The sequence below is a fragment of the Mustela lutreola genome, chromosome 8 (genome assembly GCF_030435805.1).
Source record: "Mustela lutreola isolate mMusLut2 chromosome 8, mMusLut2.pri, whole genome shotgun sequence".
Taxonomy (NCBI): domain Eukaryota; kingdom Metazoa; phylum Chordata; class Mammalia; order Carnivora; family Mustelidae; genus Mustela; species Mustela lutreola.
In genome coordinates this window covers 71171858-71243946 of record NC_081297.1, presented here as the reverse complement: position 1 = coordinate 71243946, position 72089 = coordinate 71171858, and positions in this window count along the sequence as shown.

The following is a 72089-nucleotide window of genomic DNA, read 5'->3' as shown; positions in this document are numbered from 1 at the left end:
CAGGATCTAAGAAGCCCTAAAACCCATTTCAAATGTGGTGATGTGGAGGACAAAGGGCAAGAAAACAATGTCCCAGAGGTGGAGCCAGGAAATCATTGCTGTAGAGTGATGGATGCTCTCTGACTCCGGTCCTTTGTTTATTTGTTTGTTTTCTGAGTGGAAGTTTTTATTACAGTCTTTCTGTCCCTGCGCCAACCTTATCTACTGGCTAGGGCAAAAGAGAGGGGAGGCAACTTCTCTTCCAGTATGTTAATGACTGGATAATAAAGAATAATATTTGAACTTGCTGGAGAAGACTCTATGTCAGAGATCCTGAAACTTGAGCTGGGTGAAGTGACCATATGGATGATGTGGTGTCTTCTTTGGAGAGGGAAAATGTGTATGTAGTACACTCATGAATTCGGTGGCTGGAAATATAGGTTTTGGCTCTCTGTCAAAGATTCATGCTCCACTTCCATACTTGTATTAGTCAGGGCTTTTCAGAGAAACAGAACCAATAGGAGTGTGTGTGTGTGTGTGTGTGTGTGTGTGTGTGTGTGTGTGTGTGTGTGTTTATGTTTATGAAATAAAGAGATTTATTGTGAAAAAATGCCTTGTGCAACTATGGAGACTGTCAAGACCAAATCTGTGGAGTTGGCTGGCAGGCTGGAGGCTGAGGAGAACTGATGGTGCAGGATGAAGTCCTAAGGCACTGGAGAATTCTCTTTTACTTACTTTCAGTTGTGTGAGCTAGAATTTATATTTCCCCTTACCACTAATTCTTCCTCATCCCTCATAACCGATTAGTGATGAAATCATGAAAATTTGATCTCCTTATCTGTCCTCTTCATCTCAGACACTATGACCTAATAGGATGGATCATCTCCTTCTGACTATCCTTGTCATCTTCTAACTGGTATGCTTGCCCCTATTCTAGTTTTGGTTAAATACATCCTCCACAGATTTGCTATCATGATCTATTGAAAACATGGGTCAGACCATAGCCCTCCACTGCCTGAAAACTTACAATGTTCATCAACTATTTTCATGATTAAATCCAAACTCCTTAGCATGCATGCAGTGCTCCCTTTAAAATAATTCAGCTTATAAATACAATTCAATAAATAAAAAAAAATAAAATAATTCAGCTTTTCCTATCTAGATAGAAGGTCACTAGGAGAACATGGGGGAGAAAGACTCAAAGCCTATTTCCCCAGGATGTCCTTAGAGCCTTGCCCCTTCCTTGCTCCTATGCTCTATTTTTTCTCTCTTTGGCCTTGCCCAGCTTGCTTTTATCCCAGTCCTGCTGGAGACTGCTGTTGCTATCGAGGTCTACTCCTCTTTTCTTTCCCAAGTGTACAGCTGCGTCACATTTTCTAGTGTCCTTGCATTAGGTCCGATCATGGTATTCAAGCTAGTGGTATGTGGGCAGAGTGTTATTCTTGGCTTGGCCATAAACTAGGTCCTTTCTTCTTCCAACTTCATGGATAAAGAAGAAAGTTGAAGAGATACTGCCTTGGAGAGATCCTGACTGGGGACAAGGGCCTTAGATTTTATGTAAATGATAAGCTTTTGTGCTAAGCTTCCATACCTTGTTTTTGTTTTTACAGTAGCTGTTGTTTCTCTGACTTGATTTAACAGCTAGTGCTAACTCCCTCCAACTCCCTCTCCCGCTTCTTCATTTTCCATCTGGTCAAAATAACTTTCCTACGTAGAATATGCCTTCCATTTGGTTCATGTGACATTTGGGGGAGGAACAAGGGGACAGGAAAGGGGGCTGGATTTAGAGAATGGCCGTATGTTGTAGAAGAGAAAAGAATTCAGTGAAAGCTGGAAGAGGCAGCTGGAAGTTACCAGAGACTCCCCAGTCTCTCTCACACTTGGTAAGTTTGAGTTCCATGCTATCCCTGCTATAACCACTCATTATCTTTGAACCATGTGCAAAGTTGTATCGTCCTCGTTACAGGGCTTGAAGATTTGGAAGATTTGATTTTAAGCTAATTGAGGACAGGGATTACATATCCTTGCAGCTTTGTATTTAATTAAAAGTTTTTTTTTTTTTTTTTTAAGAAGATATAACTTGACAGGCTTAATGAAATTTAGGAAAAGTATTAGGTCTGCCTCCAAGATACTGATAAAAAATACTTAATTTGAATCATTGAATAAAATCTAATAAATTTTTATCCTATTATGAGCACATTATTAAAATATACTTTCCGAGGTCAAAACCACCCATCTTGTGCAAAGGTTCCGATGTCAACAGTTCCTGTCAAGGCCAGATGCGTTGCCTCAAAGAACTTATCTACTGTCTCTTGTATTATGCACTGTGGACTGATTATGACATATTTTAAGTTCTGTAGTTATTTTTCAGGGCATCCATATAGACAAGATTCACTTTAAATCCTTTAACACATTTTCCTCATGCGGATGTTACTGTTCAGTCCCTTGTGAGAACATGTGTTGGTTATGTTAGGGTGAGACTTAAAGTAACAAATTGACTTCCTTTCAAATGCTTTAGAAAATTTTAACCCTCAGGAATAAATCCCTAATTAGGTGGTTAAGTCTCAGGGAGTAAGTGAAAATAGACAAGGGGAAATTTTCCAGTAGAGGTCTCCCCCTCTGGAGACCATCCTGCGGGAGTTGTCAGGAAACCACGATTCTCCCCTTACAGTCCTCCCTGTTCCCCACCTGCCACTGTCCGGTGGTAGTACTTAGGTAAAGGGATTCTTAGATGAGGAATGAAGGAAAGTGGGCAGTAGGCCAGTAATTCTGGGAATCAAAGTGTGGAAATCAATGTAGGGTTGCCTGTTTGTAAAAGGGAGAGCTTTAGGGGAGATAAACACAATGGTAATGCAAGCAAGGGCGAAGAATTATCTCATTCAAAATTAATGTTCTATTTTAAACCCAAAAGATATCATTAAATCAGATGACATCTCTACTTTTGCTTTGTCCCTCTGTAAACTGCATTCTCTTTGACATGTTCCAGCACATACATCTATGTTCATAATATGCTTTTATATGTATAGTTCTTCATGTATTATCTCATTTTATCTTTACAACAGCCATGGGAATTAAGTAGGATGGGGTTGGTACCGACAGTTTATAAATCAGGAAAGTAAGACTCAAAAAGCTCCCAGGTATATTTTTGAAGGTATAAGACTGGTAATTCTCACGGTTGGGTCATTTTTTATAAACTTCATATGGATTCATAATATGCTTTTCATATCCTATAAGTCTCTTCTTTTTTTTTTTTTTTTTTTTAAAGATTTTATTTATTTATTTGACAGAGATCACAAGTAGTCAGAGAGGCAGGCAGAGAGAGAAGTAGAAGCAGGCTCGCCATCCGGCAGAGAGCCCAATGCAGGGCTCGATCCCAGGACCCTGGGATCACGACCTGAGCTGAAGGGAGAGGCTTAACCCTCTGAGCCACCCAGGTGCCCCCCTATAAGTCTCTTCTTGATCTGGTCGGTTCTTCTTTCCTTCTCAGTCTTGTATTTTGTTACTTTCTCCTTTTGTCATCTCTAATACAGTCATGCCTAACATCTTGTAGTTCCTCACTTTTGCCACAGTCTGTCTCACTTCTGATCCCTCTGTTCTCTGCTTCGAAACCTTTAACATCCTGGCCACCATCTTGTCTGATTAACTCTTGGTCAATCTTCACATTTCACCATATGTGTCATCTCTTTCTGGGAAACTTTACTGACCGATCCTTTCCATAGGAGCCCCCACAGTGCCTTGCTTGCCCTCCATCTTCATATGTGTCATGTTTAATGTATTGTAATTTTATCACCCACTGGTCTGTGAACTGTGTGAGAACAGAGGACCACATCTGTTTTATTTCACGTGCGCCTTACAGTATAGTAAGTGCTCAATATTTATTCTTTGACTGACTGAAAGGATGAGTGAGTGAATGAGTGGGTGGCTCTTTCTTAACTCGAATTTACCTTTTTTTCCCAGCTAGTTTCCAACTCTCCGTTATTATTTTCTCAAATGTTCTAATAACCTAAGAATAACAGTTATTTTGAGTTACGAGTGTGTCCCACATTTGTAAATACAATGTCTCTCTAGTCACTCTGTGGTCTTCTGAGAGTAGACCTTCTGGGAAGACCACATGTCACTTTGAGTGAGGAGAAGGAATCAATCAAATATCCCATTTTGCTACTTTTCTGGTTTTATTTTTTTTTCCCCCACCATCAATTTTTCAGCCTTGGATTTCAGTCACTTCCATTTTTAGCCCATCCATCAAGATTTGCAAATATTTTCTGTGAACCATTTGTTACCTATATAGAGCTAACTCATAGGCCAAAATAATAATAAAAATGCAAATTTATAGGAGTATACAGAAAAGGTTATTTGAATTATTGGTCAGAACATAATATAATTTTAGACTCAAGACTTTTGCATCTAAAAGTTCTCAGAATTCTTTGTTAGATTTCTCAGTCCTGACAGGCAACTTTGAAAGCTTGGGCACACTCTGGTAAGGATTTTTTAATCCAAAGGAATAAAAGCTTCTCAAAGGTTATCTATTTTGAAACATGTCCAAGATTTCTGTGAATGAGCTGCATAAAATCTTGCCATATGTTCTTCCTCATATTGATACATCTGAATAAAGTAAGATCTTTATAAAATAATGTAGGTATATTCACAGATTGATGAAAGTCATTAGTTTCTGAAGAATCAGATAAATCAATATCTTGCATTGTTTGGCACTTTTCACCTAGAAAAGTGAAATGTGGTTAAAACAAAACTATTGGGTCTTATATCATGGAGGTTTTTTTTGTTTTGTTTTTTTGGCATGGAAAGGTCTGGGGAGCAGCTGGCTACCAGCTGGAGCCTCATACTGTTTTATTGAAGTGGAATTGGGGCTTTAACAAGCTTAATTATAACAAGACTTCACCTGCATCACAGAACCCGTTAACCACCTCTCCCCCATTTTTTTTTTTTTAACACATTGCTGGTTGTTTTGAAGGCTGTTTTCAATATTTCCATGCAGACCATATTTGATCTCAAAGCTTTATAGTGATACTCTTGATTTAGTTACAATGGCACAAAAGGGTAAATTAAATCTAGCTACTTTTGTGTAGGTAAGATCAGGACTTGGAGATAATGGTGTTATCTATAAACTTTATTTAAGTGATAGATCTGGTTGGATCTTCTGTTTCAATGAGTTGATGAGGGAACCATGTGTTCGTATCATTAGTTCATGTATCCTGAGGGTTCACCTTTGTTTTGCTTTATGATTCTCTTAAGCATATTATATAATGTGAGCCTCATATTTGATTGTAAGCACTTTTAAGTACTTCCTAATGTAGCTGATACAGTTCCCAACATGCAGCTGACACTTAGGAAATGCCATTGATAGCTTGATTTACTGGAAGTCTATACAAATTTGCAAAAAAAAATTAATCACATATTTAAATATTATATTATATGTTTTTAAAGCATAACTACTAAATGATTAGCCACAATTTCCTTTCAGTTTTGTTTTTAGTCCATTTATTCTGCAAAAGTTATGTTCAATGAAAAGTTTATTTAACATTCATTAATGTTTTCATAATCACTTTAATGGTATTTAAGGCAGATGAACAGCTTTCACCTCAGCACCTTAAAAAGGATTAAAGAACACGAAATCATGTCCTTCAGTTTTATGTAATAGGAGGCCATGGAATATTAGGTTTTGATAATAAAAATTGCACTATGTAGGTTTATTTAGGTTGTCCTATGGATTAGAAAGTTTGGTAGTTGCGATTCTGGTTTCTTACTTGTTTTTTAAAAATTGACCTATAATTTACATTCAGTAAAATCAACCTTTTAGTGGATATCCCATGAGTTTTGATGGATACAAATAGCCATGTAACCATCACCAAAACCAAGACACAGAAGAATTAATTCCATTCAGTCCACAGTTTCCCTCTTGCTCCTCCACCCACCTTCAGACTCTGGCCGACTACTGATCGGTTTCATGTCTTTAGAGGCTGGCCTTTTCCAGAATGTCATATAAATGCTTTCAAACCGCAGGCAGCCTTTGAATCTGCCTTCTTTCCCTCAATATAATGTACCTGAGGTTCATCCATGCTGTTCCATGTATTAATAGGTTGTTCCTTTTTACTGCTGAGTGATATGGCATTAAATGAATGTATCAAAGCTTGTTTAGTCATTCCTGGGGGAGTGTTTAGACAGAGATTTAAAATTACCTTTCAAATATTAAGAGAAAAAAGTGAAGAAAATCTTTGGTTGGTGACAATAGTACTACAATGTGAAAATGTTGGTAAAAGGTAATAATCCCCTGTCACTTTTTGTGCTAAAAGATTTCTAGATCCTAGGCAGCCTGGAAAGGCACAAAGCTACTGGATAAATTAGCTGTTAGCATGAAATAAGTGGGTTGACCTTTTTGGATTTATGTTCATAGCTTTCTTGTCATCAATAAGGTAATTATATTTCTATTTTTCAGCAACACTTGGGATTAGAGATATTTATGTCTTAGAAAAGGAATTGGGGACAGTTGGCTTAGTCCAAAAGCAATATTGCAGTAGCAATGTTTCCTAAACTGAAAATTGGATGAAAGGATCATCTCTGATATTTACTATATAGCTTATTTTCAGGGGTTTAACCAATACACGATATCAATGAGAGATAGGGAAATGCCATATTGTTTTGGACAGTCTTATTTGGAAGGGATCATGGTCCTGTAATATGTTTCTTTTAATAAATATATGTATTATTCAGTCTCTTTTTCACATATTTTAATATTTTAAATTCAATTTCTCTCAAGCTCTAAGATTCAAATTCAAATATCTCTTCTTTGTAGCTTTCTCTGACTTTCCTTTTTGCTCTTCTTTATTCTCCCTCTGGCAGGATTTTACCATCTCCTTCATCTCTGCTAACATCTCTGCTAAGTGTGCATTCCTTTTCTCTTATAGCACTTCTCAAATTGCATTGTAATTATTTGTTTACATGTCTGTCTCCCTCACCAGACTGTGAGTTCTTCAAGGACTGAGACAACGTTTTACTTAATTCATTTGGTATACCCACAGCCTCTCAGTGTCTCTCACATGATAGGCACGTAATAAATGCTGAAAGATAAAAATGGGGGGATTAATGAACAAATGTAAATTATTGTCATCTCTGATTTATTTGGCAGTCATATCATAGTGTGCAAAAAAGAAACACCCATCTTTTTACTCTTTCAATGTCAAGTCTTTTTTAGAAAACTGCAGTGTTTAACAGTCTTCTCAACTCATATTGCATAATTCCATAATACTGATAACAGCACTGTAACTAAAATGTAAGCACTGCCAAATCATTATAAATCATACTGAGTTGCAATCCTGGGATCTATGAGTATAGTTTTTGTTTAAGTCATTTTATAAAAAAAATAAGTGATGTTTGGTTGGATATACAAAATTCGATAACTAATGATTAGAATTTTTAAACTCATTTGCATTTGCAAGTAGTTTAAGTTAGAATTTATTCTTAGGGAAAAAAAAATAAAGGAGTTAAGTAGAGTCATTGAGGTGATTGAGTAAGCTTGTTGGTAAATGGTTCACTTGCTCTAAGACCTAGATTAACCCTCAAAGTTGGTGAGTTAGGTAGAATGGTACTGAAAAGCTTGTTGAGTATTAAGTTTATCTTTTGAACAAATGTTTGGTTTCATTAAAAATGAAAATGCACTCCACCTAGATTCTCTTATTTTTATGTAAATTTATGTGTACTTAAGAGAAATTTAATTATTCTATTTTACTTATTTATACTTGAGTCATTAAAAAGATATTTGGTAGTGGATAAGAAGGGCCTCTTTCTTGGCTTTACTCTTTATTATTATAAACCCCTAAGACTTTTTTTCTCTGATATCCAACAAACTTAAACAATTAAATGTTCTGACAGCCCATCACCTCCAATGCTTATTTTGGCTGAAGAAGTGGAAAAATATTTCATTCACTGTCCTTAGTAAATGATGTCTGATAGGTTATGTTGTTTTTATAAATAACCTTATGTAAAATTAAACACATAAAATTGCAACATGGACATTTATAGATCCTTAAGAATGGGGACCATGATTTCTTATTCATGATTACATTAGTAGTTCCTAGCAGAATGGCTAGAACAAAATAGAAACTCAATAAATATTGAATATGGATTAACTGATGGATGCACTAACAAATGTTAGAGGATAATATAAAATTTTTTGTTTAGTGATTAAATCAGCAGAGGGAGAAAGCAAAGGTCATTTTCGTATTTGAGGCATGTGAGGAATTTCAATTATGATGGGAGGCCTGCAGAGAGAAAAACCTTGATTTATATGCAATGCATATTTTGTAACCTGGAAAAAAAAATTAGGAAGGTCAGTCTTAAACAAAACAAAGCAAAGATTTAATTAAAATGACAGAGCTTTTGATTAGCCAATATTGGGATTAGAAAAATGTTGGGATGGGAAGACTAGAAGTGCTTGTTTTTTTTCCCCTTCCGCATGTTCTTAAATTGACCAACATATTTGTGGTTACCAGGGAATGAGCAACAGCTAGTTTCTATATTCCCTGAATATGCACTTTTTCCCCACTGGACTAGAATTTTAGAATTCTCCAGAACCGTTGGCTGGGAAGATGTATGTTCTACTTACTAAGCTCTGGTTCCAGAATTGTGGTGTCCAAAAAGTTGTGAATGCTCACTGAATCACTGACTATGGTGTGAAAAGAAGCCATTAGAACTGTCATTTATTTTTATTTTTATCTAAAAAAATCAAGAAAATGAGTTAAGCTTTACCCATTCTGTAGATTTTTTTTGTTAAATACAGCATACATTTAAAAAATGACCAATAAAAGGCATCTGGTTAGGTTAATTTTCGTAAATTTTCATATACACCTATATAACCAACACAGATCAAGGAACAGGCATTATCAGAACCATAGAAGACCCCCCCCTCCCCCATATGACCAACTCTCAGAGAAAAATCACTATCTTGACTTCTAATACCATATACTGGTTTTACCTTATTAAAAATTTTATCTAAATGGAATTTTTGTGTATTTTTTTATCTGACATTTTTCTACTCATCAGTATGTTTATGAAATTTACTTCCAATTTATATAGAGTTGTAGTTCATTTTCAGTGTTGTATATTACTCCATTGTATGTCTCATGGTTTATCCATTTTACTGTTGAACATTTGGGTTTCCTTGTCACCAGTTTTTGGTTTAGTACTGCTATGAATACTATTACCTACCAACATTTTTGTTAGATGAATACCTAGGAGTGGAATTCCTGAGTTTTAGGATACACAAATAGTCTTTAGTAGATAGCTCTAAACAGTTTTGCTAAGTGGTACCAATTTACTCCCAACAGCCATTATATGAGAGTTCTAGTACTCCATATCCTTACCAGCACATGATATAGTTAATTTTTTTACTGCAGTTCTTTTGTGTGTAGAGTGATATTACACTGTGGTTTTGATTTCTACCTCCCTCATAACTAGTGACTTAGCATTTTTTTTTCCAGATGCTGAATGATCATTTAGATTTTGTTTTCCTGTTTAGGTCTTTTGTCCATTTTTTGGGGTGGGTTGTTGGGTAGGTTATTGATTTATCAAAATTCTTTACACCAATCTTTTACTGATGTATGTATTATAAATATCATCTCCATCTCTGTGGCTTGTCTTTCACCCTCTTTATGGTGAAACATTAGTAATTTGTTTTGTGGCGTGACATTGGCTCATCCTCACTGCACATGCACATAATATGGTCACCATAAACGTGATGTGGAGGGGGCTTGGGAAGGGAAGTTGCATGGTGAACTTAACTGTGGCGCCCTCACTTGGACCATTTTTCCCCCAAGATATTGTTATGCACTATAGCTTAATATGTGCATATTTTGCTTTGAATGACTTGTTATCCAGTTTTCACTAGACTGGTCTTTATAAAATGGATAAATGGCTTTAAAATACTCCTGCAGGGGCGCCTGGGTGGCTCGGTGGGTTACAGCCTATGCCTTCGGCTCTGGTCATGGTCCCGGGGTCCTGGGACCGAGCCCCATGTTGGGCTCTCTGCTCAGTGGGGAGCCTGCTCCCCCCCTCTCTCTCTGCTTGCCTCTGTGCCTACTTGTGATTGCTCTGTCTGTCAAATAACTAAATTAAAACAAAACAAAACAAAACAAAAATAATCTTTAAAATACTCCTGCAATGCAGACTTGAATTGAAGATAATAGAGCAAGCATTTGGGCACTACAGGCAAATGGTTGATTTGACAACTTCTCCCCAAATAAGAGCTATTCTTCAGGTAGATAAAGAAAATGGCTAACTGATAGTATCAGAAAAGCTAGTCAAAAAATAAATTTATTGGAAAAGCTATTAATAATAAAGATATATCTACTCTAGTTAACAATGAGCTTTGTCCGAATATATTTTTCCTTGGTATCCTAAAGTATAAAGCCACTATAATTAACAAAACATTAAATGTGTTTATTTCATCTTTATCTCATCCTTTTAAATTTTCTAGTTTTTGTTTAATACAGCTATAATTTATAAACAAATTAATACATTCCTATTAGGATCATAATCAAAATAGTCTGGATCACTGCTCTAGAAAATTTTAAAACTATGGAGGTACTGCTAACTGGACATATTACCGTGCAAACCTCTAGGAAACCTTTGGAATGGAAATTTACAAAGCACCTTTTCTGTTTTAATTTAGACCTGGCTATTTGAGAAGCATGGCAGAGAGTTACATAGTGCATGCAGGGGAGTGGAGGTAGCTGGGACAGAATTTGGATAGATTTATAAATAATAGAAGTTATTGTTCTCAACTTGCTATTGTTTTATAAAAGCTGTCCTGAATATCCTCCTTTGCTCAGGAAAGGGCTGATTCCTGAGAATGGATTATCCCTACCAAGGACAGTAGATTTCACTTTGGAACGTAGGATTCGAAACGTGAGTTGGGATGCCTGGGAATATCTAACTGTGTCTTAACTAAGGCAGCAAATCCCCTAGTAGAGGCGGTGGCTGCATTGTGGCCTCTGGAGCATTTTGAGGAGAACCCGGCTTCTTGAACGTTACCTTAATGGCTTAAGTAAGCTTAAAGAGTCACATAAGTATTTCTTTTCTACTGAGTCTGTATCTAAATATAAATAATCTAAAGAGAAAAAGACAGAGGATACATATTTTTTTCTTCATATTCCAGAGATTTTATAAGACTTGGTGACAGTAACTGAGCAAACCATTTTGTTTGCGGGGGTATTCATTATAAACGTCTCCATCTGATGAATGACAATGGCCTCAAGAGTCGCCTCATACATCCTGTGTGTTGTTGGCAAGCCTGAGAGAGGCCACCCTGGGTGGGTGAGGCTTCAGGCTCTCCAGGAGAGGACTGTCCAGATCTTGTCAACAATCCATTGCAGTTGTTTTTGGCTGCACACTTGGTGGACGCTCTTCTTCCAACTGAGCCTCACATCATCCACTTGGAATGATCTGCCCTCCTCTCACTCCTATCCGAAAGGCTGAGAATGCTTTGGAAGAAAATGCCGTGGAAATGTGAAGCATTATTTTAGGAACAAAAAATCTCTGTAGCCGCAAAGCTTCTGCAAAGCGCTGCATCTACAAGCGACATATCTGCCACATCTGTTTTTGTGTGTGGGAGGAATGCTATATTTATCATCCAAGATGAGTCACCCTGTAAATGAGCATAATCTACTTGAGCTTTTGTGTTTAAACTGCTCTTTGGTAGAGTGAGCTGTAGTATTTAAGCTTTAAGTGGTACATATCTAGGCCTCCTGGTCTCACCCTGCCAAGAGCAACAATAATAGTACAGAGGAGAACACCTCCTTCCTTCCGTTTCCTCTAAGTCTGTCTTTTTCACGATATTAGGGCTGAGACAAAGCAGGGAGGACCCTGAAGGGGGCTGCCATGAGAGACCACGCCGTCCCACACCTGTTCTAGCTGAATTTGGCAATGCTAGAAGACACAAAAACAAAAGGTGAGAAGAAATATTATAAAACATCAGTTAAAGAACTTTCACCAATCATTAAGCATCCATAGTCATTGATATCAGATTCTGAAGTATAAAACCCTGGGCATATCTGATCCATTCCCTAAAGATTTTTTTCTTTAGTTTCCCAAAGTCTAAAGAAAAACAGTGACTTTAACCCTCTTTGCAATTCTATCTTACAGGGGAGGGTCTAAAAAAACAAAACAAAACTTTTTCGTTTTCGATCATTCATTTGCAGACAGAATATTATTTTCTTTTACTCTAAAATGTTTGTATGGTATTTCAATGGCTATTGGTAAGTGGTTTCCATGAAGTAAGCATGTCTTTCAAAAGAAAATGTGTGGCTTGGGAACTTTCCAAAGTGGAAGTTAATACTTACTAGTTTCCCTTCTGTAGACTGTATCTTCAGTTTGTCTTCTATATCCCAATACTTGGTTAAGAAGCCTTACTTGGACCAACAGAGCTATATGACCTAGGTCATGAATCAAATAGCACTGGGTCTATGAGTGGGACACAGGCCATAATATTGTCCCACATATTAGCTCACTGCTTTACTTCTAGCTCCTACCTTCATATCCTGTTCAAGAAGAGAAAGAGATAATCCAATGGATAATCATGTCTCCTTCTCTTTAGAGTTATATAGTCAGTATATAAACACAGGGTTTAGCTGACACATTTGTTATAGTTTTTTTGTTTGTTTGTTGTTGTTTTTTTCTTTTGGTCATTTAAATTGAATTCTAAGGAGGTCTGGGGATAAGTTCAGTTCACACTGATATCCAATTATCTTTACAGTGAGGAGCCTAATTGACTTTCTGATCAGGTCATTGCATGGCTCTAGTTCATTTGAGAAGCATAGGAAAGTTCTTTCTGTTCACACCAAGAAATACATAGGCAACATTTTCTTTATTCTTGTTCCTATCAGTCTCAACTTACTCTTTCCTATGAGTTTAAGTAACAGAGTTTTGCTTAAAACATAAACATAGATCAGAAGCCATCAAATATTAGGACACCACCAACCCTCAAACTTTTCTGCAGCATCCCCCCCACCCCCCATACAGAAATGTGAAGGAACATAACTCAGAAGAGGCAGTTGTAGTAATGGAGTAAGAAGACAAGGAACAGAGAAAAGTAGAACACCAGCTCCAAAGAGAGAAACAGTGATGGTTATCTGAGGCTCAGGGATGCACTTGGGAACTTGGTTTATGATTGCAGGAAGGCACAGATAATGAAAGAGCACGGAGGAGTGCCAAGGAGAAAGATGTATGTCTCCCTGTTTGCTTACCTTTCCTTTTGTTAGGCATTCTTATGAATGGATGGCCCTGATGATACAAGGGGCCTGTGAAGAGATCTGTATGTCTCAAAGAAGAATATCACCACTAGTGGGAAAATGCGGAAAGATGTCTGACTGTGGGTCAAGAAATGATAAAAGTGTTCAGAGCATCATTATGTGGTAGATTCAGCATTGTTACAGAGTATGGTAAACATTCGGTCACACTTCATTCAAGTTCTACTTCTCCTCCTCCTCTGCCTCCTCCTCCTTGTTTTTATTGCTGCTTTTGTCGATTATTTTCAGTACTTCCTCCACCTTTACTTTGCATCCCAATTATACATGTGTTACCCAGCCATGAAGATCATTTCTCTAGTATTTAGGTTCTATTTTTTTCACTGAGTTTTTTCTAATCCTAACCCACACTGACCTTCCATTTTGGGATTAATACTTAGTTGCACACTATCTTAAAGTGTTCCTTGTTATTTCAAGTATTATTTAATCTTGTTAAATGAACAAGGTAATAAATACACTGAAGACTGAAACCATATCCTATTTATTTCTCTGTATTCACCACAATAATTAAAACAATGTCAAACATATAGAATGTCCCAAATAACTGTTTGCCAAATCATAGGTATTTAATAAATATTGTTTAATTGACTGTCTTCCTTCTGCATGCCTAGAAAAGTATACACATGTTACTGTACTATGAACAAAAGGGTGAACAAAATTTATTAATGTTCATAATTTATTTGACATACACATATTTCCATCTTGCCAGGTTAAAAAAAATTTAGTCTATTCTTGACTTACCACTCTGTCCCAAACTAACAAAAACAAATTAATAAAGAAAAACCCTTGAGAGAAAAACTCCAAAAAACACCAAAAAAAAAAAAATCCAAAGAAACCACCACAACAAAAAATCCAAACAGTCTTGAAATGAATAAAAATAATATATTTATAAGGCCAACATAGATAAATATAGATTATAACTGGGAAAGAATTACTCAGTCAAGATTATGTTTATTATGTAGGAATTGAAACAAATATTTAAAATAAATTGAAACAAATATTTGAAATGAATTGAAACAAATATTTGAAGTGAATTAATAATGGATAGAGCAGCATCTAATTTTTTCCACATAATCCAGTTTAGATCAAGAATACTTTGTAGCAAGAACATGAAATCAGTTGAGACCAGCTGACCTTTGCTGGGAATTATAGCTGGTTAACTTCGTAGTTCATTTCATATTGTATTTGCAACATGAAAGAAAAATCTTCCAGTCCCCATCTGCTGAATTATTCCCCTCCCGTCCTTCAAAGCTCATGCAGAAAAACTACCTCTCCCGCAAAACCTTCAAATGGAAACTGCATGGGAATTCTCTGCTCTGTCATATGAGAACAGTGAAACAGCCGTTTTAGCTCTTGATTAATTCAAGCAAATGAGAAACAATACAATTAGATAGGATTCAATATGCAGCAGGATTTTTCTTTTTTCTTCGAAAAAAACTTTTTGTTGTTGTTGTGACTGTTGTCTGACTTGGTCAGATCTGCTTGGAAGTATATGATAAAGAGGGACTGACTTTTTTTTTTCATCATGTTTACATTTTGGGCATTAAAGACATAAATGCTGCCCATTATCTGCTAAGATTACAACCTATCCAGCCAGTTTCTTTTTTAGTCAGAGCTTCTCTTTGGCTGAAACAAAGACTATTTTCTAAATGCTTGATAGCAGAACACTTCCAAGCACTGATGTAGCCATAACTCTTGTGCCAGTTGGGTAGGATAGACTTCCCCAAAGCTGAAAAAAGTCCTGTTCATTTATTTCTCCACTGGGGCCTGTCTCTTGATGTTTCCCAGGCATAGATGGATGGATACCAACCCTAGCATACTCCAAATATGAGACCAAATGAGATAGTTAGTAGAAACTCCACCATGAAGACATTCCATTCTCATGGTGGAGTTCGGGGTTGGCGGTGTGCAGTGTGCTCTCATGTAGGTATTCCTGTTTACTTCTTTGCATCTGTGAATTTGAATTCTTCTTCCTTTAACTCTTCTGTTCTATTGGACCTTGTGGAATACACCCTCCTAAAACAATATTGTTTTTTTTTTCTTTTTTTTTCCAATTACTTCTCCTCTAACAGAAATATTGCTCTCTCATTAAGAACCTAAATTCCTAATATCCTCTTTCATGCAGATCTCACCTCTCACTGGCCCTGATTAATTGGGGTGGTAGCGAGAACTGGCTTTTTTGGTACATCATTTCTTGATCAGTGAACCAGCTCGTGAGCAGGTATGGAAGAAACCCGAAAGAAAGGCATTATTTTATTTTACTTTAGTTTCAAATGGTAACAGTTGGAGTGAAGGAGCCCTGCCTTCTGTGGCACTTCCCATTTTCATCACCTCAAGGCCTTTACTTTCTTTCATGGGGCCTTCCTTAAAACATCACTGTAATTTATTTCAGGTTATATGAATGATTGGCTGCATTTTTTTTTTTCTGAGTATTCCCTGCAATCTTCCTTAATCATTTCATTACTTACACTTTTGATCCCGAAGCTTCCTTGGGCTGTTACCTTTCTATTCCTGACCCGATAGACCTGTAGCTCATTGCTTCTTGAGCCACACAGACTGAAATTTGCCATTGTAAGTCAATACTTTTCTTTCTGAGATCTTTAATTCAGCACTTCCCTGCCTCAACCATAATTGTTTTACCTGCATTCTTTCCCCCATTTAATTCAACATTTATTCTCTGTTCTCTTTTGTGCCTTTATAGGCTCAAAGAGCATCTCTTGTCTCTCTTTTCTGACCCAGCCTTGTATGCTCGGCCAACCTCTCAGTTCATCTTTTTGATCCCTTTCCTGCCCAACTCATTAGAGCTCCAGCTTGGATAACCCCCACCAGGTGCCCTCCCAGCTACTCTTGGTGTTTTCTTTGAGATGACAGAATGTTTTAGAGAAAGAGGGAAAAAAATATGAAGGCTCACCTTCATATTTTGACTAAAGATGCTCTACTCTCACTCTCAATTCTCCCTAATAGGGAAATTCGTGTCTTCGTTCAGCTTTAGCATTGAATTTAGTAGTGTTTTTTTCTTTCATCTCCCAATACCATCTGGTTATTCCACTATTTTAGGGAGAAAGAGCATGCAGTTTGTCCCCTTTTGCATGTTCTAGTCTTTATCCCTGTATCTTCCTCTCTCTCTGACCCTTCCCCAGTTGAGACTTCACTCTTCTCTCGGTGTTCTGGACTCCAGATGTTACCAGTATGTTCAGCATATTATCAAGTATCTACTTTTTCTCTAACAATCTTATTCTATCCCAACCTGTAGATACATACATCTTAAATAAAAACAAAAGCAAAAACAAAGCTCACTCCTTCAACAGACGTTATTGGACCTGCTCTCTATAGGCACTTTTCTAAGTATACAGAAGACAAGGATCTAAGTCTCCATAAACACAGACTTTTGTATCCTTGCTACCTTTTCTATAGACAAGTGAATTCTTTACTTTCTTCAAAAAATTTCCAAGTATGGTCCTCATGTGACTTCCTCTACTTCCTCCTAACAATTCTCTTCAGAAATCTCTTACAGTCTGGGTTTGTACCCATTGAAGCTGTTCCTTTAAGGATGAAGATAAAATGATGGCTTAGATCTTTTCTCTGTCCTTATTCTCTTTGCTCACTTCACTTTGTCTTATATTCTGTTTTCTCTTTTTTTGGTTCTCCTCTCTTGCCTCAGATGTCTTCTTTATCTCCTCTAACACCTTAAGTTTGGTTGTCCTTTAAAATGTTATCATAAAGCTTATAGCATCTTTTCTTTAAATACTCTATCAAGAAGCAGCTGTATTTTAAAGATTTCTAACTTTCATCCCATCTCTCAAAATTATAGGCAAACTCTGGCTTTGTATCTCCTCTGCAAGCCATATTTCAAATGGCTTATCCAGCACCTCTCTTTGAACACACTGCCACACCTCCCGTCAAGTCATCATAGCTATGAGGCAGGTCTGGGACATGCTGAATTACAGAAGAGAAGAATCCTAACCGGGAGGAGGGCACCCAGAGAGTTAATTCCTCTGTAGAGTCAGCCCCAACAATGTCAGCTGGAAATGTCCCAAGGCATGAGTCCAATTGATATGGTCATTTTATGTGCTGTTCAGGCAATGCCAAACCAGTAGATCTAACATTATCAGGGTCACAGTGCTAGGAATTTCAGGGAAGGGGTAGAAATGTCAGAAGCTGTTTATGTGTGGCAAGTCCTGAATTCATGGTTGGATACATGGAAAATATAAAACAAATTTACAGAAATGAATGAACAAGAGACACAGAAGACATTTTAGATGAAGTTATTAGGTGAAATAATTCATGGGAGGGCCCCAGAGCAGATTATATATAGACTGGTGGTCAAGGCAAAGTTCTAGTGATATGGATAGTGGCAATCAGAGTGTATGGTGCTGGGTAGTAAGGTAGTAAGAGGAGGGATCTGGGGAAAGGTTATCTTTTAGCTAAGTGACAACATGGCCTACCAAGATATTTGTATGGCGAGGGCCAAATTGCTGATGAATTTCTTGGGCTATTTCAATTGCTGTCTTACTGGACATCTCTTTAATATGGACGCTATCAGCCAGGCATTGAAACTTTAAAATCTACTATGCTAACATCTATGAAGCAACTCTTTTTTTTTTTTTAACTCTTATTTCCCTGAATATTTCTTCTTAATCTTCTGTATGTGCTACTCCTCTTTTTCTGCTTTTGAATATGGGTGGCTCCCTTGGATTCTGTCTTTGGCTCTCTGCCATTCTCTCTATCTTCATTTTCCTTGGGCAAACTCATTCACTTTTTTTATCTTAACTACTACTATATATCCTGTTGCTTTGTAATCCACATCGACAGTTCTGGTATCTTCCTTCAGACTCATATATTTAACTACTTGCTAGTTAAATCCATTTAGATGTCTTACTCATTATGTTGAAATACAACGTGTTCAAAAAAGATCTGAAATTTCTCTCCCTCCAAACCCACTCTTCCTTCCTATGTTTCCTTTGTTAATTAATTACAACATTATTCACATAGTTACTCCAGCCAGAAATTTGGAGTCATCCTAAGCCACTTCCTCTTTCTTATTCCCCACGTATAATCAACCTGCCAATCCTACTGATTTTACATTATGATTATTTCTCAATCTCTTATACTTTCCTAGTTCAGTCTATCATCACTGCACACCTGAAATATGTCACTAACCCAATCCTTGCTCTCCCTGACTGGCTGACTAGCTTCTCTACATTAAATTACCCTTCAGATAGTCTGGGTGCTGTATCTGAAATACATATCTGGCTCTTGTCACTTTCCTGCTTCTAACCTTGTTATGGTTCTTCATTTTTATTGAATCAACCTAAGCTGCTTCGTCTGACTTAATGACCCTTCATGATCTGGCTCCTATCTGGTCTCTAAGCATCATCCACTTTTATATCTTACCTTTCACTACTTGCTAAAACTGAACTCATGACTTATTTTTATCTGCTTCACATCCCCTAAATATATACATCTTATATTGCTATCATTTTTTTTCCAGTCTTCTAAACTGGAAGTCAACGTATAGTCCTTTACATTTCTCACCAGTAACACAAAACAGTTTCTCGCTAAATTGATTAATTTTATTCCAGAAAGTATGTCTCAAATCTGGACCTTCCATTTTATTCCTCTTTTAATATTTCTTACGTGAACAATAAAATCATCTTGACACTACTAAGTTTAGCTTTCTTAGCCTTTGATGATCCTATTCTGTGTTACAGCTTTGGTTATTCTTGAAACTGCTCCTAAAAGCATTGAATATTTCTGGAGGAAAAGGACATATTACAGATATTTATTACCACTAGGTCCAAAGTAAATACTTTATATATAATTGGGAAAAAACACATAGATAGATTAAATATGTGGCCAGAATTACTCAGCCGTTACTCATGGATATAAGATAACATTTATTTCCCTGATTTTTGGTAGCAGAAGGGACTAGCAAAACCTAAGAATGAAAAGAATTTTTTCTACAGAGTTCCATGGAGAATTTATCGTAAACTAAAGGGATATGTCACATTATTCATTGTTTAAATAATCTTAGTGTTATCCATACTTATCTTCTTGCCCATACAGTGGTGTGAATATGGACATGGTGTTTTGAAGTTATCTAGGCTTTTATGAAAAATAAGCAGCTGATTCCACAAACTTGAGAGAAAATTTTTTCAAGAGAAATTGTCTTTCTGGAGATTTGGTACTCCCTATCTTGGATTTGACCAAAAATGCTGTTCAAAACCAACTTTCTGGGAAGTAATTTCCATGAAACTTTTCTTATTTTCCTTTTTCTTCCTGCCAATTCAGTAAAAGCAGCTCCAAAGTCAAGTCTTAAATTGAGGCCTGGTGAAAAACTACATGCTTTTAATAATTCAATAGCTTCATAAAGGTCCCTCAATGCGTGAACCTAACAGCAATATATACTGTTAATGAGAATGGAAAACTTGGAAAGAGAGTGCAGAAGTGAGCCTGCTGAGGAACTGAAGATGGTAGAAAGAAGCATTCCACAGTTTAAGAAGTGATTATAAAAAGTGACTGATTAAAATGTTCAGAGGAAATGTTCCTGTTATTTTGTTGGAAGGTACACATAATTCACACTTTTCACCAGTTCTTTTTGGGGGGTCCTACTTTTCACCACACCTCTTACTGGACATTTGATCACAAAGACTCACATTTCACTTTTCACCAATATAGCTACTAATTTGGTGGCTTCCCCTCATAGCTGACAGCTCCCCCATAATCAGGAGGGAATAGGAGACCAGCCGGGGCTTGGCCTTGCAGTAATCTTCTTGAAGCTACATTTGCCTCAAACACACTGTGTCTAAAAGCAAGGTCTGCCTTTAATGTTGGCAAGTTGATGATGGGGAAGAAAAAAAAAAGTGTCTGAGTTCTCCTAGAGAATAACCTTATCTTGAGTGTGAGTTTGTTTAGAATGTCAGCAGCCAGCCTGAAACAAAGAATTCCTTGTATGGTGAAGATGTCTTTTGCATTTATTTTTCCAATGGATAACTGAGTTGAAGACAATAGTCTCTGGGGGAGAAAACAGAGTAAACTACACTTTAGGTCACTGGCATTTACAATTAATATGATTTTTCTTTTTTTCCTGGTGACCCAAACAGCAGGTATCTGCCGTTTCGATTCAATTAACTACTTGCTGCATTTCCCCCTTACTGTCAATTTAGGTAGTCTAGACATTGTGATCACTCTCTGGTAAGTGGGCTTCTTTCTGGGAATTGATTTCTTTTGGATCATCGAGGAGGTCTCAGCAGACCTGGATAACTCTTCCCACACGTTTCTTTTGCCAATATATTTCAATATCTGTGACTCCATAATAAATTGATACATCTGCATCATATTAATACTACATTAGAGAAATGCAATAGTAACATGATACAATAGAAACATTGCTAACCCCCTAAGACTTTCACATGGCTCTGCTGCATAAAAACCATTACTGTCAATTACAACTCACAGACCTTATATCTCCGAAAAGGCAAAATAGACTGTGTCCTGGATGCCTTTGAGTAGTATAAACTGTCTTGTTATCAACACCAACACTGCTGTCCAGAGATAAGGAAAGCAGACACTCGGACTGCCTACTCTGTAAGCTCTGCAATTTTTTTTTTTTAAGTAACCCTTGGCACTTTCCTCTTTAGCATTATTGGTTTGTCATTCTCTGGATAATTGTTCATAAATCATTGCTTAAATTGCTCTTGGACTCCATAATGTTTCTTGCCAAAAAGTATTTCACTAAATATTTAATAGATTTTCCAAAATAATTTGCTCATAAGATACTTAGATTTCAGATTTTCAAAATGATAGGAAAAAGCATAAAAAAAATTAAGACTTTTCCTATAAGCCAACTTTGCTGGATATAATTTTAATTTCCAAAGTAAGCAATACACGTGCATGAATCTTAGACCCTTTCTAACCACATTCCTAAATATCTGTTCTTTCTAGTTAGTTCTGGGCACAGGACATCTCTTTTCTATGGAAGTTGACTCTTTTCACAGAAGTTTTCAAAGAAATAAATACTATAACCTTTTGGGTTAATTAAATCTATTGTTTTATAAAGACTTTTAAAGGACTAACCTAAACCTTTGTGCTCATTTGAAGTCAATGTCCTGTGCTTCTATCATTATAAATAAAAATTAAAAACAGCTGCTTACCTCTGCCCATTCCTTTCTACATCTCTGAAATATATTGGTAGGTTTGCCTCTTCATATTTCTACACTTAATAGGCCCAGTTCCCGTGACCTTTCCTCAGAGAGACAATTTTCTAACCATTTAATCATTTTCATTGCTCTTCTTTGGACATGCTCCAAATTCTCTATCCTTGGGTGGGCCCCCAGTGGTCATAGTGTTGTAGTATGGACTCCTATGCTGTGCTGACTAACTAGGAAGTTACTTCATTGACTGCACATAACAATAGCCTGATGTCATTCTATCCATGTGGCTACACCTCATTTTACGTAATTTTGGTACATGAAAATTCACATACAGCTTAAAAATATGCTTTGCAAGATGATTCATCATAGGAGAACGTCTAACATATGTCTAATATAGAATTTGTTTTTCAAAATCTATGTACTAGGTACAACTTTTGAGAGAATATTTGTCATGTGAGGTAAAATACACAATATCCATCTATTCATTCACTCATTCAGTCTTTCGTTTATTCAGGAAAATTTGTCAAATGCCCATTATTTTCTGGTAGCCACTGGGGATGTAAAAATGAATAGCTCACTTACCTCAGCTCCTTACCTTGAGGAGTATGCTGCCCAGAGGGACCGTATGTAAATAGTTTGGAGTTTCAAATCAACCAGATATGTGTGGAAATTATGCTCCTTCTGTTGACTAGCTACACTATTATCAGCACGTACTTACTTTCTCCAAATTTTAGTTTCCTCATTGTTATTTTATTTTTAAAGATTCATTGATTAATATGAGAGAGAGAAGGTGTGTGAGGAATAGCGGGGAGGGTCAGAGAGAGAGGGAGAGAGACTGTCAAGCAGACTCCCTGCTGAGCTAGAAGCCTGATGTGGGGCTCAATCCCATGACCTGAGATGAAATCAAGAGTCAGACACTCAACTGACTGAGCTACTCAGGTGCCCCTAATTTCCTCATCTTGAAAATGAACTTATATAATGACAATTACTATTTCATAGGGGGTTAAAGAAGACATACATATGGATAGTGTGACAGAACAGCTTGTTATATTCCAGAGCCTTCCCTATAGCAGGCAATTTTATTTTGGCCAAAATAGTGAATACAAGAATGAGTAAGCAAGTCAAACATACATGAAAACTGATTTGTACAATACATTATAATGGGCAATAAAATACAATTATGAACAAAATCTTATGGAGGAACAGAAGAGCAAAATACAAAGCCTACATGTGGGGATTCTAGGAAATGTGCAGAAAGTAATATGTAAATATGTCAGTTAGGACAAGGAGCTCTTTGCTAAGTGAAAAATGTGGGGGAGGGCATTCCTGAGGGAAGGGAGAATATGTGTAAAGGCTCTGAAATCCAAGTAGGTAAGGCAAATCAGGAAATTGTGGGAGGCTAGGTACATTTTCAGTGCAGGGGGGGAGGGTTGAGAGTGAGAGGGCTGGAGAGTTAGGCTAGGGTCAGAGTTGAAGGGTCACAAGGGCAGACATAGAATTTATCCTTCAGGCAATGGAGAGAAGATGAGATTTTGAGCAGGAGGATGAAGTTCTAAGACAATGGGAAAAAAATTAGTAGTATAATTGACAAAAGTGAAATGGGGAGGATGAAATGGGAAGAAAAAAGACTGGTGACAAGAGAGACCAGTTACGATATGATACAAAGCCTCCTGTGGTGATCCAGGGGTGTGATGAGGAAGGTCTGCCTGAATAGTGGTGGTAGGAATAGAGCTCAGATTTGGGACAGATTTTCTGGCATAAAAGTAATCAAATTTAGTGTACAAATGTTTAGGGCTTTACATGAGGGAGGTAGAGGAATATAGGTTGATCTGTTTTAGATTAGAAGATTGGATAAAATGGAAACAAATATGGGAGGATGAGAAGTGAATGAAAATAAATTAGGAGTTCAGTTTCAGTGAAGTGGTCTAAGTCTTGCTCTGTGGAGTTGGAAATGAGGCTCTGTGACTTGGAAGAGAGTTATGGAACAGAAATATGGACTTGGGAATTGTTAATGCAGAGATAGTCATTGATGGTTGGGGATAGGTAAAGTCTCACATGGACTCTGACATCTTTATGGTGCCTATCTAATGACCATTCTGTATCATACTTAGAAAAACTGTTCTACCTTCAAATACACATCCTCTTAGAATTATCTCTTTGGTATAATTTAGTCCTATTTCTTTGTGGACCTGTTATTGTTCAAAACTTCATTCTGTTTCTAAGAGAGTAGACCTTTCACTAAAAATGCATCTCTATCTCAAACACCATTTGCCAAAAGGGATTTAGTCCCAAAGTCTAGAACTACAGTGAGGGCACTCCCTCTCTTAAGGCCCAGATAACAGGAATATGTAGGAATTCCGGGCTTTATTACATGAATGGGGAGACTTCATGAAAATGGGAAGAAACAATAGCTGCTTGTGATGTCACTGTAAAGAAACATATTGATTAAAGATTCTTTTGGAACCATTTAGAGCACACTAGCCCTCCATCATCAGTTCTGCTGTTCCTGAAATCAAGATCTCTTGCATGCACACCTTCTCTGTCTTCCAAGCTAGTGCAGTTCTTCTGTCTGACCTGCGAGTTTTGGATTGCTTTGTCAACATTGCCAGTCCTTTTGTTAGGCAGTCGTATGACTGAGCGGCCAAAGAAATCCAGAGCCATTATAAGCTGTTGGCTTCTGTTAACCAGCTAGAATTATGCAGAGGAGTCTTCTAAATGGCATCACTTCTAATTTATCAATACAGAATGTTTGAGAGTATTAGTTTTAAAAATTTATAAATGCTCTTGCATTTCTCTAATTTAAACCTACTTTCTAAGACCTTCTGGAATTAAGAAAAATTTTTCAATTGTGATAGGAATCTTGGTATGGAATAGGAGACCTTCTGATGCATGTCCCATTTCTATTTTTTCTAGCCCCTGGGTAGAGAACAAACTCTGCTGCATTTAAAAAGATAAAGTTCTAAGGATGTGTCTAAAAATTATCATTAAAAAAATAAATGCTGAAGAGCTGGTCTAATCAGACCAGACTCTGAAGAAGGAATGTTTTTATACTGTTAAGCTGTTTCTTCACGATGTCTTATTGCCCCCATGCTCTAAACTCTCACAGCAAGGGATGGACATTTGTTTGTGTTTTTTTTCTAATTAAAAACAAACCTCTGATCTCTATCTAAGACAATAATCCATTTCAGAGGTAATAGTATGGAAGCTGTTCATTTCTTGAATGAATCGTGTTTGGAAATCATTTTGCATTAAAAGAAAATTAATTCACTGGCTTTTCATTTTCTGATAGCCCAGTGACTCATTTCCCCTAGCCCTTTTCTTAGCAGGTAAGAATTAGCTAAAGTTATAAACAAATTTATGTCAATGGGTGAATGGACGCTGGTGCACAAACATCTGGAAGAAAACGGCTTTGTGCAAAAGAGGGATTTCAAAGATGAGGGTTTTATGCCCCTTGGATAATTTGCAAAAAGCTAATTCATGAAGTGATCACAGACTGTTTCTTCAATCAGACCACAGTGGTATGCCCTGATAGGTAGAATTGTTTCTAGAGCAATGCTGGATGCCGGTAACGAAGGCCTGCTGGGGCTTCCAGCCTTCTCTCCTAATTGCTTTTTAGTTTATGCTTCTCTACCTTTTTTTCCTGTAGTAATTCAATTTAGAGAGTTTTAATAGAAGGCTTATTTTTGTATGATATTTTCAGACATAGATTTAGAGAGTTTTAATAGAAGGCTTATTTTTGTATGATATTTTCAGACATAGATATATAATAAAACCAATAGAAACTGGAAACCCCCCAATTTTTTCCTACCACAGATAAGAATCTGTCATTTCTCTTTTACTATATTATTCCCCATTACAAAAACAAACAAACAAAAAAAAAAACTTCTGTGACAATTTATGTATTCTAAATGAAGTTACAGGCATTTCAAGGTTTTAAATAAATTGATGCATTCCATCTTTTTTTTTTTTAAAGATTTATTTATTTGACAGAGAGAGATCACAAGTAGGCAGAGAGGCGGGGGGGCAAGAGGGGGGGCAGGCTGGCTCCCTGCCGAGCAGAGAGCCTGATTCAGGGCTTGATCCCAGGACTCTGGGATCATGACCTGAACTGAAGGCCGAGGCTTTAACCCACTCAGGCACCTAGGTGCCTCAGCATTCCATATTTTTTTAGTAATCACATATATTTCTCATTGCAAGTCTTCTTCAAACACTACCATAAATTTTTGCATAATTATTTATTTTTTAATGTTAAGTGTGTTTGTGGGGAACAGAGATCCCCAGCAATCATTTAAATTTTATGTTTGCAGTTTCTTACTTTGTGTTTAAGAACTTTAGTAACCAGAAGATTTAGCTCATGATGCTCCCACAGATTAACCCACATCTGTTTTGTAAATCTAGAAAGATTCCTGAGAATTGTCCAGTATTTTTTATGGGAATAATAGACTAAGATGAAGCCTTTTCTTCTTTTTTTATGTATGTGATTGATATATATTCCTTTCTGGAAGAATCTGCTGTACCTAGAAATATAATTATAATGTAAAAAAGGGTTATCAGAGAAATCAACAGTTAAATTTTTACTAATACCCTATAAACTATTGAGGACTGAATCAGTGAGATACATGGGGGAAAATTAGATATTTTAAGTTAAAAGATCTGGGTTAAGCATTCCAGATGTCATACTACTTTTATTCGTTGATTCATTAGCAGTTGTTTATTGAACATTTGTTATGTTTTAGGCACTGTATTAAATCATGATATAGGTTTACTCTATGTCTTTGAGCAAGTTACTTAACTGAGAGCTTCAGTGTTTGAATCTTCCAAAGAGGAACAATCATGCCTTCATAACAAGGTTGGAGAAATATTGAATATGATAGTAAAATATAAAACATGGCATAAAGTGCCTGTACCTGTGTTCCCTGGCTCCCAGTTCAGGAGCCTGGGTGATCTTCTGAAGCAGGGAGTATTATATGAAAATATTCTAGGCCAGAACATAAAGGGAAAGTAGTTGAATTGGACTTTGGAGTCATGGTTATCTGTATCTTTACAATAAAGAAAAAGAGGGTGGCATGAGAAATGAGAGGAACACAGTAGGATTGTCCCAAGAGCTTTGGACAGATCTGTGTTTGAATCCTAAACCCACCTAATTATCTGGGTGACTGTGCCTGTTACTGGGCTGCTCTGAGACTGTTACAGTACCTGTTAAATGGGATAATAATAGTGTCCCCCGCAAGATTGTTGAGTTCAGTGTGGTGATTCCTGCAAGAAACCTAGCACAGTGGAGTGCAGTGATTGTTGTTGTTCTAAGTGTTGTTGTAATTAACAAAGAGCCTTTGGAAACTACTGCTTCATCTGTTAGGTTGCTATCTGGCCATTTTAAACACACTCTGAGTTGACAGTGATGCGACAGATGGAGTCATAAAATTGCATGACAATTTGGGCAGTCTGTCTCTAATAAAAATTATTTTTCAGAAAATAATTTTCTCTTTTTTAGAGGAAAGGTGAAAAAATTTTAAGGGAGAAGTATAACTGCGAGAACAATCTCTGGATGGAACTGCTGTTTATTTAAATGCATGTGCAGGCAAGGTCACACATAGACTTAATGTTGGGCCTCTAGGTAGAAAAATAACCAGCACTTTTCTACTTAAAATTTCATAGGCTTTCTTTGAACAAGTTCATGACATTTCATCAAGAAAATGATGACATTTCATCAAGAAAATGCTGTTTCCTCTGAGTTAAAGAAAAGCTCAAAGCGTTCTTCGACATTATCTTCATAATTGTTACTTTTTCATCTATTCATATTTCAAACAGTTTAGAAAAAAGACTATTCCCCCATGTCAGCATTCTGCTCTCTCTCGTGTGTGCATTGCTTATCCACGGAAAACGATGCAAAATCCTCCATGGGAAAGGTTTAGTGAAAGTAACAGCACCAACATTCTTTTATCTGCAATGATGGAAAGATAATCCACATGTGAAAGCTCTTGGTGCTTCAGCTTATTTTGAGTGACGGAGGCATAATGGAATCTCCTAAGCATGAACACTCTACAATAGCACAGCATTGTCATCCTTTGTCTCATCCTGGCTCATACAAATCTCACTTGGTGTTTCAAATTCCTAACAAAAACGAGAGAAATATACCTCAAAGCCATTACGAGAAAATGGTTTAGGTATAGCTCTAAATCCTCAAACAAACCCTTAATGACATAACAGTCCTATTTATATACTTCTCAAGGGATGTTCAGGATGCAAATTAAGAATCAAGATCTCACAGGCAATTTGCATGCCTAAATCCTATATACATTTTTTTTTTCCTGAAAGTATTAGCCTTTTATATCCTTTCTCTGCCTTTGGTATTTTGGCTTGCCGTTCTGCAAACAGCTTTAAGAATGCAGCGAGAACAATTCTGTATCTTTTTCAATTGAGAATTAAAGACATCGTATGCTCTTTTCATTAGCTCCAGATTTTTAATTTTCAAAAAACAAAAGATATTACCTTTTGTTACATCAGGTATGGCGAATCTCTGGCAAGTTTTGAAATGGGAAGAGTTTGTCAGCCATTTCTCCTATATCTCTTTAGGTGTCCACCCTCTAGGAGCTGAGCTCTCCTGTACTCTTCCCTGACTGTCTTGAACTCTTGTTATATGCTCTGAATCTAGACCTTCCTTTCTAGACAGTGTTCTTGCTGCCAAAGTTATTCTGCTTTCTTTGCACCCATCAGATCTTAGCCATCTTTGTTCTTTTGCTCTTAACTCCTAACCAGTGCCCAGGGAGGCAGCATAATAGGAGTAGAAAGAGCATTGAACTAGACATAAGAGACTTGAGTCAAAGTTCTGATCAATGGTTGGGGTATGCTCACCTCTGTCAAGCACTATTTTAAGTGCCTGCCATGGGATAAGTCATTCATTTTTCAATAACAGTTCTACAAAAGCCGATATAGTAAGGTTAAATCACTTGCTTGAAGTCACACAGCTAGCAAGAAGGGGAAGGGATTTTTAGTCTAAGTGGTCTAGCTCCAGAGTCTATGTGTTTAAATCACTATGCCATAGTGCCAATAATTGCTCTGTGGACTTCTCTTGGTCTCAGTTTCTTCTATTAAATAGGAGAGTTTAGATGATAACAAAGATCACTTTCCATCATAAAAGTATAGTTCTAAGTGGGAACTCAATTGAATCAACCAAGTTACATTAAAGCTAGACCTACAATTTTCTTTGACTAGTGGCACCAAATAAATTTTGTTTGCTTAACATCAAATACCGGCAATATTGGCAATGGTCTTCACTTTTTACCATAATTGGGTGCGCAATTGACAGCTGATGCCTGAGTATATAAATAAATATCCACGCACCTGTGATTATGCAAGGTAATTTAATATGTAGTATCAGTTAGGATTTGATTTTTCTACATATAAAGAAACACAAAATATTAATGGCTTTCTCAAAACAGAAGTTTATTTCTCCATGTAAAAGAAGTCAGGAGATAAGGGTTCCAGAACCTAAGGTAACTTAATCATCCAAATTCTTTCTATAGTCCCAGTGTATCATCTTAACTCATGGCTCCCATCCTTGAGATCAGTACATGGTCCAAAATGATTGTGTTCTATACAGAAGGAAAGAGATGGGGGGAAAAAAAAGAGAGAAGGGATGAACGACCAAAAACCTTCTTCCCATATGAGTCAGCCATCATTAAACAGATTTTCCTGAAGACTCATCAAGGCCTTCTACTCCACATCTCATTTATAAATCTGTCCAGGGTGTAAGGCTAATCTTATCCCCAAAGTAAGCTGGAACATGTTATCTCTTAGGTAGGTGCTTTGCAGTCCAGAATAAAACCATTCTATTATGAATAAAGAGAAGAATGGATGTTGACTAACAAAAGGAGGGAGTTTTGATAACCACTTATGAGATAGTTGTAGAAATCTACAACCAAATAATAGTCGTGACATGAAGAAGTCCCATTTGGGAGTAGTTAAGGTAGAGTCAGTAGGACTTAGTGACTGATTGAATATGGGGGATAAAAAGAAAAGTTGGAAGAGTCAACATTAGGGACCAAGTTGAAGCAACAAAGTAGATGGAGGTAACATTTTCAGATGAAGAACATGAAGTTACATGGGGAAGATGACCAATACTGTTTACCTTTGTTAAAATTCAGGTATATGTAGAGGAATCCAAAATTAACTTCAGGAGGAAGCTGGACCTTCAGGACTCGAGCTCAGTAAAGTTATCTGGGCTGGAACTATGTAGACATGTGAGTAGCTGGCATTATAGATAGTAAGTGACATACCTGTAACTAGACAGTCACTTGGAAAGAGTGTAAAGAATAAGAAGAGAAGATAGACCAGGACTTTTTTTCCAAGAAACAACTACCCTTTAAGGTAGGGAGAGAAAGAAGAGTGAATAGAGATATAGGGAGACAGGAGGAAAATCAGGAGAGCTTGGACATTCAAGCCAGCATAAGAGTTTCAAGTAGAATGGAACAGTTAATGGTATGAGATGCTACAGAGGAGGCAAGTAAAATAACTCAAAAGATGTTTAAAAAATTTAATCCTAACAAAGCTCTCATGGCCTTGAATGGCAGTTTTCTGGAGTCAGGGAAGAAACAAGAAAACAGTGAGATAAGAAGTACACAAAAGGTGGGAAAGAGAGAATATGTGTAGACCACTTAAAAAAAAATGTTGTCAAGATAGAAAAAGGATGATAGCTAGAGGAAGATACGGAATCAAAGGTGAAGGAAATCGATACCGTAAGGTTTGCCAAGTCTATTGCACAGTTAGATTACTTTTAGGCAGGAGGAATGATTTTAATTCACTGTAGTTAGAAGAGGGAGAGAAGATTTAAACCAGCACTGCCTATTTGTAGATAATAAGAATTTAAGAGTGTTAGTCTGATGCCTTTATTTTCTGTGTGAAGTAGCAGTTAACTTCTCTGCTGAGAGATAGGAGGGAAGGTTAAAAGTTGTGGAGCAGGGGGTGCCTGGGTGCCTCCATTGGTTAAGGGGCTGCTTCTTGATTTTGGCTTAGGTCAGGATCTCAGGGTTGTGGAATCAAGCCCTATGTCAGGCTCTGTGCTGGGCACTGGCTCTGCTTAAGATTCTCTCTCTTCCTGTCCCTCAGCACTCCCCTTCCTCCCACCCCCCAAAATTTCTGGAGCAGTTTGAAATTATTCCAGATGACATGTGAGAACACTGACCAACAAAGTATAAGAGACACTGGTAATGGTCAAGGGCATGATTAAGGTCAAAGACTTCAGAAGACTTGGGATCCTCCTCCTCTCTTCCTCTTCCTCCTTTTGCTTCTTGCCATTTGCACTTTTCCATATTTCTTATTCGTTTTTTCCTGGGTATTTCCTATTTTTATTTGTATTAGAATATTTCCTCATATTTTCTAACTAGTTATTGCCACATAAGTCTATTTCAATTTTCTGTATTAATGTCTGGCCTCCATGCTGAAATCTCTCTCTTTTTTAAAAATATTATTTATTTATTTATTTATTTGACAGAAAGAGAGAGATCACAAGTAGGCAGAGAGAGAGGAGGAAGCAGGCTCCCTGCCAAGCAGAGAGCCCGATGCGGGACTTGATCCCAGCACCTTGAGATCATGACCTGAGCCAAAGGCAGAGGCTTAACCCACTGAGCCACCCAGGCGCCCCAAAGTAGTTTATTTATTTATTTTTTAAGATTTTTTTTTTTTTACTTGCCATGCTGAAATCTCTTATCTGGAGTTGTTCAGATAAAAAATATCTCTGCGAATAATGACCACTTTATCCCTCCTATCTAAAATGTATTTCTCAGTCTTGTCCCTCTTCCATTCAGTGAGTACAGCTTCTGAATAATGATGAATAACAAAAATTACAGAAATAATCCTTTTCTTGTTCCTGTCTTTAATAAGAATGTCTCTGGTGTTTCACTATTTATTTAGATTCATTTATTCCATAAATGTTTATTGAGCACCTATCATTGTGTTAGGTACTGGTTATACTCTGGTGAAATAATTTCATACCCATTTTGATGTTACATTTAAAGTCAAGTGGAGAGACAAAAATTTTTAAGGTTATAAAGATATGGTCTCATAATAACAATTTGTGATAGGAGTTATGAATGAAAAAAGGGGGATGCTGTGAGAAACAAAAGCTAGCCCTAATTTAGATTAGAGGGCCAAGTAATTGCTCTTTGAAAAAGTGACATGGGGGCTCCTGGGTGGCTCAGTGGGCAGGGTCCTGGGATCAAGCCCCACATCGGGCTCTCTGCTCCTCAGGAAGCCTGCTTCCTCCTCTCTCTCTACCTGCCTCTTTGCCTACTTGTGATCTCTCTCTGTCAAATAAATAAAATAAATAAAATCTTTAAAATGTGCTTGTCTTAAAAAAAAAAAAAGTGACATGTAAGTTAAAACACAAAAATGGACCAACAGTTGTAGAAAAGTCAGGTCAAGGTGCCAAGGTAGGGATGAATAAGAGAATTTGGGGTTTAATTAATGCAAGAACATCAGATGAGATTACAGATGGTGATTACTTTTTACCTGGAAAGGCATTTAAGAGCATATACTGAGTGCTTAATAAATGTTGAGACTACATATAATTTTAGATGATAATTTGAATCCTTTCTTATACTTAGAAAATAAAATTTTGGGCTTAACTTACTAAAAAGAGTTTTTAAAAATAGGAATGATTTAGAATATTACTAATAGGTCCTATAGCCATGTCTTGAGAGATGATCGATCATATGGTTTTTCTTCTTTTATCCATGAGTATGATAAATTATGTGAACTCTCCTTTCATTCCAAGAATAAATCTACTGGGCCATGATGTGTTTTTAAATATAAATTTAATTGGTCTATAACTTATTAGAGATTTTGTAAATATATTAACAAATGGGCTTTTAAGAGAGTTTTTTAAAATTATTTGTTTGGGCTCATTTGATGCAGTAACTGTCAAACATATCATTACCAAAGTTTTTCTAACTTCATAAAATCAATTGGAATATTTTTTGTTTTCTTTCTAATGTTTGAAAAGCGCTTCACCAGCATATACATTTCTAAATTACTTTCCTGCAAAACCATTTGACCTTTTGTGATTTTAAGGAGCACATGTTTCTTTGACAGTTTTATCAACTATTTCTGGTTACGTGACTACTAATGTTTTGTGTCTCTTTTTGAATCAGTTTTGGTAATTCATGTTCTCCTCATTTGGATGACCAGTAGCTATCCACTGGACTGTTTAAAACTGATTTCTAGCTGGTCTGCCTCAATTCCAGTTCATTCCTTTCACTGCAGAGTCAGTGAGACAGCTCGAAACTGTTATTCTAATTAACATCCTTCTCCTCTGAAAACCCTTCAACTCTTTATTCCTCTCAAGATAAGATACGAACTCCTTACACAAGATATGAGTCATGACTCTCTGCATTATTTCTAAAATAACATCGATGATCTTTCTCTCCTTTCATTTCAATTCCCAGAATCTTCTAGGTTCACCCTTCCCCTAGGCCTCTGCCCGAGTAATTCCCACTAGCTGAAATTCCCTTTTCCTTTTGCTTCCTGAATGCAGGATAATTCTGTGTCCTTCAGGTTTCTGCTCAGATATAACTTTCTTCAGGAAGTCTTCCTTAACTCCCAAGACTATACAATGTGTCCCTCCTATAGGGAATTGTACATATAGAAGGACAGTGAGAGTGTTTGGTCACCTATGTCTGTCTCACACAAGCGACTGTACAAGCACATTGAGAGGAAAAACATTGCGTTATTCATCTCTGTATTTTCAGTGTCTGGGATAAGGCCTAGCACTCAGAAAATACTCAATAAATATTCATTGAGTGTTGAATGAATGACAGGTGTGAATGACTTCTTGTTACACTGAAATTTTTAACAACTCACATTTCTTTAGCTTTTCCAAAATATTCAACTTAGTTATCAGAGAAATAACAGATTTTTCCCATTCACATATCATGAGAAGGTATGCCATTTAAAATTTTTTTAGATTAAGCAATTTTTTAAATTAAACATTTAATTTAAAATTAAAATTATTTAAAAATAAGCAGAACTGACATCAAGAAGTTTAAGGTCAAAACCTTGACTCTTGCAAGGCACATCGCTGAAACTAACAGAGCAGAAATAATTTTCTAGGTATTTCCTAGGTCTAAGCACAGAGATGGGCAACATTTGTTCATCTGTCGGTTGGTTAAGTGGAAATCTCTCAGAGTTTCTACTAGGTACAGAGAGTGCTCACAATTTAGAAAGCCATTGAAGTTTATTTGCAAGTTTCATGACTTAGATTAAAAAATATTTTTTGTCATGCAAGATAAAAAATAGTTAAGGCTCACAAGATTGGGCAAAATGTCCTCATTGACATGGAAGTTGAACTAATACAGCATTATTATGGCCTGATTTTTAGATCCAAGGAGCTGGAGACTGTACAGTACAGAACGGAGGAAAAGAAATCATAGCAAGAGGACTTTTTTTTCTGTTGGTACTGGAAACACTCTTGGAAAAATTCCATAGTACATAAAGGAAAACTTTATTTGTGAGCTCAAATGCTTCTGTACATTTCTCCTATCTCCTATTTAATCTCTGTGTTGGGTATTCCAAAATAATCTATTTTCTAAAAATTTTTTGGAAGATCCTGATATTTAGAATTGATTTCCTTTTTCTCCTTTTTGTTTCTTATTAGCAAAGCAACAATTAACTATTCCACTGATACATGTCAAAAATACACAAATGTTTATACCTAAGCTGAGTATAAGTATAAAACTTCTGTTTTAGAAAATACTTGGCCTACACATTTTGGGATGTACCTTCGAATCATTCATTCTATTACTGATACTAGGGTCATATGCATTTTATTTGGAGGACTTAGAACTCAAGTCACCTGCCAAAGGAATAAAGAAACCCAGCTGGAGCTGATTTACGTGGTTTTATTAATACCCTTTTGTCCATTTTTCTTTGCAGTATTAATTTATTAGAAATGCCTAACCAGTGTCGCCATTCTCACACACTACTCTAAGATAATTTATCTCCCATTAAATGTCTGGTGAAAAACTTAGCCCTGGAATGTGCCTATCTGCTCTCCGCTGGCCAGTTATATAGGGTTTGAGGTGGAAACCTCCCTCGTGTTGGGGTGTTTCTCTTTCCCCACTCTGTCTTCCTGTCTCCCCTAGGAATTGGCAGTTAGCATACTGATTCAGTTTGTTGTGATACTGCACTGGACAATTACATAGAGCTGGACTTTGAGTTGGTACCAAGGCCAATAAAAGGTACATTTATGGAAAAGCCAAAACTTTAAGAAGATTTTAAGGAAACAGGTTAAAAGCAAGGCAGACACGCAAAAAAAAAAGCAGAAAAGGGATGTGGCTACAGAGACAGGGATGCAAAGTGGCTGCCTGATGACTTTTAGATCTACCCAAATCCAAGTAAACTGCAAGTACCTTATTTCCTTGTGATTCTCTAATATCTTTTCAATAAACTTGGTAATTTTCATATTCTAAGTGGGTGTATGTGTCTTGCAACCAAATGATTCCTGGCTCATTTTTGGTACCATATTGAGAATTTGAAAACAAGTAAACTTTCAGATGGAAAATGTGACTCATTGAAATGACAGGGTGAAGCGCAAGGAAAACATCGCCCCCTCAGCCCCCACGCACACTTTTGATATCTTTTTCCTTATAAATTGTAACGCCCAAGCTCTGTACTGGCAGATATCAAAGTCAGAATTTGGTCTTTGATGCTACATTCTTTCCTTTAATCCATTCTCTAGCTTATAGAGATACTACCTTTTCTTTTTGGTACCTAGGGACTCGTGCTTTCATTGTTCTTCCTCTTTTAACCAATTTCAGAGAAGTATCTGACATGTTTACTTACAAAAGGGAAAAATAATTTAACGCAATCTCCCTCTCATTCTCTATGCAAAGACATCAGAGAACTTCCCTTTCACAGTATTCCAAATGTTAAGACACAAAATAAATCTCGAATTGGGAAATTCCAGCTGGAAAAAGGACTTGTACTTCAGGGGCCACCTGGACATGTTTGAAGTCACAGCTGAGATGGTTGTCTCCTGTGTTTCCTCCATGTAAAGTCTTGCTCTGATTTGCGTTTGTCTGTGGCGGTGTGTGGAATGTGACTATTTGAGAAGAGACCACCCTGCCTGTTTGGATTAGTGTCTGTATCTATTTTAACAAGTATGGTGCCTGGGAGTTCAGTTATTATGAGTTCAACTCGAGTTTGGGGTCTGCATACATTTCAAGGGTAAAGGGCAAAGTACTTGCAGTCTTTTCTCTATGCTTCATAAGACTCTTTGAAATATAATATTTTCTCGTAAGTGGACGTGTCTTCAAAATGAGCCAGCTAGTTGACAGATAGCTTGCATATGCTTATGGATAAGTACATTCATAACATACAACTATTCAAAAATGCCAGAATTGTTTTCTCAAAATTCAATTTTGCATAGTTCTGGTAATTAACTCACTGTCAAACTCTGCATAAATTTGAATTGCTTCAGTCTGCAATTTCCAAGCTCTGAGAAGCTTGAATGGAGATCAAACAAAAACTCTCAACCTCACTAATGCCAATGACAATATCAAACCAACTCCAAATTTTTTTCCACTGTGTAATCAATGAAATCATATGAATTTGTAAACAGTCCTGTCAAATCTCTGGACATATATATCCTCAGACTTGAGGTGGCCCGCAAGGTCACAGAAAAAGTCTGAGGAAATTGGTTTTCTGTTAAACTCATCCAGACTCAACTTAAACCTGATGTGCTCAGATTTGTTTACTTTAAGGTCTCATATCACAATTTCCTGCTACTGAATAATGATGCTGAAGGAGTTTTATTAGACTCTTTATTATGGAAGAGAGTACAGAGCAGAAATCACAGAAACCCAGGCGGGATAATTAGAGATGGGGACTTTATTTCAAGCCAGATTCTTCACTCATGATAGAGTCATATATTTTATTCCTAAATCTTTCCATTTAAAAAGCAGGATAATACATTAGCTATGTCTACAGCTCTCCAAGGAATTTCAGGCCTGGGTGCTCTGATGAGTGCAGATCTTAACCCAAAGTTAGGGGTCTTGTTTGTGTCCTTAATGCTCCTTGGTTTGTTGTGGCTGCTATAAAAAAATGCCATAGACTGAGTGGCTTATAGATAGCAGAAATGTACTGTTCATAATCCTGAGGGCTGGGAAGGCCAAGATAAGGGTGCCAGCAGATTCAGTGTCTAGTAAGGACCTGCTTTCTGGTTCATAGATGTCCATTTTTTCCCTGTATCCACATATGGCAAAGGAGGGATCCCTCTGGGGCCTCTTTTATAGGGCACTAATCTCATTCATGACAGGTATGTTCTTATGACCTAATCACCTTCCCAAGGCTCCCAACCCAAATATGCTTGCATTGATGATCAAGTTTCAACACATGGATTGGGGGGAAACACATTCAACATATGGCAGCTACTCCTAAATTTTCTAACACGAGACCATTAATCCATTCATGTATCCACTGATCTTTTTTGAATTTCTATTTGGTAACGGGCTCTATGCTACAAGGAAGAAATTCAGAGGTAGAATAACTTAAAGTCCAAAGAGTTTGTGGTTGCCAAATAATGTGGAATTACAGAAATAGGAACATGCGAACCTATTATGTAAACCCCAAGGAGTGGCACTTAGCCCATTTTAGTGTGTGTGTGTGGGGGGGTCATCAGATGGGAGGGGAGGAAAGGGAAGATGAACTGAGGAGGTAATAAGGCAGGAGTGCCGAGGGGTTGGTAAGGCTGGTAAGGGGGAAAATAATGGGGCCACCAAGGCCCATAAAATTCCTAATCCGAATATCTTTCACCAGATTATGGGAAGATATACCATTTCCTAATTACCTTTCTAGCACCCAGGCACAGCACAGGCCTAGCACTGAGTAAATGTGTAATAAGGCTTATCTGATAGGGTTCTCTACCTCCAGCTCCTTTGTATTTATTTATTTATTTTGTTCGTTTTCTAAAAAAAGAGGCATTTTTGCTTTTTGGATGATAGGTTTTAATTAATCAGGTAAAACGGGCTGAAAAATTTGAGTACATAAAGTAATGTCAAACACAGCTTCATCCATTAGTTCATGTCTTACAGAGTACAAAATAGTTAGGCCAACACAGACTGATAAACAAAAATGAACACCCCCCCCCAACTTGAACAGGGTGCAGGTGCTAAGCCTTGCACTGGCACATGGCATGTGAATTATTTGGTATCTACAACAACTTCCTCAAGTACGTTCTACTGTCCTGACTTTACACGTGGGAAAGTGGGTGTCAGAGACATGACATGAGTTTCCTGTGTTTGGTTGATATGTACAGAGGCAAGGTGTGCACCTCAGTCTGCTGGCTTCCAACCCTTAATTTACCGCAGCACTTCCAACACTAGGTACACAAATACATAGGACAGAACCTCTATTTAGATTAATGCAATAAGTCTACACGCAAAAAAGATAGACTTTTTTTCCCCTCTGCCTTTGCCAATATTTGCATTTAGATTACTAAATCCTTTCAGGAGGTGTTTGACCAAAAAGTTTAATGAACACTATGTTTTATACACATTAATAGATTGGGACCTGATTGGGGATTGCTCAAAAAAACCTCAATAGATCACTCCAAAATCTTTTGAAAATACCTCTTGACTGAAACGGCTTTAAATTGACTTGAGAGAGGGAATTTTGTTTTTCCTCCTGTAGTTCTTGGAAGCCTTCTACTCTTTGTGGTTAGACATGCCCTTGGCATTTTTTTCCTTTCGGAGAGACCGTCTGAATAGCGGCTTTCAGGTTGTCAGAACTTCCTCCCTGCCTGGGACTGTGAAGTGAGGGCTTAGAATGCACAGTTTGTTACTGGGCTCAAGTGATACAGCAACACACCCAATGCCCATTCGAAGGAGAAACGAATGGAAAAATAGATGCAGGATATCCCACCAAGACAGGAAAATAATGGTAGCCAGACAAGAGATCTATTTGGGGGAAAAGGTATGTAGGGCAATTGTATTCACACCTTTGAGTTGTTTATAGAGTCTGTGTTTTGTTTTTCCTAAGAGAGAGGGAAACATCTCTATCCTTTTTGCACGGGGCTCAGTATATTTCCACTTGCAGATACTTCTCCCATTACAACTTCTGAACAGAGGGAGTAAAGAAAATCTTTATTTTTTAACCTGCTAATTAAAAACTTTCTTTCTCTTTAGTGTTTTTAGTGATTAGTAGGTTAGCTAAAGAATGATGTTGTCCTATTTGCCTATCCCTAAGCTTTTCTAACTTACCCAGTCATTCTTTTCTCTTGGTCTTTTTTCCTACTTGGACTCCTCAACATCTGCTGACAAATCAACCAGGTGTATCAGAGCCTCCGTGGGAAGGCCCCCTCCATTCAGGAGTCACTGGAAGATGGAGAATGTTATTGGTTTGTTTTGTGTCCATTGGATTGGGACACTGGGGGCTGGGTGGGGGAGAGAAGGCTCAATATTATTCTGGGTGTGTCTGTGAAGGTGTTTCCAGAAAGATTAGCATTAGAACTGGTGGACTGAGTAAAGCACTTTCCCTCCCCAATATGAGTGGACGTCATCTAATCCACTGAGGGCCTGAATGGATCAAAAATGAGGAGAGAATATTTATTTTCCCTGCCTGATTGTATGAGAAGAGGCTTCCATCTTCTCCTTTTCTTGGACGAGGACTTACGCCATTGCCATTCCTGATTCTCAGGCCTTTGGACTGGAATTGGAATTTGCATCATGGGCTTTCTCAGGTCTTCATTTTGCAGATGGCAAATTGTGGGACTTCTCAGCTTCCATAATCATATGAGCCAATGCCTTGCAATGAATGTCATTATATGTGTAATATAGCCTACAGGATATATCCTGTTGGTGCCATTTTCCTAAAGCACCCAGACTAATACAGAGCATGTGTGCATCTTTATAGATTTGCCAAGAAAATCTTTTCTCTTTTTGGCAATATTTGGGTTTGAGTCTTTAGCACGCAGGTCCAAGATGGCACATAATCTGACAGGCTTCTGTACTCCTAAAGTCTTTATCATTTCTTGTCCTAGCTGTCTTTTCTTCCTTCAAAAGTTCAGACATAACTAGAAAGTAAACCAATTTTATTGCTACCTCTTTTCTCCTTCCTTTTGTCCTTCATCTTTCCTTTCTTCAAAATGTCCCCATGCTGAAAACCTTCTGGAAGACTAAGCCTCTCTTTCTCCATTATCATTATTAGATACAGTATGCCTAGCAATCTCATTTTCTCAAGTTCAAGAGAAGTTCATTTGTAAAATAATTTAAAATACATTATTGAGAGCTGATAACAATATATTAAAATTGCTTAATCTTCCTAAAGGAGTGAGTGATATGAAATTTTGACACCCTCTCACAAGTGAAAGAAAAGGACCTCTGAGAGGCAACAAACATTTTGCACCATAAACATCAGGAAATAGCCTTCTCTGGACTGTCATGTACTCTGTCCTGCCACTTAAACATCTCAATCCTCAGCCCATAATGATTTCTCCCTATTTTTCTCTCTTTTTTTAAAAGATCTTATTTGTGTATTTGTCAGAGAGAGAGCACAAATGGGGGGAGCAGCAGGCAGAGGGAAAAGCCGGTTCCTTGTTGAGCAAGGAGTCTGATGAGGGATTTGATCCCAGAACCCTGGAATCATGACCTGAGCTAAAGGCAGGTGCTTAACTGACTGTGTCACCCATGCATCCCTCCCTGTCTCTCCTTTAAGAAAAAAGTATTTTTCAACTTTTCACGTTGATGAAAAGCATTCATCAATATGTTTCTTCACTGGAGTTTTGTTCTTTTTAAGAAAGATCAAATCAATTTTAAAGAATCTATTATCAGATAGCATCTATTAATATTCCATATATTTTTTACAAACACTGAAACCTTTCAATCAAAAGTATATTCCCTAAAGCAACTATAGAGGAATATGTTGCTCTTACATTATGGAAATAAAGAGGGATTCAGATTGAAATATGGTATTTTATCACATAACACATAAGATCCCAGCATTAACTTTTGGTCCAAGTGGCCCTTGTCCAATGTGTGTGTTTATATTGGCATTTCTTTTTGAATTTTTTAATAAACAATTGACTTCTCACCATTACTTTTCGCTTAACGTCTTTAAAAAGAATTATGAGCTATATTAACATTGCTTATAATATATATAAAAAACATTCTTTTTCCTGTAATTTGGTAAGAGTATTAGATTTACAAAAAATCTTCTAATTTCAAGAATATAAACTGTACATATGATATAAGGTAAAAGCTACACCAGACATTCAAATACTTGTATTTTCTCTCTTGAAAAAGGATACATTTTTAAAAATGTTCTTAGAATGCCTTAAGTATCATGGCCCTTTAGATTTAAATTTATGCAACAAGCTACTCAGTTTCCACTTTCTGTTTTACTTACTTTGTTCTGGGTGTGTCACTGAAAAGGATAGTTTGGTACTTAACAGTAATGGGAATGCCAAAAGCTTGGTCAAACAATTTCAGGGTTTCTGATAGCAATTTCCAGTGATAGCACAGTCATGCATGAAATCATTCAGGGCACAGAAACTGAGAAACTAATTTATGTACCACAGCAACTATTTATTATGCACAAATAAGGATCAGACCAGGTTAGACATATTGTTGTCTCTAATCTTCATAACAATTCTGAAGGGTAGGAATTCTTTTCATGATTTTACAGAGGAAGGAAAAAAAAAAAAAAAACAGAGAAGTAAAGCAACTGATTTAAGGATCTCGATCTCCCAAGTTTCAGAACAGGGATTTCAAGTTTAGTCTACTGGCTTCCAAACCCATGTTCCTGTGACTAAGCCAACTTGCCTCCTGAGGAGTAAGAAAAATGTGGCCCTGATGCAGTTGTTGGTTCTTCAAAAAATGGGATCTGCTTTAATTTTTATATGACATAATTTCTGGAATAAATGAAAAAATAATGGTATCTGGGATAATGTTCCAGAATCCCAGCAAAACATTTTTAAGTCTTTTCTTGGTGAAAGGTATTAAAGTCCATAGTAACTCAAATAATGATTCATCCACTTCTTTCCCATTTTTCATATAGATTAATTTGCTTTCTCATCCATTTTGTGAGAATACAATACTAAAGTCTTTTGTGATTTCAGTCATAAAAACAAATCTGGGAGGAGAAGCACTTCTAGAGTGACATCAGGAGGAGCTCTGCTGACCCTCTCTCAGTGAAATAACCATACCTGGTGAAAATCAAAAAAGTCATTTAAAGTCTCTGGAATTTTTTCTAAGGGCACACAGCAAGTGGAGAAATATGCAGGAAAATATATTAACTCAGAAAAGTGAGAGTCTGTCATTTTAGTCATGACCAACTCCCCTTCCGCCCCCCAGCTCAGTGTGAAGGTAGCTCTGTTCTGGGTTTGTGTAACCAAGAAGATGGGGCTCCCTCTTCCCCCAGCTTGTAGTCTATGATTACATTTCCTCTCAGTGAGGAATAGGTCACCAGTATTTCTTATCCTCCCTGGTTCTGTGTTGTAGATACTTTATTCAGGCAATGTAAAATAAAAGGTAGAGGGAATATAGCATTTATAGAAATAATATTTTTATCTCTCACTGGAACTAAGTAGTATAACTCTAAGGTATATTCTGATAAATTAAGATTTATATTATGTCTTAGAACAATCACTAGAAAAGTAACTCAAAAATATAATGAAAAATAATTACAGGAATTAAAATAAACACTTTTTTCTTTTCTCAACTTCTTAAAAGACATACAATTATATAAAGTAATAATTAAAATGGTGTATTATTGGGTAACATAGCCATACTATGTATAACAGAGCATGAAAAGAAGGAAATAGTACCATAAAGGAGTACATTTTTATGTCTCACTAGAGTTATTAGTATACATCTGACATAGATTCTGTTGTCAGTATGTCTACTATAGTAGCCTAGAAAGCCACTAAGAAAGTAACTTAAAAATATGGTGAAATAACAAAAGATTGAAAATGATCCATCAAAATTATTAATGAAATATTAGTAAAATTAATGAAAAAATGAAGGAACAGAAGAACAAGAAAGACATGAAACATATATAAAACGAAAAGTCAATTAGCAAATGTAAATTCAAGCATCAATACTAACATTAAGTGTGAAAGGATTAAACAATTCATTCAAGGTTCAAAAATTGTGAGGCTGGATTTTTTTTTTTTTTAGTTTTTTAAAAATTTTTATTTAAATTTTAGTTAACATACAGTGCAATATTGGTTTCAGGAGTAGAAATCAGTGGTTGTATTTATATACAACACCCAGTATTCATATAACAAGTGCTCTGTGAGGCTGGATTTTAAAAGGAAGATCCAATTATATGCTATCTACAAGAGGCACATTTAAGATTTAAAGATTTAATAATAGCTTTAAACCATCTGAAAGTAAAAGTTTGAAAAAAATACCATACAAAGACCAATAATAAGAGAGCTGGAGTAGCCATGTTGTTATCAGACAAACAGACTTAAATACACACCAACACACACACACACACGTTACTAGAGATAAAAGAAAGACATTTTACAATGACAGAATTGTCAATCTGTCAGGTATTATTTAATAATTAATATATATACATATATATATATATACACACTTAAAACAGTACCCTACAACATATGACATAAAATCTGGTAGAATTAAAGAGAGAAATAGAATATTGAATAGTAATAGCTTGAGACTCTGATAATGGATAGAATAACTAGGCAGAAGATCCACAAAGATATAGAAGACTTACACAGCACTATAAATCAACTAGAGCTAATAGAAGTCTCTGGAAACAGCAGAATAAACATTCTTCTCAAACACACATGAAAATTTCCTAGGACAGATCATAGACTAGGTCACAAAGTGAGACTCAATACATTTAGAAGGATTACAATCATATAAAGTATGTTTCCAACCAAAATGGAATAAAATTACAAACCAACAATACAAGTCAATTTGGAAAATTTACAATTGTGTTGAAGTTAAACAATATACTCCTAAATAACCAATGGGTCAAAGAAGAAATCAGAAGAGACATTAGAAAATACTATAAAATGAATGAAAATGAAAACACAAACCTTTGGGATGCAGCTAAAGTAGGGTTTAGGGGGAAATTTGAAACTATAAATGCCTATGTTAGATAAGAAAGATCTCAAATCAAGATCTAACTTCTACTTTAAGACACTGGAAAAGAAGGGCAAACTAAACCTAATGCCAGCCAAGGTGAGAAATAATAAATATTAGAGCAGAAATTAATTAAAGAATAAAAATACAACAGAAAAAATACTAGTGAAACAAAAAATTGCCCATTTTGCTGATCTTTTTAAAGAACCAAATCTTTAGGTAGACTGACCAAGAAAAAAAGAGAGATTAAAATTACTAAACTCAAGAATGAAAGAGGGCACATCCCTACTGACTTTACAGAAATAAAATGGATTATAAGGGAATACTGTAAAGGACTGTACATCAATAAATTAGACAACTTAGATGAAATAGAAACATTCCTAGAAAGACACAAACTATTAATATGAATCAAGAAGAAATAGAAAATCTGAACAACTTATAACAAAGAGTTTGGACTAGTAATTTTAAAACTTCCCACAAAGAAAAGCACAGACTGGGATGGTGAATTCCACTAAACATTTAAAGAAACAAAACCTATTCTTCATAAACTTTTCCAAAAAATAGAAGAGGAGGGAATATTTTCCAACTCCTTTGACATGGCCAGAATTTTTGTGATATATCTGATAAGGGATTTTTCATTCAGAATATATTTTAAAAACTCATATAATCTAATAATATATAAATAACCTAAATAAAATATGAGAAAAGGATCTGAATAGGCATTTCTGCCAAGAAAATATACCAATGACCCATTAGTGCATGAACAGGCATTCAACATCATTAGCCTTTATGCAAATCAAATCTCAACAAGATACCACCTTACATCCACTATGATGACTAAAATAAAAAAGACAGTTTAAAGGTGGTAGCAAGGGTGTTGAGAAATTGAAACTCTCATATATTGCTGGTGGAAATGTACAATGGTACAGGCTGCTTTGGAAAATATGCTTTGGAAAACAGTCTAGAACTCTCTCAAGGGTTAAATACAAAGTTAACATATGACTCAGCATTTTCATTCCTAGGTGTATCCTCAAGAGAAATGAAAACAGATGTCCACACAAAATCTTGTACATGAATGTTCATAGAATCATTGCTCTTAATAGCCAATTAAAAAATTCATTCAGTTGATGAACGGATAATGTGGTTTGTCCACACAGTGGAATATTATTTTCTAAAGAAATGTACTGAAGATATAACATGGATGAACATTATGCTCAGTGAAAGAAGTTAGTCACAAAAGACCACATATAGTATGATCCCACTTATAAAAAACATCCAGAAGTGACAAATCTGTAGAAACAGAAAATAATAGCTTGGTAGTTGCCTAAGCCTAAGGGAGGCAGGAGAAAGTGGAACTGGGAGATTACGAATTTTACAGGAATTTTAGGAGAGGAGTGCTGAAATTTTCTGAAATTGATTATGATGATGTGGTACATTAAAAAATGCTGAAATGCATGTTTGAAATAGTTGAATTGTATAGTACGTAAATTATATCTCAAAACGGTTTTAAAAATCCTTAGGAAAGCTAGTGCTAAAGCATACCTTATATTTTCAAAAAGTGACTATTTTCTGTTTAGCATACATTGCTAGAAATTCATCTTATGACATATGTGCTGGGCTAGAGTAGAAATGAGAAAAAACAGGGATCAAAAGAACCACATTTATGCTTCTTAGCTGGTAGTTTACATGATGAATTGTGGAATGTTGATGGTTTCTTTCTCTTATAGATTATTCAGGCAGTAAAATGCTTGTGATTCAGAGGATCTTAAAGATCATTTAGTGTAGCTCTGCCCCCACCCCCACTTTTTAAAGTAGTTATAGAAAAATACAAGGCCTTCCTAGATAAAGTGGCTTATCTAAAATGCTCTGGTGTTTGAGTCTGAACTATAACCCAGGTCTTTTGCTTCCTAGATTGGGATTTAGTTAGTCCCATTGTGATAAATCGTTTTTAACTCCTCACTATTTGTTTGTGCTTGGCTTCATCCACATTCAAAATACGTACGTCTAAGAATTATAGCTTCACTCCTAGCAACAAGATTTGGTCTTCACTCCTTTATTTTCTTACGCAAGATTTCCCATTTGTCAATGAAACCACAGCATTCATTCACATACATTCATTTTATTTATAAGGCATTGTTGAGCCCATACTATGTACTAATTTCTGTGCCCTAAATTGCTATCTTTGCATGGGACCACAAATATGAATAAAATAGATACTTTGCATATAACCTGCACTACTAAGGTTTAAAAAAAAAATACACAATAACAAATAATAAAAAATAGTAAAGTGAGAACATAGAAAGGAAGCAACATTGTTTAAAAGTAAGACTATGGGGCTACAGGGTGGAAGAAGGCAGAAAATATGTTCTAAGGAAAGGAAACAGCACATCCTAAAGGACAGAATCGTGTTAGAAATATAGCCAAAAAGCAGCATGGGGAGAATGAGGAAGTACTTGCCTAGGTGGCTCAGTGGGTTAGGCTTCTGACTCTTGATTTGGGCTCAGGTCATGATCTCAGGATTCTGGGATTAAGTCCAGCGTTGGGCTCAATGGGGAGTCTGTTTAAGATTTTCTCCTTCCCCTTTGCCCCTCCCCCTGCTCTCTTTCTCCTCCCGCTTTCAAAAAAACAAATCTTAAAAAAAAAAAAAAAAAAAAAAGATAAAACATAACATACAAAAAGTCACATACCTAAAGGAAGTCCTTGGTGCATTTTCACGAAGAGGCAGGCTTATATAGCCAACAGACAGAATAAGAAACAATGTTTTCAACAGCCCAGAAATCCCCCTCCACCTCTCTAGATATTACCTTCCTGCAATAGTAGCCACAATCGAATTAAAAGGCTTAAAAAGAGAATGAGACAATTAGTGTAGAAGATCAACCAAAATAGAAAGGGATTAATGGAGTAGAGAAAAAAAAATTAGCAAGCTATTGGAATAGTCTAGGTAGGAGACAAGAATTACAAGTAATTCCAATAGAGATGAAGAGACTAAAGGAAGTCATGTTTCTCAAACCTGACTATGCAAGAATTATCTGGGAGCTTTAAACAGAGTATAAATCTAATACCCACAAATCTCTGGGTTTGGGTACCAGGAATAAGCATTTCAGAGTCCTCTTCTTATGTTTTCTCATGTGCAAGAAATTTAAGAACTGCTAACCTCAGAGACAGAACTCACAGGTTATGGAGATTCATTAACTGTAGGAAATAAGAAAGAGGGATAAGCCCATGGGATCGTGGAATTTCTGTCTTGAGCAGCTGGGAGAACAAAAACAAGAAATTGGTTGAGTTTGGGGTGTCTTTGTAACATCAGAAATTGATAGGTAAGCTACTGAAATTGTTACTCTCCAATTAAGAATGGACTATGATCTGAAATGTATGTATGCATGTATGTGCTAGTTGGTGCAGTTTCATTAGAGTGGATAATGGGAAAGTAGCTACACTTGATCTTGAACTAAGGGTCTATTTCTCTTTTCCAAATGGGGTGTTAGGTCACTTACACTAGTTTAGAAAATGTGAATTTCTATGACGGCTTTGATCCTAATTAAGAACCATGGGTAATCTGAATTGATTTCCTCCTGCTGTAGCTGTCCCTAGTATTTTGTAATGAAGGGAGAGGTAATTGGAGAAAAATATCAATGTCACAGCAATATTATACACACAGATATATTTTAGCTTGAACAATTGGTGACCTTACATAATTAAGCAGTGGAATAAAACAGACAACAGGTGTAACTACTGCTCCTCCATATGCTGTGGATGGATAGTGACAACTCACTTTAAGGAAAAAATTTAAAGGGCAGTTGCTTTCCTCAAAATATGAAAGACAGGAATTTCTTGGTCTCTTTGCTATGTGACTTGGAAGGTCCTTTCAAATTTGCAAATGTGCTTTGTTTAACCACTTAGAACTAAACTGACTGAAATGAATACAATCACAAGAAATAAGATTGCAGTCCACTTCCAAATTTTTTTTTATAGTTAAGATATGTGAAGAAGCTTGTAGGCCTAGTGCTAGAGTTCTGCATTTGTTGATTTATAACAAAAAATGCCCTAAACATTAGAGAACCCAATTGTGACTCATATTTATTGCTAACCCAATAAAAACTCAAAAATCAGAAGACCTGCTCTACCAGAGAATCGTAAATTAGATAAGGTGGGTCTGTGCTTTGTCTACTGAGAGTGGATTCTCCAATTTATGGTGTCCTTCGGGCACCTATCTCCCCCCCCCTCTTTCCCCCTCCCCTGATATTTACTGAGAGGAAGAATAAATAAATGAATGAATAATATATGAACTGAGTGGAAATAGCTAGGCTCTGACCAGTGGATATTAATCCTTCTCCCTTCTTGAGTCTGTTGAGTTCTGTTAATCTCAGCTGTTGGAATTCAAACTGCTATCACTCTCTTCAACTTTTAGTGAGTTTTCTTCCCAGTTTAGCATGATGTAATAGTTTGTCTGTGGTCAAAGGGTTTTCAACTAAGAACAATCACCTGAAATTACAATACAATGTCTATGAAAGTATAATTTGAATTTTTTCAAGAATTTTCTTTAAACAAAGATTTGTGGTTTTATCTTATTACTTGATAAAGATTTCCCATGTGTGTTAAACATAGATACAAAATGTGTGTTTAGTAATAATTTAATTAAGCCCATCTGTGTTATATATATTAGGATAAATGTCACCATTCCTAAACTACATTATCAATATCTGTGTATTTCTCTGGGCTCATTAATTCCCTCTGTGCTATTAATGAAAGTAAAAAGCTCCAGGTATAATCCATCATTTTCTGTCTCTCCTCCACACTTTCCCAACACTCTGTGCTTATTCCTAGCCTGGTGCTTATCCCCAGGGCCTCTTTGCTGCCCAACTTAATGAGGCATTCACACTGAGGCCTTTTGAATAACCTTGTGTTCAACTCTAGAAGGTATCATTCCCATAGGTCTCAATGCCAGTGTACCTCTGGAGTTGTACAACATGGTAGCCCTACCTATGTCATTAAACTGTGACTGTTAGCCTAGGTATCTGTTTGCCCCACTAGAGAGAAAGTGATTTGAGGACAAGAATCATGTCATGTTCAATATTGCATGCCTGTCTCTAGCCAGCTGCCTGGCAAATGGCTGTGGCTGAATCAGTGTTTCTTTTGCAAGTGAATAGACAAATGCTTTTGATTCATGAAATAGTTCTCTAGATAGTCGTCACGTTGTAAGTGTAGCACGTGATTCGCATGATCCAATTGTCTTTTGTTGTTAGACTAACAGTGAGTGGGTGAAAAGAAGAATGATTTTATCATATCATGCAATTTTCCTGAGCCAGGAATTCAGGCAAGGTTCAGCTGGATGGTTTTTTAATTCTGCATGGCAGCCTCTGGGGCCTGGCTCAGCTGGTCTGGACTGGAACATCCCAGAAAACTTCATTGAGAGGCTTGGCTCCAGTGTGGAGGTGGCTGGAATAGCTGGTGGGCAGGATTGCTTTCTTGTTCCTCATGGCTCACTTGGGCTTCCTTACAGCAGGGTGATCTCAGCACAGTGGGACTTCTTACAAGGCAGTGCAGGGCTTTAAAAGCAAGTGCTACAAAAGATCACAGCAGAAGATGCAAGGCTCACTCTACGGCCTTTTTTGGTCAAGCAAGGAGCTAATGTTGGCTGAGATTCCAGGGGAAGGGGATTAGATTTTACCTATCAGACTTCTCCTTGGAGGAAAAGCAAAGAATTTTTTATCATCTTTCATGTGCCAACATCTGTTTTTCAAGAAAGAAGTTAGGTAAATTGATAAGTACTTGATACTAACAAGGGGTATGTGTTTCATGATTTTGAAGAGTGTCACCTCTTTCACCCAGTGTCCTAAATCATCTGCATCTATAGCTGTGCATTTGTAAATAAGGAAACGGAATCTTAAAATACAAATAAGGAAAGGAATCTGAGTAATTTTTGAGGTCATTTTCACTATTATAAATTTTCTTTACAAGTTTCCTAAAAATTAACTTAAAAGTTTAAAATATGTTTGATGCATTCTGTTGAATAATGCTGGAAACAGCACATTTCATAAGTATTTTCATTAAAATTCAGGGGGAAATGTCAGAGTTAATCTTTCACTGTCTGTACATAGGAATTTTAAGGTGTACTTTTAGGAATATCTGATTTTTTCATATTTCCTGGCTAAAAGTATTATGGCCAATACTTTATGGAGTTGTGTGTGCTCTTGTTAGTTCATTTGTCTCTGTTTGAAGGGTTCAAATATGACTTTCTGAGGTTAATCTTGCCCTGCATATTTATTCCCCTAACTCACTATAAAGTGGTCCTGTGGTGGTCTTCTAGGCAGGGGCTTATGCTTGTTTGTTTTCTTAGTCTTCAGGGGAGAATATCAATCCTAGCCACAGCTCAGTTGCTAAAGCCTGAACTCCGCTGGCAACAGAATACAGCTGTTTCAGCTACTTGGAAGGAAGTGTAGATAATCCCTTGCCACTGAATACCTTTAAGAGCTCAACTGAAAGAAATAATATTTGTGGAAGACGTCCTGGAACACATGTCCTATCATCTAGAAACTCACTGCTCTTCCCTTTGGTTAAGTCAAACAAGTTAGAATTACCTGTGTTAGAATAAATCATATTGAATCTGATAGATTTGCCTATCACAAGAGACAATTTTATAAATTCCCTGTAACAAAGTAAGAATGCTAAGTACATTATACAAAGTTTTCACTATACATATCAAATGAAAAACTACTTTAGTTTCCCTATCAAGATTAGTTGTTTCCTCCTAACTGACTAGCTTGTTTTTGTATTGTGGACACCATGTGGTGGACCATGTGGACACCATATCCTTGGTCAGACTTCTTTTTTCTGCTAGCTGACTCCAAGTTTACAGTGACTCAGCTCTACCAAGTGTAAGTGACTTCACGGCATTAGGTGATCTGATCTGCTTTCAGGTCACTCCAGGTTTCACTAAACTCTTCTAACTTTATTTTTTTCCATTTGCCTATTTTTTCTTAATTTTAAAAACATGGATTATCTTGCTGTGGTTTTTTTTAAAAAGATTTTATTTATTTATTTTGCATGTGCACACATGTGCACAATAGAGAGAGAAAGAGCACGCAAGTGGGGGAGGAAGGAGCAGAGGGAGAAGCAGGCTCCCCGCTGAACAGGGAGTCCAATGCAGGACTTGATCCCAGAACCCTGAGATCATGACCTGAGCCAAAGGCAGACACTTAACTGATTGAGTGACCCAGGCTCCTCTATCTCGCTGTGTTTTCAATGAATCCATGACTTGATTTAAGCCATTTTGAGAAAACTAATGGGTTACAAATTAATAAAAATTAACTGGATGATGAGCACTAAGGAGGGCACATGATGTAATGAGAACTGGGTGTTATATGCAACGGATGAATCACTGACCTCTACCTCTGAAACTAGTAATACGCTGTATGTCAATTCATTCAATTTAAATAAAACAAAATTTAAAAACAAATTTTTAAAAATTAAAAAAAAAAAAAAAAAAAGAACAGGTCCTGGAGACTTGTTGGTCTATTTTTTACCTATACTAGGATAAGGTAGCTGCTTCTGGATTTGAATTTAAAACCGCTTGTAGAATAGCATTATTATTATTGTTACTATTTTTTTTTTAGATTTATTTATTTATTTATTTGACAGAGATCACAAGTAGGCAGAGAGGCAGGCAGAGAGAGAGGAGGAAGCAGGCTCCCCGCTGAGCAGAGAGTCCGATGCGGGGCTTGATCCCAGGACTCTGAGATCATGACCTGAGATGAAGGCAGAGGCTTAACCCACTGAGCCACCCAGGTGCCCCTTGTTACTATTTTTTACTTATTGTAAATGGATATACTACTCTTATGGAAGACTCATGGGAAGAGATTCCTAGTTCTATTACGCAATTATATAGTCACAGCGAGTTAGCAACTTGGACAGTAGGGAAGACACCTCACCCCATTCTCCAACCACAAACCTTACTATACTACTGCTGGTCTAGCAGAGGGAGTGTCTGATGCTGCTGCCTGGGCCTGGGGGAAGGGATTCCCGGCACCCTAGCCTGGCACAAGGACTTTAACTCCCACAAAAACAATGTTCTAACTTGCAGCTGTATGTGGTAAAAATATTACTACCATTATATATAGTATATGCACACAGAGAAATATATATTTTAGACACCGAAGTAAAATTTTTGAACTTATGTGATTATCTAGTCATAATTTTGCAACATTATTTCTACGAAAAATGTACTCCAAGTTTTAAATAGCCTTATTAGTAAATTTTCTGAGCAAAATTTGTGAGCTGAGGACTTCTGTTGCTACATTTGTGCTTCTAGTGAACAAATACTGGGGAGGTTAGAAAATGAATTTAGGCTACAACTTCATTTAACAGATAGAGGAAAGATAATATTAAAAAGGGTGCTTTTCAATGGAATTTCATTCAGCCATCAAATACAATGAATACTCACCATTTGCATCAAGGTGGACGGACCTAGAGGGGATTATGCTTAGGGAAGTAGGTCAAGCAGACAAAGACAATACAATTAGACATATGCTAATTGTATGGTTTCACTCACCTGTGGAACACAAGCAGTAGCATGGATGTCCATAGGGGAAGGGAGGGAAGTCCAGAGGGGGAGAAATCTGAGATGAACCCTGAGAGACTATGGACCCCAAGAAACAATCTGGAGGTTTTGGAGGGGAGGAGGTAATAGGGTGATGGGTATTGAGGAGGGCACCAGCTCTGATGAGCTCTGGGTGTTATACTTAACTAATGAATCACTGAACACTGCATCAAGGACTAATTATGTACTATATGTATAATGACTAACTGAACATAAAAAACGGGATGCTTTTTATAATTAGTAAAGGACTTTTCCTCCTTGGTATTTTTCATGTGTGTTTCTTTACAAAACTATAAAATCTAAATCTTTATTTGTAAAGATTTTATTTATTTGTTTTAGAAAAAGAGAGAGAGAGAGCCCTTGGGGGGGAGGGGGTAGAGGGAGATGAGACTCTTAAGCATACTCCATGCTGAGCACAGAGCCCAACCTGGGCTCAGTCCTGGGACTCTGAGATCACAGCCTGAACTGCAACCAAGAGTCAGACACCTAACCCACCTGCGCCATCCAGGTGCCCCCTCTAAATCTTTACTTGTAATTGTCTTTGAACAGTATACCAAATAAATATATAGTAACTAAATTAGAGGGGAATTGAAAAAAATATTTAAATATCACTCATTTAACAAGTGTTCACAGAAACTGCTTAATAGTGAAGTTAATACTGCATAAAATTACATTGGGGACTGTATTTAACCAAGTAAAAAAAGTAAGAAAACAAGAATGATTTTAAAAATTAAGATCCAAGGGAAAAGTAGAAATTTCCAGAGAAATGGCTCCCAGCTGTTTTGAATATAGAATGAAATCAAATTAACTTTTCTTCTTCATATGCCAACCCTACTTATCTTGTGACAATTTCTTTGCCGCTCAAGGAATGACAGTGTGTGTTCAGAAAGGTCCTTTATAGACCCCCAAATGTAAGGTTCTGAGGAAAAGAGGCAGCAGGGCATTGCAGTGAGCTTCTGGATATACTTGAGGAAGGAGTGTGTGTGTCTGTTTGTGTGTGTGTGTGTGTATGCCTGTGTGTGTGTGTGAGAGAGAGAGAGAGAATGAGAGAGAGAGAGAGAGAGAGGAGAGAGAAGACAGGGAGCTGAACAAACATTTATCTGTTAATCCTATCCTGGCAAGGCATTATTCCAAGAAATCCAGAGTGAGAAAAAAGGCCAAGTGAGACAGAGAAGAAGGAGGGAAAATAAAAACCAGGAGGTCCATTACCAGTCTGACCACAGCGTCACAAAAGGCACAGCTGATTGCTTTGTCTGATGAGACATCTGAGAGGCCATATGCTGCATCTCAAAACAATGCATTATAGGAGGACTAGGGGTAACTAGAACTGCGCGTTCTTTCCAATTTTATATCTCTCGCTGGTCAGCCTCATGGAGCACTGTCACCCCTGAAACTTAGCTTTGTGTTACTGGGCAGCTCTCGGCATGTGACAGCTGCATGTGAAGAGCTTCTCAGTGGTGCCTGGGTGGCTCAGTGGGTTAAAGCCTCTGCCTTTGACTCAGGTAATGATCCCAGGGTCCTGGGATCGAGCCCCACATCGGGATCTCTGCTCAGCAGGGAGCCTGCTTCCTCCTCTCTCTCTGCCTGCCTCTCTGCCTACTTGTGATCTCTGTCTGTCAAATAAATAAGTAAAATCTTAAAAAAAAAAAAAAAAAAAAAAAGAGCTCACTGGGCAGAAGCAGACATTTAAAAGGGTTTTTGTGACTGGCAGGGAGTGAGGGAAATGCTGTGACCCATCTATAGGGTCACTCTCATGAGGAAGTAGGCAGGGCCAAGCTGATCTGGGGTCGTGTGTAAACTGAGGTCAGTATACACACTTCAGATCATCTCTAGTCTTAAATTTTGCATATCCATCCACAAAAATACCAACATTTGTTTTCTGTGTACCATATTCCAGGTTTTATCCTAAGCATTTGATTTCCATGATCTCTTCTAATACTCAAACACATGTAAGAAAGGCACTCTTGGGTGCCTGGGTGGCTCAGGTCGTGATCTCAGGGTCCTGGGATTGAGTCCCGCATCGGGCTTTCTACTCAGCAGGGAGCCTACTTCCTGCCTACCTCTCTGCCTACTTGTGATCTCTGTCAAATAAATAAATAAATTCTTTAAAACAACAAAAAAAGAAAGGCACTCATTTCTATTTAATAGACAAGTGAACTGAGGCAGAATGGGTACAAGTGGAGTTGGGAGGAGTTGCCTAATAAATCGTGATCACAAAACATCTAAGCCTTACTCTGACAAAGCTGGAGAGAACCAACTAAACCCATGGAATGAGGAATGTGCTTTAATTTTATTACTTTCCAAACAGTAGACCTCAATAGTTTCAGATTTCACAACCACTTTACAGGTAACAATCAACTTATAAGGAAAAATTCCAGTTGACCATCTTTTAAAGAAGTGCTACAATCAGTATCTTCTTGGCCAGATCATTTGATATTTACTCTTCTCTCCAAATGTCTTCCTTTTGATGATTTCATTGCAATGTAGTATCTCCTTCCGAATAAAAAAAGGAAAAGAAAAGAAATTCAGTGGGCCTTCATGCAATATCAGATACCTCAAAATGACTGAATGTAAAGAAGTGGTCTAAAGAAAATCCTCAGGAAATCTAGAGGTTTTTATTTAGTGACCATCTTCTATTGCCACAAATAATTTAGCATTGATGGCATAAAAGAGGACTTTAGTAGGATGAGCTTGAAATACTGAATGGAAAATTACTGCACTCTGATCATTCATTAGTGACTTTTCAAAGAATGGGCTACTGCGGGTAACTTAGCAGCCAACTGAAAAAAAAAATGCCATAAGCCAAGCTGATTATTTTACTGTCATTCAGCTGATGAAAAAAGTGGATGTGGGCTTGGTGTTATGATTAATAATAAGTCACTTGGTTATGTGTTATGTGCACAAAGAAAATTCCACATCTTGACCTTGGGAGAAAATAGGCTTGTAATTTGGGGGGTAGTCTTAATGTAATTATTACCATCTGGGCCTTTCAGTGAATTTCCCCCCCATTTCTAACACTGTTAGCAGGAATATCCTTGATTCTGTTATTGAAGATCCCTTGGCATAATAGTGACCTCACAGGAATGATTAATGACTCTTAATCAGAGAATGGGGGACAGGATTCCAAGCTCCAGTTGGAACACTGAATATAATTAGCATATTCACTTTGCAGAAGACAGTCACTTTTTTGTTAGTTTGTGCTCTAGTGCTTTGACTGAAACGGGTAAGTAATTATTTCACATCCCTTTATTTATTGTAGTGACCTCTAATACTAAGCATGCTTTTAATTTTGGGAGAAGACTGCCTGTTGCGTGACTTCTTAGGGTCTACGCTTTTGATGTTGGATAGTTTGTCCTCAGTAATAGTCTAATTATCCTTCTGGAGGAGATGTTTTGTTTTCAAAGGGGATTTTTCATGGCTTAAATCGGATACCCCAAAGCTGCCAAGTAATAAAAGAGATGGTTAAGATTCTAAATCTTCTTGCCTAACTACTAACTAAAAGCCAGAAGTGTTGGTGTTATTTTGGTGACCACAGTATTGCATTCTTCTTGCAAAACTGCATAATTGAAGGGGTGGGGTCTGGTTTGCATTCCATCAAAACTGACTTTTATAGCCCTTAGAAAGCTGGCAATCTGCTTCATGTTTAACATCTCTTTCCACAAAAGGTTCATCCTTTTTTCATGTTAAGTCATTGAAAAAAACATTGATGTTCAGAGTTTTTTCAAATCAAAGTGATGAATACCCTTAATATCTTTTTGTACTGAAATATGTTCCAATAGTATCTTCTGTTGTTGATCTGTTACTTTTTTGTTCAGTCTTCATGTGCCAAATAATTTAGTTCTGACTTTATCTCTTAATAAGTAATAAATAACAGTTCATTGGTGAGCAAATGCATGTCTAACATCTGTTTTGATGAGCTGGAGATTTCCCACCTTGTGGGAAGCATTTCAGAGCATTTCTCCTCCCTATGTTGCACTTAATGCCTGGATACAGTTTCTGTCCCTGCTCCCTTTTTGGGAACCAAAGAAAAAAATCAAACAATGAATCTCAAAGGAAGACCCAGAAGTAAATATCTGAGCCAAAAAAAAAAAAAAAAAAAAATCTGAGTCGGAGATAACATTAAAATAGTTACAGTTATGGAATGAGGAATTAAAGAGAAATGGCAAACATGACAAAGTCCCCTAGACTCTGCCATAGTCCCGTGACTGAAAGTCCTGCCAGTTTCCAACTCTCTTTCCTAAACCATTCCATATGGATGTCTAGCTTGTGCTGGAAGGAGGCAGATTTTTATATACCTGCCTTAATAACATACCTGGGCCTCCCTTATCTCCCTGTTCTGTCCAAACTCAGAGCCTACTGCCACCAGAGCAATTTCATTAGTCTTCTTTTCTCCAGGTGAAATAAACAGTAATCACTATTTATGAGAGAATAGCTCTTTACCATCCAGGTTAGTGACTTCATTATCCCTCAAATACTTTCCAGTCAGGGTCTACTAACTTGCAGATATAATATTGCGGGGCCATATGGGCTGGGTCTCTGTACAGCCAACATAACTGTCGTTGTGTGGTAAAATTAATGTGACTTCCAGTTTTAGTCAAATACAGATAAAGATCCCTCAGGCTTTATGCCACCTTCCCCATTAGCAGTATCTTTTTGTTTTTCCCCTTTATTCCTAAATGCAGGAAAATTCTTTCTTGCAGTTGTATGTCAAAAGGCTCAGATATCCCTGCCGAAGTGAATAAATCTAGACTTATTTTCATTTCAAATTACCCCTCTTTAGTGCCCATTTGTTTCATTTTTTGCCTTGTTTCAGCTCATTTTTCATTGCCTTTTTCCCCTAAAACTATTTTTAAAAACTTGAATTTTTTTGCCCTTTTATGTCTTATTAAAGTCTAAACTGACTATAATCCCTTTCATGCCACTAAGCAGGGAATATTCCTGAATTCTAAAAAACAAAATCATTTTCCACTTCTAAATTCATATTTCATTCAAATTTTGGAAATATTTCTTTACCTTCTGTTCATAAGTAGATAATTATCAATTCTTGGCTAAAAAGGTAGGAAATTTTGTCTATATTAAAAAAATCTTCCGGGACGCCTGGGTGGCTCAGTTGGTTAAGCAGCTGCCTTCGGCTCAGGTCATGATCCCAGCGTCCTGGGATCGAGTCCCACATCGGGCTCCTTGCTCCTCAGGGATCCTGCTTCTCCCTCTGCCTCTGCCTGCCATTCTGTCTGCCTGTGCTTGCTCTCTCGCCCTCTCTCTCTGATAAATAAATAAAATCTTAAAAAAAAAAAAAATCTTCCATAGAATGTAATTATTCTTTTAGTCTAGTGAAATTAACCAGTTCCCACCCAATTTATTGCCTCATACTGGAAAATGTCACAAACCAGGCATCTGACTTTTAAGAATTGGCTACTGCCCAAATTCTGTGCCCAAGAGTGAGTATGGCTTTAAGAACAGTTGGCATGGTGATTCACAGACCTGTACCCCTGGGGATAAAAATACATTATATGTTTAAAAAAATTTAAAAATTAATAATAAAAAACAGTTGGCAGATTCAGCTCTGGTCATGATCCTAGGGTCCTGGAATCGAGCCCCACGTCGGGCTCTCTGCTCAACGGGGAGCCTGCTTCCTCCTCTCTCTCTCTCTCTGCCTGCCTCTCTGCCTACTTATAATCTCCAGCTGTCAAATAAATAGACAAGTAAATAAGAACAGTTGGCAGAGCCTTGAAGGAATGAACAGGACAGACATAAATCTTGTCTCTTAAGAGTTAGCTCAAGGTCCACATGTCCTATCATCTACCCATTATACGAAGTTACTTTGTGAAAAATAGAATTATATAAGTATAAATTCTTTTTTTTTTTTGGTAGTCTTTTTTAATGATAATTATAATTTCTATGGTTACTGTTAACATTTTAGTGTAATAGAAGAAGTTTTGGAGCCAAACAGACTTGGGTTTGAACTCCAGTTCCACCATTGTGTGGTCTTAGACAAGTGAGTTGGCTTTTGTAAGTCCTAGTGGCCTTATCTGTGAAACAGCACATAAGAAAACCTACTTAATTGTGTGGATATAATTATATATTTAAAGTACTTTTCTACTATCTGACACATAGTATTTCTAAGTTCTTTAATAAAAATTATCAATATTTCATCTACTTCAAAAAAGTGTTTTAAGACATAAAAGAAAAGTGATTTAGCAATATCAAATCAGAGTTCAAGCACGAGAAGAATATTGAAACCACCTATGATAAAGATTTCTTCAGTTTTATGAGCAACAGGAATTAACTTTTATGTCTTCAGAACCTTCAGATTACCAGGAAGACAAGATATCTGAGACATTTCTATAAGCCCAGAAACTGTGTAGAAGGTAGCTCTCAGGGAGGGTTATGAGTACTCTACAAGATGAATATCAGTCTCATTAGAAAGTCCTACCCATCCAATCTCCTTACTTTAGAGAAATGAGGAATCTGGGTTTCAGAGAGTTTATGACAGCCAACTGGTGGTATTGCTGAGAACTAAAAACTAGTTTGCTTCCCAAACTAGTTTGCGTTGAATGATCTTTCCATATGTAGTTATTTTGAGTCAACTAGAAAATCTGCAAGAACATCAAAATAATGTTCTTTCTTCCTCTGGCCTCAGTAATGACTGGTTAAGAATGCTTTGGAGCAAATATCAAAGCAGTTGCAGATCCTCAGTGTTCCAGAATAGCTATTTTAAGTTCTCCAAGGAAAAATTCCTGATAAAGACCTTTTTTCACAGTAACTAAAAAGGCTCCTGGCTCTCTTGTCAGAAAGTGGCTATTGAGACCTCAAATACAAGATGATCTCATTTGAAGTAGCAGGAGGGAATGAACATAACTCTAGAATGGACATCAAAAAACTCCTTGATCCTAGTAATAAGTCTACCTTTTATGTGGCATAAAGTGAACTTTATATATCTCTGAATTTCAAGTTATTTTTACTCTTCTTTTTTTCTCACACATACCATACTTGGTCCAGCAACAAAATGTGAGGGTGCTATCTTTAAAATGTCTCCAGAATCTGACCACTACTCATCATTTCCACTGCTAAATCCTTCTTCTAAGCCGCTATCATTTCTTCCCTGGTCAGTTAAAGAAATCTAATGAATTTGCCTGGTTCTACCCTTTTCTGCTCAACACATTAATTAGTAAGGGTAACCTCAGAGTTTGTTAGCCAGACTTCCATAATGGATCTGTCCCTTGTTTAACAACCTTAATTTGTCCCTAAAAACCCTGCTACTAAGTGAAACCCTGGTCTTTTATAAAAGTATTTTCTTTAGGGGCGCCTGGGTGGCTCAGTGGGTTAAGCCGCTGCCTTCAGCTCAGGTCATGATCTCAGGGTCCTGGGATCGAGTCCCGCATCGGGCTCTCTGCTCAGCAGGGAGCCTGCTTCCCCCCCTCTCTCTCTACCTGACTCCCCATCTACTTGTGATCTCTCTCTGTCAAATAAATAAATAAAATCTTTAAAAAAAAAAGTATTTTCTTTAATTTAAATTTCTTTAATTATGATTAATTCCATTGCAGCCGCAAACACACAAAAACTGTATACAGATAGGAACCTATTTTAATTGAACAATAAAAATATTGTTCAATTGTCATAACATTGTATAAGCAATTAAAATCAAATTGAAGATAAATTGTGCTTAAAATGTATGACATGAAGGTTTGTTTTACTCAGCAAAAAGGAAAAGACTTGATGGGTTCTCGTTGGTGGACATGTGTTGAAGGTCGTTGTTCTTTGTAGGCTATATTCCTCCTTCTGAACAATTTTCTTTAGTAATGTTTTCAACAATTTGAAGGATCATGGTTATTTTGTACTCAAAGTACACTTAAAATTATGGTATAGAAGCATACCATAAAGTTATGGTATAGAAGCATCCTGTGGTATAGAAGCATAGAAATATACCTTTAGTCAAAATAATAGCTAAAGATGAAAGCACTTGTAAAGATTAAATAGTCTATGTAGGACATATAGAATGAAAAGTGATAAAAATGTTATCTCTTCATCTTTCTGACTAGGCATACTTAGGCAAAATAAAACATCTTTAGTTTATCTGAACATGGTGCACAGTTCAAAATTTGTTCTGATGTTTGATGACTAATAGCTGTTGAGTCACATAGAATAAATAGCATGTTTTCCTCAAAAATGGCAATGTCAAAATATATTTCTTACACTTATTTGCTCTCCTTGCTTTAGGAAATAAAGATCACTTTATCAAAAGAAGAAAGAGTTGTTTAGAAAGTGGGACAGCTGTTCAAGAGTCATATGGCAAAGAGTGGTTAACTGAATGGGCACTGTGTATGGTAAATCTGGGTTTACTGGTCTTTTACTAAGGTCTTCAGTACTTTGTATGGCACTGTAGAACAGCGGTGGCTCATTTATAACCCAAGAATCAGAATACAGGGAAGGGTTTTACCTAACATATTTCACAAGTAATTAATTCAACATGCATTTTTAAAGTACCTATTATATAACAGATACCCTGATAGAACAGGTAAGCCCAAAAAGAGGGATATCCTCATTCTCAAGGATTCCTCTGCTATAATATTACAAGCACTATAATATGGAGCACTCTGCACATCCTTGTCCACACTTGCTATGTCTTGTCTTTTTTTTTTTAAGCCATTCAAACAGGTGTGAGGTGATATCTCACAACAGTTGTGATTTTCATTTCCCTCTTGATGAGTGATGAGCATCTTTTCATGAGTCTCTTGGTCATTTGTAAGTCTTCTTCGGAAAAATGTACATTCAGGTCCTCTGCCCATTTTTTAGATAAGATTTTATTCACTTGTTTGAGAGAAAGAGAGAGAGTGCATGGGGGGAGGGGAAAGGAGGAGAATGAAAAAACAGATATCCCACTGAGCAAGGAGCCCAACATGGGGCTTGATCCCAGGACCCTGTGACTATGGCCTGAGCTAAAGGCAGATGCTTGAATCACGTAGGTGCCTGGTCCTCTGCCCATTTTTAAGTGAGTTGGGTTTTTGTTTTTGTTTTTGGTGTTGAGTTGTATTAATTCTTTATATATTTATTCCTAATCCCTTATCAGATATATCATTTATAAATATCTTCTTGCATTCAGGAGGTTATCTTATAGTTTTGTTGATAGTTTATTTCATGGTGCAAAAGCTTTTTATTTTGGTACAGTCCTAATAGTTCAATTTTGCTTTTGTTTCCCTTGCTTAAGGGGACATGTCTAGAAAAATGTTGTTATGGCTTATGTTAAAGAAACTACTGCTTATGTATTTTTCTAGAGGTTATATGGTTTCAGGTCTTTAATCCATTTTGAGTTTACTTTTGTGTATGGTGTGAGAAAGTGGTCCAGTTTCATTCTTTTGCATGCAGCTGTCCAGTTTTTCTAGCATATTTGTTGAAGAGATTTTTTTTTTCCCCATCATATGTTCTTGTCTCCTTTGTCATAGATTAATTAACCGATATACATGAATTTGTTTCTGGGCTCTCTGTTCTTTTCCATTGGTCTATGTGTCTGTTTTTGTGTCAGTATCATACTACAGCTTTGTAGCTAGTATTGTGATACCTCCAGGTTTGTTCTTTCTCAAGACTGCTTTGGCTATTCAGGGTCTTTTATGGTTACATACATTTGTGGTATTACTTGTCCTAATTCTTTGAAAAATGGTTGGTGTTTGGATGGTGATTGCATTATATCTGTAGATTGCTTTTGGTTGTTCAGACACTTCAATCATATTGGTTCTTCCAGTCCCTGAGTATAGAATATCTTTGTATTTGTTAGTGTCATCTTCAATGTGTTTACTCAGCATTTTATAGTTTTTGGAGCATGGGTTTCTTTTTTGTTTTTGTTTTTTACCTCCTGGGTTAAGTTTATTCTTGTGTATTTTATTCTTGTTTGTGCAATTGTAAAGGGGATTGTTTTCTTAATTTCTCTTTCTGTTACTTCATTATTAGCATAAATAAATGTAACTGATTTCTGTATATTAATTTTATATCTATGACTTTATTGAGCTCACTTACTAGTTTTAGTAGTTTTTTGGTGGAATCATTAGGGTTTTCTACACATAATATTATGCCATCTGAAAACAGTAAAAGTTTTATTTCTTTGTTACCAATTTGGATGCCTTTTACTTCTTTTTCTTGTCTGATTACTATGGCTAGGACTTCCAATACTATGTTGAATAGAAGTGATGAAAATGGACACCTTGTTTTTTTCCTGATCTTTGAAGAAAAGCTCTCAGTTTTTTTTTCCCACTGAATATGATGTCAGCTGTGGGTTTTTCATATATGGCCTTTATTATGTTGAGGTATGTTTCCTATAAACCTACCTTTTGAGTCTTCATCATGAATGGATGTTGTACTTTATCAGATGCTTTTTCTGCATCTATTGAGTTGATCATGTGATTTTTTTACCCTTTCTTTTATTAATGTAATGTAACCCATTGTTGTTCTGTGAATATTGAACCACCCTTTCCTTCTTGAACTATAAATCCCACTTGATCATGGTGAATATTTTGTTAATGAGTTGTTGGATTCAGTTTGCTTATACTTTGTTGAGGATTTTTTAATCTATGTTCATCAAAAATACTAGCCTGTAATTGTCTTTTTTTTTTCTCAAGTTCCTTGAGAAATTGAAAAATATAATTACCACATGATCTAGTAATTCCGCTACTGGGTATTTACCTTAAGAAAAAAAAAAGCAGGGACGCCTGGGTGGCTCAGTTGGTTAAGCAGCTGCCTTCGGCTCAGGTCATGATCCCAGCGTCCTGGGATCGAGTCCCATATCAGGCTCCTTGCTCCGCAGGGAGCCTGCTTCTCCCTCTGACTCTGCCTTCCACTCTGTCTGCCTGTGCTCGCTCTCGCTCACTCTCTCTGACAAATAAATAAAAAATCTTAAAAAAATAAAAAAAATTAAAAAAAAGAAAAAAAAGCAATAATTTGAAAAGATATATGCACTATGTTTATTGCAGCATGATTTGCAATAGCTAAGATATGAAGGAAACCAAGCATCCATCCATAAATCAATGGATAAAGATATGGCATGTGTACACACACACACACACACATATGCACACACTGGAATATTACTCAACCATGAAAAAGAATGGGCTCTTGCCATTTGAAACAAGATGGATGGACTTAGAGGGTGTAAGGATAAATGAATTAAGTCAAAGAAAAATACCATATTATTTCACTCATATATGGAACTTAGGAAACAAAATGCATGAACAAACAAAAAAAGAGACCAGAAAAACAAACAAAAAAACAAAGCCAAATAGAGAGAACAAACTGGTGGTTGCCAGAGTGAGGTAGGTAAAGGGATAGGTAAAATAGATAAAGGGGATTATGAGTACACATATGGTGATAAGCACCAACTAAGGATAGAATTGTTGCATTATTATACTAATAACACTGTATGCTAGTTATACCTTAACAACAGGAAAAAAAAAAATACAGAGTGCTCTGGGAGCAGATAGGATGGAGCCTCTAATTGTCCTGGAGTAGGGTGAAATTTTTAAGGAGCAACACAGAAAAAGGTACATCTTAAGATGAGCTTTGAAAGGGCAAATAGCCTGAAAATAGAGGTGAAGTTGGGAACCTGGGTGGTCCAGGTAGAAGAAGAGTATCTGAAATGGTATTGAGTCATTAAAAAGAGTCTTTTCTTTGGAGCACCAGGGAGTCTCAATTGATTAAGCGTCTGCCTTTTGCTCGGGTCATGATCCCAAGGGTCCTGGAATCAAGCCCCATGTTGGGCTTCCTGCTTCTCATGTTAGGAGCCTGCTTCTCAGAACCTCTCCTTCCTGCTTGTGCTCTCTCTCTTACTATCTCTGTCACTATCTGCCACTCTCTCTTAAATAAATAAATAAATAAAATCTTTGGAAAAAATCTTTTTCCTTAAGGTGGCACCTTCCATTTATGAGCTTTCATCAGTGTTGATTGTGCTTTGTTTCATATTTAGACAATGAAATCTACTCAAAGGCTAAATAAGGGGGAAAATGATTGTAATTTCTACCCACAAGGATGTTGTTGAAGTATCACTTATTGCTCGAGTTATCTATGGCAACAAAACAGTTCACCCAAAACTTGATGGCATAAAGCAATAGCCATTTGATTATGCTTATGAATTATATAGGGCAGAAATTTGAAGAATAGTAAGGAGGGCTTGACTCAGCTTCATGATATCCCAGTACTCAACCGGGAATATTGGAAAGCTGAGCTAATTTAAATGGCTGGGAGTTGGAATCATCTGAAGTCTCCTTCACTCAGATGGGTAGCACCAATGCTGAGATGATTTGAAAGATATGTTCATTGCAGAACACCTATACATGAATTCTCTAGATTGCCTAGGCTTCTCCCAGCATAGATACTTGGTACAAAATTGGAGTGTCCTTAGAGGAAGCATCCCTAAAACCAGCATCCCAAAGAATCAAATGGAAGGTGTGTGGTTTTCACTGAAAGAGCCTCAAATGTCACAGAATGTCATTTTCTCTGTCTTTTATTGGTTGATGTAGTCCCAATTGAAATAAAATGGTCATATACCCCATCTTTCCATGACAGAGGCGTTAAGGAATTTGTAACCATTTACTTAAATCCCCACATTTGACATTATAAACATTATTATTAAACATTATATAATGTTTAATAATTACACAGTGGTATTTTCTCTATAGATTAGAATGGGAGAAATTTCTGGTTTAGTTGTCAGGTAAAATCTTTCCTCTTTTGAGCAATTGGTATATATTTTTTTAATTTTTATTTTTTTAGATTTCTTTTCAGTGTACCAAAATTCATTGTTTATGCACCACACCCAGTGCTCCATGCAATACGTGCCCTCGATAATACCCACCACCAGGCTCACCCTACTTCTCACCTCCCACCCCTTCAAAACAATTGGTCTAATTTTACTTTCTGATCACTTGAATCATATAATTGCATTTCTCTCTGAAGTTTGGTGACTTGGAATATTTTTGTGTTGTTATTTAAAATATTTCTAAAGAAGACACAGAGTAAATTGAAGTCTGTTTGTAGGAGACTATAATTTGAATTTTATATGCATATGGACTAGGGGCAGGGGATGAAGATGGGAAGATAGGGGCCAGGTCAGCAGGGGCATATATCTCCTGCTGAGGTCTGATCCACTTTATGTTATCTCACTTCACCTTTATATTTATCCTGTGGTAGAGACATTGACATTTAAGTTTTATAAAGAGAATTATCAGGATAAATTACCTTTTGACTTTTGACCTTTAAAGTTCAAGGGCAACATGATGGAATTATAACTACAAATTTTGATTTTTCATTTCATTAAAACATTGTAATTTAAACACTAGCTTTTACAGTAAATTAGACCAGTATGTCTAGAACTATATATAGGAAAGAACCCATTTTATTTTTTTACTTTCGATTTGCCTATCGCTGACATTCCATAAAAAGAAATTTAAAAAAAGAAGAAAACAGCTATAAATTATAAGCCCCCCCTTTTTTTGGTTATTAGATTCAATAGGTATAAAATTGCTTTGTCAAATTACTGTGAAGTTTCTAAACTCTTCAATTTCTGTACTTAACTTGGCAACAGTTTTTGGACAACCGCCTATCTACAGACAACTTCGAATAATATTGACCTAGAGGATTAGATTTAGGCAGAAAGAACATTTTTCTTACCTTGATCTCTAACCCAAAACTTAGTTACTAGTCTGCACTGAGTGGCCATCTCAGTCAGCTTTTTTTTTTTTTTTTTAAGAGTTGAATACAACTGTCTTTCAGTGATTTATGCAGAAGGGTCAGCTTACTCCCAATGGCCTGGGGAATTGTCAGTGCCTTGCCCATTGTTTAGCCACAGCCAGTATTCAAAGACCATAGTGATTAAGCAATGGCATATGCACAATATGCTTATAATTTACAGGCAGCCAGGGGCCCTTCCCGCAGAGTTCTTGCTTGTATTGAATGGTAAAGAGAGACTGGATCTATTTGAATGCTGTCTATATATGGGAAGTAGAAGGTGGCTCTATCTTGAAGCTGTATTTGTGTTTGCCAAAAAAGTACTCTAAAAATATCATGTGTCTTTAGAAAATGTGTGTGGATTAAGAATTTTTCTTTGCATAGCCTGGCTGAAATTTTGTTAGGATTTTGTGGTAGACTGTATGCTACATGAGTACTTTCTAAGCTTCTTTTCCAAGAAAGAGAAAGGAATGCAGTTTCAATTTAATATCAGAAGAATTTGCCAGTTTGGGATGCCTCATGAGGTTTGGCAACATCGGATTGGCATAACATTTTCCAAAGTGAATTTAAAGGGATTAGAGTTTGCTTGTCCTGATTCTTATCCTTCAGCAGATGATTTCTCAGAATAAGGCATTGTAAAGAAAACTATGGTAGACCAGCCCAGCTAACACAAGTAGACTGTCAACTTGTTCAGTATGTTAGTATCCCTAAGTGTAGTTGTCAACATTTATTGTACATTGAAAGCACTGGAGGAGCTTTTTAAAAATGCTGATTCCTGGACCTCATCTAGATCTAAATTCATTATTCTGGATTAGCATCTATGCATTGGTCCAGTCTATGTCTCCACTCTTCCACAGGCCACTTTTTCCCCCAGTACCTCTGGATTCTAAATTAAAATTTAAGTTCAATTCCCTGCCAGGTTTTGGATTGTCCATAACCTGTTCCTGCTGTATTCTCTAACATTAGCTCTTTCTCCCACTATTTCCCATTTCAATTTGTCATCTTTGAGTTATCCTTGACTTAGAAATGCTACCAATTTCTGGATATTAATTTCGTATCCTACCCTTTACTGAATTCATATATTACTTCTAGTTTTTGGTGGAGTTTTTAGGATTTTCTATGTATAGTATTATGCTATCTGCAAGTAGTGAGTATTTAACTTTTTCTGGTCTGATTGCTGTGACTAAGACTTCTGGTACTATATTGAGTGAAAGTGGTAAATAGACATTCTAGCCTTGTTTCTGACCTTAGGAGGAAAGCTCTCCATTTTTCACCATTCAGTATGATGCTGTTATCTGTGGGTGTCTTCTATATGGACTTTATGATGTTGAGGTGTGTGTGTGTGTGTGTGTGTGTGTGTGTGTGTGTGTGTAATATTATCGATATTTTATTGAAATAAAATACTAAATAACAGAAGTTAAGTGCAAAAAACAACTTTCCCAAACCCCCATGTAGCTATTTAAGGCTGTTTCTAAAATGATGATTTGTTTGTATTCTTTTTTTTTTTGGTAGTTTAATGATACTTTAAAGGTAATACACACATAATAATTTTTAAAATCTCAAACAACACCTAAAAAATGAATGTATATTGTGAAGAGTCTTCCAACCCTGTCAGGTTCCCAGTACTCCAACCCAGTGGCAACCAAGCTTACCAATTTTTGCATTTTCTTTAAGATGTATTTTTTAAAATTAACATATAATGTATTATTTGTTTCAGGGTGACAGGTCTGTGATTCACCAGTCTTACACACAACTCACAGCACTCACCATAGCATATACCCTCCCCAATGTCCATCACCCAGCCACCCCATCTCTCCCACCCTGCTCCCCTTCGGCAACCCTGTTTGTTTCCTATGTTTAAGAATCTCTTATGGTTTGTCTTTCAAACAATTTAACCTCTTTTTAATTTTTCCCTCCCTTCCCTTATGATCCTCTGTTTTGTTTCTTAAATTCCACATATGAGTGAAATCATATGACAGTTGTCTTTCTCTAGTTAACTTAGTTTATTTAACATCACACTCTCTAGTTCCATTCACGTCACTGCAAATAGCAAGATTTCATTTCTTGGTGGCTGCATAGTATTCCCTTGTGTGTACACACACACACACACACACACACACACACACACACCACATCGTCTTTATCCATTCATCTGTTGATGGACATCTAGGTTCCATAGTTTGGCTATCGTGGACATTACAGCTATAAACATTGGGGTGCACGTGCCCCTTTAGATCACTACGTTTGTATCCTTTGTGTAAATGCCCAGCAGTGCAATTACTGGGTTGTAGGGTAACTCTATTTTCAACTTTTTGAGGAATCTCTATACTGTTATCCTGAGTAGCTGCACCAGCTTGCATTCCTACCAACAGTGTAATAGGATTCCCCTTTCTCCACATCCTCACCAACACCCATTGACTGAGATTCCTGACTTGTTAATTTTAGCCTAACTGGCGTGAGGTGGTATCTCATTGCGGTTTTGATTTGTATTTCCCTGCCCGGTGATGTTGAGCATTTTTTCATGTGTTTTTTGGCCATCTGGATGTCTTCTTTGGAGAAATGTCTGTTCATGTCTTCTGCCCATTTCTTTTCTGGATTATTTGCTCTTTGGGTGTTGAGTTTGAAGTTCTTTATAGATTGGATACTAGCCCTTTATCTGAAAAAAACATTTGCAAATACCTTCTCCCATTCCCATTCCGTAGGTTGTCTTGGTTTTGTCCACTGTTTCCTTTGATGTGCAAAAGCTTATTATGTTTTTTTTTTAAGATGGTAAATTATCTTTTTATTTACTTTTTTTTAATAAACACATAATATATTTTTATCCCCAGGGGTACAGGTTTGTGAATCGCCTGGTTTACACACTTCACAGCACTCACCAAAGCACATACCCTCCCCAATGTCCATAATCCCATCCCCTTCTCCCAACCCCCTACCCCCAGCAACCCTCAGTTTGTTTTGTGAGATTAAGAGTTACTTATGGTTTTTCTCCCTCCCAATCCCATCTTGTTTCATTTATTCTTCTCCTTCCCCCTTAAGTGGTGATGCAACATGGGGGCTTAAGGGCAAAAGCTTTTTATCTTGATGAAGTCCCGATAGTTCATTTTGCCTTTGTTTCCCTTGCCTTTGGAAACACGGCTAGCAAGAAGTTGCTGTAGCCAAGGTGGAAGAAGTTGCTGCCTATGTTCTTCTCTAGGATTTTGATGGATTCCTGCCTCACATTTAGGTCTTTCATTCATTTTGAGTCTATTTTGTATATGGTGTAAGGAAGTGGTCCAGTTTCATTCATCTGCATGTGGCTGCCCAACCATCTGTTGAGGAGACTCCTTTTTCCACTGGATATTCTTTCTTGTTGTGTCAAAGATTAGTTGGCTATAGAGTTGAGGGTTCCATTGATCTATGTCTGGTTTTGGGCCAATATTATATTGTCTTGATGATTACAGTTTTGTAATAGAGCTTGAAGTCCAGAATTATGATGCTGCCAGCTTTGGTTTTCTTTTCAACATTCCTTTGGCTCTTTGGGGTCTTTTCTGATTCCATATAAGCTTTAGAATCATTTGTTCCAGCTCTGTGAAAAACTTGATGTTATTTTCATAGGTATTGCATTGAATGTATAGATTGCTCTAGGTAGCATAGACATTTTAATGATATTTGTTCTTCCAATCCATGAGCATGGAATGTTTTGCCATTTCTTTGTATCTTCCTCATTTTCTTTTATGAGTGTTCCAGAGTTTTCTGAGTACAGATCCTTTGCCTGTTTGGTTAGGCTTTCTCCTAAGTATGGGTACCGTTTTGGGTACAATTGTAAATGGGATTGACTCTTTAATTTCTCTTTCTTCTGTCTCATTGTTAGTGTACAAAAATGTTGAGGTTTTGATGTGAGAATATATATCTTGCAAGTTGAACTTAAAATCCCCCATTGCTATTAATTTTGCAAGTCATAATTATTGTAATTTTTTTAATTATGTGTATTACTCTGAAGTTAGGTCTTTATGATGTCAAATATGTGGTTATCTGAAAATATTTCCAATTACTTGATTAATACATACAAATAACCTGGACCAGAGAGAAAGCATAGATTTGAGAGTTTCAGCAATCTTCTACAAGTTCAAAATTTAAAAAAAAATAATTTCATACTTACACATTACATGGTATCACAAGTTTTGTAGACAATGTGAAAAAACACTTCCCTAGAACTGTGACATTCATATCATTTAGACATTCATATCATTTCAATCCCAATTGTTATGAAAAGAACAGTTTCTATAGTTTATGAAGTTTGAGCAAAAGTATAAAATAGGATGTAAAGATTTCACTAGGTTTTGTTGTTACTAACAAAATCAGATCTGAGTCTTGTAGGTAGTTAATACAGCATATTGATCCAGCAGAAGTAGCCAGTATCATTTTTTAGTTAATAATTTTGGTCAATTTGTTAATAAATTAAACTCATGAGTGTTTGTGAAACAGAAGAGATTGTCTTTTCATTTTCAACCAGATGTTACTGATGGGATTAAACACAGGAGTGAATTAATTCAGACAAAAAAATCAAGGAGATAAAATTAGAGAAAAATTCTATGAAATTAATATCCTATTTAGAGAAGGACTAACTTGATATCTTTATAAGGCCATATTTTCCAGGAAAGAATATTTTTAATTTATTAGATTATATGATATAGTAACAAAATTAATTTCAAAGTCATTAGAAATACATATTTTTATTATGTATTTCCTAATTCATGTTCCCTTATTCCCATCATAAAATATTTTTTCCCAAAATTGGTTTATTTGTGAAGATTTTTAAAACTATCTTCATCTCCAAGGTTCATCCTGTGACTTATCATTCATTGTACCAGATAATGTTTAGTTTAAAGAACACATATTTCCTTACTAATATTCCATTATATATTTCTCAGGCTCATTGTTCAGTAAAATACTGTTTATTATATAGTATATTACTTAGTGGTTTGTTAGTAATATTTGAGTTCAAATACTGCCTCAATTTCTTTTCCTAGCATTCACTTAAAACTAGACAGACTTCAATTTTTATACCTATTCATCACAAAACTGCCTATTTTAGGTTTACCACAAGACAGATAATAATAATATTTTAAAAACAGAGAAGTACAACCAGGAATACAGAAGCCTCAAAATGTCTCTAATAGAAGATGCTGGCAGGATAGAAAATTAAGTTAACCAGATGCTTAGCTTTCCTCCACAAACAAATAAAAAAATGTAAGTAGAAGATTTAAATTAAAAACATTTTAATTACATTAAACTCCAAAAATTAACTCAAAAGAAAGAAACCAATTTAAAAGCCAAAAATGTAAGCACATTTATATTTTACCTCCTTCAGGTCTTACTCTAGGTTTCGGGCACTGGAGTTTTAGTATTCAAAGGGACATAGGAAATGGCTCTCAGAGCATGTAGAGGCAGAAGCTGGCACTGAGTCCTCTACAGAAAACCTAGCCTTCCCCAGCTGTCCTGGCCCTAATAGGAGAGTAGGAAAATGCCACACCGCAATCTGGATATGAAGAAATACAGTTCATCTCTGTCAAAAGCTTTTTCCAAAAAGAGAAAAAATAAGACTCCTAGGAGAAATAAAAATTCCAGTTAAGGTGTGAGCGTAGGATTGTCTTAATGCAAAACTCTTGTTCTTTGCTTTGGTTTCGGCTGACTTTCTTTTCTTTGAATTGTCTTGATATTTATGTAGACTAGAGTTTTTCTCTTGAATCCAGAGCCAAAACATTGGATCCTCTATGTACAGACTGTTATAACATATTTATGCATGTCACCCTACCAGCCTTGTTGGTAAAGATAGGCTATATCTCCTATTTTTTTCCTGCAATTATTTTCTAGCATAGATCTCAAGGTTTTGCAAACTAGTGAACATCATACTAAAGCAGTGACAATTTCAGCCTCCTGCCTCAAAGCTAAATTAAGCCAGAAACTGAATCTCATCAGGTCACAGTGTATGCTCTGAAGGAGAATTTTGTTGATTCTCCCTAGAACTGCACTTGGGCTTAAAGACCACAAAGCTTCCTGGCCTGGAGAAAGCCACAATTTGAGAAAGGATGTAGGTAGATATAAATATTGGATTTTGGTTACAAACTTACCTTAAGAATAATCTAGATGTTACCCTTGTGTTTTTAAAAAATGGGAAGTTGGAGACCAACTTGTTGCTCATGGAACTCTGAAATACTTCTTGATTGACCAATACTGTACCACATAAGGAGAG